This window comes from Bufo gargarizans, chromosome 6 (assembly GCF_014858855.1).
Source record: "Bufo gargarizans isolate SCDJY-AF-19 chromosome 6, ASM1485885v1, whole genome shotgun sequence".
In the NCBI taxonomy this organism is placed as follows: domain Eukaryota; kingdom Metazoa; phylum Chordata; class Amphibia; order Anura; family Bufonidae; genus Bufo; species Bufo gargarizans.
Genome location: NC_058085.1, coordinates 66,252,502 through 66,324,590, shown reverse-complemented (window position 1 = coordinate 66,324,590; position 72,089 = coordinate 66,252,502). Strand labels below are relative to the sequence as shown.

Sequence of the window (72,089 nt, the reverse complement as noted above, 5' to 3'; positions counted from 1 at the left end):
AGAAAAGGTTAGGTGTTCCTAAGGAGTTCAGAAACAGGCTCTGCTTTGATCCGACTGAATGCAAACTTTACAATCAGACCCCTAAAGTAGATCTACAAGTGGCTAAGGTAGTAAAGAAGACCGCTCTACCCTTTGAAGACTCCTCACAGTTGAGCGATCCTATGGATAGAAAGGCGGACGGGCTCCTAAAAAAATCCTGGGAATCAGCCATGTTTGGGGTCAAGACTAATATCGCTGCTACTTCTGTTGCTAGAGCAATGTATATATGGCTAGGGGAGTTGGACGTACACCTGAAAAATAAAACCCCAAGAGAAGAGATCAGAGACTCGCTCCCTCTTCTACGCTCCTGCCACAGCATTTCTGGCCGATGCTTCTGCAGAGTCGATCCGCTTCTCAGCCAAGGATGCGGCTCTTTCTAATGCAGCCCGGCGGGCGTTATGGATGAAGGCCTGGTCCGGGGACAAGGCTTCCAAGGCTAAACTCTGCTCCATCCCCTTCTCAGGGGAATTTGTCTTCGGTCCCACTCTGGATAAGATCCTAGAGGGGGCAGCAGACAAGAAAAAGGGGTTCCCAGAGGAGAAAGACTCTAAAAAGAAGCCCTTTCGTCAATTCCAGCCTCAGCAGAGATCCTACAGGGGGAAAGGGAAAACTGGCCGATGGAGCTATCCCAAAGGAGGGAGAGGAAGAGGCTTCATCCTCAACCCCCAAAATAGACCAAACAAACAGCAGTGACGCCAGAGTAGGGGGGCGACTGATGGGTTTTCTATCTTCCTGGAAACAGGTAACTTCAAATCCCTGGGTTCTAAATGTAATCTCTCAGGGCTACAAGATAGAATTCGCATCAGTCCCCCCAAGAAGATTCTGCATCTCACCCCAGCGCAGGTCAGAACTTCCAAAGATTTGGCAGGGCGTCCAAGACCTCTTGGACCTAGGGGTGATTCAAAGGGTCCCTATCCCAGAGGAAAGGAGAGGGTTTTATTCCAGCCTTTTTTTAATAAAAAAGCCAGACCAATCCTTTCGCACCATTATAAACTTAAAACCCCTAAACAAGTCCATTCTATACAGGAGGTTCAGGATGGAAACAATCCCATCCATAATTCCCCTGATCCAGAAGGGGGCGTTCATGTCATCGATCGATTTAAAGGACGCCTACTACCACGTCCCCATTCATCATCTCTCTCAGAGGTATCTAAGATTTGCTATAAAGGGTCAAGACGGATCAATCCATCACTTTCAATATGTGGCCCTTCCCTTCGGTATCTCCTCGGCCCCCAGGGTCTTCACAAAAGTAGTAGTAGAGATGGTGGCCTATCTTCGTCAAGAGGGAGTTACAATTATCCCATATCTCGACGACTTCCTGATTCTGGGCAAGACAGAGTCCGAGAACCTCCGAGCAACGCAAAGATTCTCGGAATTCCTAAACAATCTCGGCTGGATCATAAATCTAAAGAAATCCACCCTAATCCCATCCAGGAGAATAAGGTTCCTGGGTGTGGAACTGGACTCATCCCTGTTAAGAACCTTCCTCCCTCAGGACAAGGCCACGACTCTAGTGGAAAAGATCCGAGCATTCCAGAGGTCTCGCAGTTGCTCCATCCGGAAGGCCATGAGTCTCCTGGGAAGCCTAACAGCCTGCATCCCTTCGGTTGCCTGGTGCCAAGGCCACACAAGGGTGATCCAGAGTTGGATCCTAGGCATCTGGGACGGGAAGCAGGTAAGTCTGGACAAGACTTTCCGGATCCCGCAGGCCGTAAAAACAGACCTAGACTGGTGGAAAGAAAGAGGAAGACTGCTTGGAGGCCTACAGTGGCAGAACCATCCGGCCGTTCAGGTTATCACGGACGCAAGCCTCGGAGGCTGGGGTGCAAAGATTGGAGATCATCTTCTACAGGGCTCCTGGCCAGCCGAGATACGAGTCAAATCCTCAAACTACAGAGAGCTGTATGCAGTCTTGGAGGCGTTATTAAGGGGAGAGAGTTTTTTAAAAGGGCAACACCTAAGAGTAATGTCCGACAACACCACAACGGTGGCCTATCTGCGACATCAAGGAGGGACAAGGTCACGGCCTCTGGGTGCGTTAGCAAGAAGAATCTTCTCCTGGGCAGAAGAGAACGTCTTATCTCTCTCCGCCATCCACCTAAAGGGCTGCGAAAATACGATAGCAGATTTCCTGAGCAGGAGGACGATAGATCCAGGAGAATGGTCTCTGAACAGGGACATCTTCCGGAAGATCTCGGAAAGATGGGGCCGTCCGGAGGTAGACTTGTTCGCCTCCAGAAAAAATGCGCAGGTGGAATGCTTCTGCTCCCTAAACCGGGAGGACAGACCCTGGGCAATCGATGCCCTATCGATACACTGGAATTGGAACCTGGCCTACGCCTTCCCCCCAATACCTCTTCTTCCCAGGGTCATCCAGAAACTCCTAGGGGAACCAGCTACTCTGATCTTAATAGCCCCTTTGTGGCCAAAGAGGAGTTGGTTCTCCACTCTAAAACAGCTATCGCTGGAGGATCCATGGGAAATCCCTTTCCAGAAAGATGTTCTAGTCCAGGGCCCTCTACTTCATCCAGACCCCGGGATATTCAAACTGTCAGTCTGGATCCTGAGAGCGAGACATTAAGAAACAGGGGTCTTTCAGAAAAAGTGATATCTACCCTAAGGGCCAGTAGGAAAAATGTGACGTCTGCCATCTACCTAAAGATCTGGAAGAGATACTGTTCCTGGTTAGGAGTGGAGCGCCCAGACACCTCCTCCCCTCCCATCAATAGGATCTTGGACTTTCTGCAGTGCGGCTTGGAATTAGGCCTAAGACCTAGTACCCTGAAAGTCCAGGTTTCTGCTCTCAGCTCCTTTTATGACTGCAGCCTAGCTAGCCACAGATGGATCAGGAGGTTCTTTAGAGCGGTTTCAAGATTGAGACCCTCTCTGAAATCGAGGGCTCCTACTTGGGACCTTAACATAGTCCTAGAAGGCCTAACAAAACCTCCCTTTGTACCGTTATCAGAAATCTCTTTAAAACACCTTTCCCTAAAAACTGCCTTTTTAATTGCTATCACCTCAGCCAGACGTATTGGAGAGATCCAGGCCCTTTCTTGTAGGGAACCCTACCTCCAGATCACCCAAGATCACATCCGTTTAACTCTCGATCCAGGTTTTCTCCCAAAAGTAGTCTCCCCCTTCCATCGGGAACAGGAGATCTTTCCACCTTCCATCCCCAGATCTGAATCTTCAGGGTCTAGTGTTAATTTACATCTCTTAGATGTCAGGGATACAGTGATCCAGTACCTGGATTCTACCAGGGATTTTAGGGTTGATGGCAATCTCCTTGTTCAGTTTTCGGGGAAAAATAAGGGAAAGAAACTAGCTAGGTCTTCCATAGCCAGATGGATCAGATCCACCATTGAATATTGTTACAGGTTCCAGAATATACCCAGTCCTGATAATGTTAAGGCCCACTCTACTAGGGCCACTGCCTCCTCTTGGGCTGAGAAAAGAGGAGTCTCGCTGGACCAGATTTGCAAGGCTGCAACCTGGTCAAGCACCAATACCTTCGTAAAACATTACCGTCTTAATCTTCCGGATTCAAATGAAACTCTTTTCGGCCGGAAGGTTTTACAGGCGTTATCCCCACCCTTTTAGTTATCTGTTATGTCTCAATGTGGGCCGTCATGGTGGATGAAATGGAAAAACCGCAATTAGACTTACCGGTAATTCCGTTTCCTTGAATCCACCATGACGGCCCATACTATTCCCCTTCCCAAAAAAAAAAAAAAAAAGGGGAGATATATGCTTACGAATATATCTTTTCATATATACGTACTTTAGGATAAATAGGAGTTTAAGGGTATGGATTAATATCCTTTTACTTTTGTTCCACCTTTTCGGGTAATTGTAAAGCACTGAGGAGGTGGAGGGGTGGGGGGTTCTTAAACTCTCTATGTGTTCCTGCCCCTACAGAGGTCAAGGGTCAATCTCAATGTGGGCCGTCATGGTGGATTCAAGGAAACGGAATTACCGGTAAGTCTAATTGCGGTTTTTTTTGTTACCTTGCCTCACAAAAAGTGTAATATAGAGCAACTAAAAATCATATGTACCCTAAAATGAAATTGACAAAACTGCCACCTTATTCCGTAGTTTCCAAAATGGGGTAATTTTTTGGGAGTTTCTACTCTAGATGTGCATCAGGGGGACTTCAAATGGGACATGGCAACTTAAAATTATCCCAGTGAAATCTGTTTTCCAAAAACCATATGGCGTATCTTTCCTTCTGCGCCCTGCCGTTTGCCCGTACAGCAGTTTACGACCACATATGGGGTTTTTCTGTAATTACAGAATCAAGGTAATAAATATTGAGTTTTGTTTGGCTGTTAACCCTTGCTTGGTTACTGGTAAAATGGATTAAAATGGAAAATCTGCCCAAAAAGTGAAATTCTGAAACTTCATCTCCATTTTTGCCATCGCCATTTTTTGGGGGGTTTCTATTATGTAAGCCCCAGAAAGTGACTTCAGACCTGAACTGGTCCTTAAAAAGTGGGTTTTGGAGATTTTCTGAAAAATGTAAAGATTTGCTTCTAAACGTCTAAGGCCTCTTTCACACTACAGTTTTTTGCGTTCCGTATACGGTCCGTTTTTTGCGTTCCGTATACGGTCCGTATACGGAACCATTCATTTCAATGGTTCCGCAAAAAAACGGAATGTGTTCCGTATGCATTCCGTTTCCGTATTTCCGTTTTTCCGTTCCGTTGAAAAGATAGAACATGTCCTATATTTGGCCGCAAATCGCAGTCCGTGGCTCCATTCAAGTCAATGGGTCCGCAAAAAAAACGGAACACATACGGAAATGCATCCGTATGTCTTCCGTTTCCGTTCCGTTTTTTGCGGAACCATCTATTGAAAATGTTATGCCCAGCCCAATTTTTAATATGAAATTACTGTATACTGTATTTGCCATACGGAACAACGGAACGGAAACGGAACCACAACGGAAGCAAAAAACGGAACAACGGATCCGTGAAAAACGGAACGCAAAACACTGAATTCAACATACTGTAGTGTGAAAGAGGCCTAAGGCTGAGTTCACACGAGCGAGATTTCCGCGCGGGAGGTGAACGCGTTGCACCCATTCATTTCTATGGGGCTGTGCAAATGAGCTGTGATTTTCACGCATAACTTATGCGTTGCGTGAAAATCGCAGCATGCTTTATATTGTGCGTTTATCACGCAACGCAGGCCCCATAGAAGTAAAAGGGGCTGAGTGAAAATCGCAAGCATCCGCAAGCAAGTGCGGATGCGGTGCAATTTTCACGCATGGTTGCTAGGTGACAGTCTATTCACTGTATTATTTTCCCTTATAACATGGTTATAAGGGAAAATAATAGCATTCTTAATACAGAATGCATAGTAGGTGGTCAATTGAGGGTTACATTTTTTTTAAAATTAACTTACCTTCTCTTGATCGCGTAGCTGCCGGTCTCTTCTTACTTCTTTAATGATGAGCTGCCGGCTAAATGACCTGTGGTGACGTCATATCACATGATCCATCACCGTTCGGTATCTACACAATACCGAACCCAAACCTGAACTTCTGTGAAGAAGTTCGGGTCTGGGTACCACAGTCGTTTTTTTTATCACGCACGTGCAAAACACATTGTACTCGCACGATAAAAACTGAACATCGTAACATCGAGTACCTACTCAGCGCGGGTTTGCCGCAATACACCGGGACGCATCCGGAACTAATCCGGACACGCCCATGTGAACTCAGCCTAAGCCTTCTAACGTCCCAAAAAAAGAAAATGTAATTTACAAAAGGATCCAAACATGAAGTAGACAAATGGGAAAAGTAAAGTAATAACTATTTTAGGAGGTATCACTGTTTTAAAAGCAGAGAAATTGATATTTAGAAAATTGCTAATTTTTCAAGATTTTTGGTAAATTTGGTATTTTTTTTAAATAAATAAATAAAAACGAAATATTTTGACTCAAATTTACCACTGCCCTGAAGTACAATATGTGATGAGAAAACAATCTCAGCATGGCTTGGATAAGTAAAAGCGTTTTAAAGTTATCACCACATAAAGTGACACTGGTCAGGTTTTGATCAGTGGGAGTCTGCCACCTGACAAGGCATCGGTGCTCGCAGTAGTGCTGCTGTCTTCTCCAGCTCTTCCTAGGCCATGTGATGTCATGTTCACTGGTCACCTGGCCCAGGTGCAGCTCAGCCGCTATACAATGTACGGCGCTGTGCTCGGTGAGCAGGGAGAAGGCTCCGGTGCTACTGCGAGCGCTGGTGCCTTCTCAAACTGATGATCATTGGTGGTCTCGGATGTTGGACCCCCACCGATCAGATACTGATGAGCTATGCAGAGAATAGGTCATCAGTAAAATAAAACTTTATTATCTGCACCTCTTGTCAATCTTTGTGGGAATTCTTTAGCTGAGAATTTCCACTGAAAGCTGCTACTGTAAACGCTGCAGATTTTCCATGTGGAGTTCCAGCTTGCGACGATCAGGGCACGGTGGGAGTTGTAGTTTTGCAACAGCTGGAGAGTTTTCATTTGCTAGTTGTAGCAAAGCATTATTGCCTGTCCCTGTTAGTAATAACCTGATTGGAATATTAACTTTGTTAGGCCCCTGACTACCATGGCACCCTGTCAATGTAGCTTCATTGCAACATGTAAGAATATATTAGATTTCATGATGAATAATCTCACACATTTATATCTATCTATTTAAAAATAGTGTGTGTGTACAGGGAGTGCAGAATTATTAGGCAAGTTGTATTTTTGAGGATTAATTTTATTATTGAACAACAACCATGTTCTCAATGAACCCAAAAAACTCATTAATATCAAAGCTGAATATTTTTGGAAGTAGTTTTTAGTTTGTTTTTAGTTTTAGCTATTTTAGGGGGATATCTGTGTGTGCAGGTGACTATTACTGTGCATAATTATTAGGCAATGTAACAAAAAACAAATATATACCCATTTAAATTATTTATTTTTACCAGTGAAACCAATATAACATCTCAACATTCACAAATATACATTTCTGACATTCAAAAACAAAACAAATCAGTGACCAATATAGCCACCTTTCTTTGCAAGGACACTCAAAAGCCTGCCATCCATGGATTCTGTCAGTGTTTTGATCTGTTCACCATCAACATTGCGTGCAGCAGCAACCACAGCCTCCCAGACACTGTTCAGAGAGGTGTACTGTTTTCCCTCCTTGTAAATCTCACATTTGATGATGGACCACAGGTTCTCAATGGGGTTCAGATCAGGTAAACAAGGAGGCCATGTCATTAGATTTTCTTCTTTTATACCCTTTCTTGCCAGCCACTGCTGTGGAGTACTTGGACGCGTGTGATGGAGCATTGTCCTGCATGAAAATCATGTTTTTCTTGAAGGATGCAGACTTCTTCCTGTACCACTGCTTGAAGAAGGTGTCTTCCAGAAACTGGCAGTAGGACTGGGAGTTGAGCTTGACTCCATCCTCAACCCGAAAAGGCCCCACAAGCTCATCTTTGATGATACCAGCACAAACCAGTACTCCACCTCCACCTTGCTGGCAGTCTGAGTCGGACTGGAGCTCTCTGCCCTTTACCAATCCAGCCATCTGGCCCATCAAGACTCACTCTCATTTCATCAGTCCATAAAACCTTAGAAAAATCAGTCTTGAGATATTTATTGGCCCAGTCTTGACGTTTCAGCTTGTGTGTCTTGTTCAGTGGTGGTCGTCTTTCAGCCTTTCTTACCTTGGCCATGTCTCTGAGTATTGCACACCTTGTGCTTTTGGGCACTCCAGTGATGTTGCAGCTCTGAAATATGGCCAAACTGGTGGCAAGTGGCATCTTGGCAGCTGCACGCTTGACTTTTCTCAGTTCATGGGCAGTTATTTTGCACCTTGGTTTTTCCACACGCTTCTTGCGACCCTGTTGACTATTTTGAATGAAACGCTTGATTGTTCGATGATCACGCTTCAGAAGCTTTGCAATTTTAAGAGTGCTGCATCCCTCTGCAAGATATCTCACTATTTTTGACTTTTCTGAGCCTGTCAAGTCCTTCTTTTGACCCATTTTGCCAAAGGAAAGGAAGTTGCCTAATAATTATGCACACCTGATATAGGGTGTTGATGTCATTAGACCACACCCCTTCTCATTACAGAGATGCACATCACCTAATATGCTTAATTGGTAGTAGGCTTTCGAGCCTATACAGCTTGGAGTAAGACAACATGCATAAAGAGGATGATGTGGTCAAAATACTTATTTGCCTAATAATTCTGCACTCCCTGTATATATACATATATATATAATTGTATTATATATTTAATATTATATAAACTATATTATAAAATTATATTAGTCTTATATATTATTATCTTTATGTAATATTTTTTAAGAGTTAATAAAATTACCTCTTGGTGAATTTTTACAGTGTGGTTTAGAAGTCGTTATAAGGCACACTCAGGAAATTAGGCCAATTGTAATTTATAGAAAATAACAACCAAGCAGATATATAGGAAATGATTAGTCGGAGCCCGAAACCAAAAGGCCCAGTGATATTTGCTGTTTTCCCTTTGCCCCATAGTAAAAAGCTACAGGCAGTTGCTGCAGATGAATCGTAAAATGTGTAGTAAACACAGGTTCCTCACGACTACATTAAATAGAGGCCCAAAACCAGTGACGGGCCCCATTACCACCCCTCAAAAAGAGCCAGCTCAACATGAAACAGATGCGCCTAAACAAAAAAGCTGAGTCTAGACAGGCCTTAAATAAATAATGGTCTTTATTAATTATATATATATACATATACATATATATATATAAAACATCATCCAGAAAGAGACAGAAGTACATAAACAAAGTGCGGTATACACCTGAGGGAAGTTCTCATGCATACGATTGTCAGAGAGAGGGGGATAAAGTACAGGGGATGAAAAACATCCCATATCCACAAAGAGAAAAATAATATGTAAAAAATAAATGCTAGTGTATCACAGTACATGGGATAGTCCACAGAAAGCACCCCTCATTGAAGATATAACATTAATCAATCACATACCCATTAATGGAGAAGTCACCTCAGGAGAACCGTACACCCCGACGGGCGTTTCGGAAACACCTTCATCTGGGGACGCGATTTACCTCTTAATGCTTAGCCCACCAATCAATAGTCAGCAATTAATTACATTAAGCGGATCCTCATGTGTACAATATAAATAACCATGTATACCTGTGTGAGCAGACGCCAAACAAATGTGACCGGGAACGTACGCCGAACACCCGATGGCCAGACAAGTGATCGGCTGCGTAACCCTGGCCTCTCTATGACAATTGTATGCATGAGAACTTCCCTCGGGTGTATACCGCACTTTATTTATGTACTTCTGTCTCTATTTGGATGATGTTTTATATATATCATTAAAGATCATTATTTATTTAAGGCCTGTCTAGAATCATAAAATGTAGTAGAGACGTATCATGTTTTTATAGTATGTAAATCCAGTGCTCTGACCGGAAGGCATGTCCGAAATCTTCCCACTGCTACATGTCTTATCAGAGCTGCAGGCAGAGGCGAAGCTAAAGACTCATGGGTCCCTAGTGCAAAAGTTCAACTTAGGCCCCGCCAAAACCCAAATCTCTTTCCGTAAGGTCTCATGCACATGGGCGTATTGGACATAAATAATGTCACTGCCAAAAGCCGAGCAGGGCTGCTGAAGGGGGATGGCAAGAGTTCAAGACTGGGATAATGGGCCAGAGAGAATGGGCTCCACCAGAGTCTGACTAAATTGTGACCGAATCGTTATCTCGGTGAGAAACTGACCCATTGTGTCTGGACGAATCATACCATGAGCTGCAATGAAGGTCTAATATTCAGCTACAATCACGGTTTCTGAGTTTACTATTGACTCTATGAATTTTTGCCCCATTGTTAATACCCCCACAGTTCTATACTTAAAATCAGAGATTGTAAAAAATAAAAGTGTAAAAAAGGGGAAATGCTATAAAAAAAACCATCAAAAATAACATTACTCACCAAAATTTTTTCCTGCTGCTTCATTACTCCACACCAGAGAGTCAGTGCTTGGAAAGGCCATTTAGTTATTTTATGGCATTTTATTTGGCCAATTTTCTTTCCAAACTCGACGATGATGGGACTTCTCCAAGTTACTAATCTGTCCTTGATCTACTGTTGATGCCATAGATTACTTTGCCTTCCCTGTAGGCACCAACACAAGCAGACGCACTGGCATGGCCTACTGACTTGTTGCCAGCAGCTCCTCCTACTTGACTCTAAGTTCATTTTCTGCACAATTAGGCACCTCTTTGGAACACTAAGGCTGGTTTCACACGGGCGTTGCCGATTGGGGCCGGATGCGTTCAGTGAAACTCGCACTATTTTGCAAGCAAGTTCAGTCAGTTTTGTCTGCGATCGCGTTTAGTTCAGTTTTTTCCGCGCGGGTGCAATGCGTTTTGATGCGTTTTTCACGCGCGTGATAAAAAATTGTATATTGCTATAAATATATATGTTGCTATAAATAAATAGCAACCATCAGTGAAAAACGCATCGCACCCGCACTTGCTTGCGGATGCAATGCGTTTTTCACACAGCCCCATTCACTTCTATGGGGCCAGGGCTGCGTGAAAAACGCAAAATATAGAACATGCTGCGATTTTCACGCAACGCAGAACTGATGTGTGAAAAACAACGCTCATGTACACAGACCCATTGAAATGAATGGGTCAGGATTCAGTGCGGGTGCTATGCGTTCACGTCACGCATTGCACCCGCGCGGAAAACTCGCTCATGTGAAAGGGACCTAAAGATACCCTGCCCCTTCGCTGTGACTGGTAGCGCTTATGCAGAGAATTTGGCAAAGCCAGACAAACTGCCAGTTGTCAGTCGCAGGGAAGGGGTCGCAGTTACCTTGACTTCAAGCATGTCTAGAGAAGCGTGCCGGCAGGGAATAAAACAACGTTTTCGAAGCTTTTGCTTTATCTTTTTACCTGTGATACTAAGCACAGCCACTATACAACATAAGGCGATGTGCTTGGTGAGCACAGAGAAGGCAGCAGTGCCTTCTCAAACAGCTGATCGACAGGGGCCCCAAGGTATTAGACCCCACCGAACAGATACTGAAGACCTATCCAGAGAAAATATTGGAAAACTCTTTTTAGAATTGGTTAAACCTTTGCAGGCAGTCCTTTGGGGTACTGCATCTCTATTGGTTATGACCTTCACACACAACTTACTATCAGTAAATGTGCCCCAGTAACTTTAGTGAACCAATGGCTCCTGATGTCTCCATGATTCGAGGACCTTGTTATCACCCGTTTTTGATAACTTGCTAATTTTCAGGACTGTTCTTACTTTTGAATACATTTGATTTCCTGAACAGGTTGTCTGCATGTTACTTCTGAGAACAAATGTCAGCAGAATTATCTGGCAGCCCTGAGACTATACACCCAGCCAATTCTCTTGTCGTCTGAAAAGAATGAGAAGTGTTTAAGATGTGTGTGTCAATGGAATGAGTCTTTTAAAGAAATGCATAAAACCAAATGTTCATCACCAGCGTGAAACAAGGGCACCGATGTAGGTCTGTGGTCTACGAGATAGGATGTGGCAGGGTAAGGAGCCTTTGGCTGTGCACTCTACCATTAGTTTTAATTGTGTCCACATCCTGATGATGCAGATACAGTTGAAAGTGATGCCCACCTAGGAATTTCGGGCACTGACAATCTTGCTGCTAGAGATACCAGTTCCTTTAGGATGGGGCTACAACGGCTACTTGTGTCACTTTGCAACATCACATCTAATGATTGCCGGTGGGGTTACAAAAAAAACTAAACTGTTGGATTTTTGCTGGCAATTTGCACCCGACTTTGCCATTATAGACCACAATGCAAAACCCATGCAACTGTGACTTGCCTCCGACCCTTTTGCAATGTGGTACCCTCTATACCCTCCTTATCTTCGGTCTCCTTGCCTGACCCAAACCCATTATTCCCAGAGAGACAGGAATAGAAAAAATGGTTAGACCAGTTGAGGATGCCTCACACAGTATTCTTCTGTCACACTATTCGCTCTCCGATGCTAAGACCTCTCCTTTGTCCCAACCACACGGATTAATTTTTTTGAATGGGTCAAGCACCTTAATAGGGTTTTCTTGGAGTCAAATATTGATGACTTATCCTCAGAACAGATCATTAATTTTCTGATCGGTTGCACTCCGTTGAGAGCTCCGGCCTCTTCCAAGTCAAATGATGTTACGTTCATTAGGCACATGGCCTGTGTCAAGTGAATAAGCTGCAATACTTATCACAGCCACTAAGCAATGTGCAGTGCTGTGCTTGTAGCACTCCCTGGAGCATGGTGGCCTCCTCAAAGAGCTCATCTTCAATCTTTTTTTGCCAGGAAACTGCGCAGACGTAAGCAATTTACACTCACCAACAACAGGAAATGTTTGCATTAGAGTTTGGAGTCAGTTTCAGAGTTTTGAATGCTTGCCCTTTCACAGATTTTATAGGGGTTGCCCCACGAAAAATATTGTACCTGCATATAATTAAAAATGTATTATGGGGGGGGGGGGGCAGCAGCCAAGATAGCTGGACGCAGCTAAGGAGAGCTCCGAGGCTAATGCTGCTGGACATCGTATAGCCATTTAGGCTAAAATAGATTCCATATTGAGCCCTGCAAAAGACCTTACCCTGCACGGGTGACATCTGCCCAAGGGAGCGCACGTGGAGGAAGTGTGGTGCGCTACGGTTTCGGCCTGGAGGAGTGGGACACTCGCTGGTGCAGCCGACCGGAGGTGAAGAAGAGAGCTCTAGTCCGGTGAGGAGCAAGGGGGAGAGTTGCGGGAGGCATCAGGCACAATACAGGAGGCGGAAGGCGAGGGTCGGTTACCCACACAGTTTCATCCGCTCTCCCGACAGACTGCCATTTAGTGGTGCCTCCGCAACGCAGGAGAAAAGGGGAAGCAAGCCACGCAGTCACCGGCGCCAACCCCAGCAGGATACAGAATATATCCTTTGTTTTATAAGATAGCCACGAGATACTGCATATATCAACTAATAGACTGAATCCAAAAGCAGGTACTGAATCCAAAAGCAGGTCATTGCTCTGCAAATTTATCTACAGGACTAATTCAGAGGGACATTACCTCCTTACTAACAAGCAGACTGAAAATATACAGAAATACACTGCACCTCCCAGAGGCCCAGACTCTGTTTATAATATAGCAGATTAACCGAAAATCTGATATAACAATGGGTCCCCTTAAAGCACAGAACACAGCTGAAAATCTGTGTTAATTTGCCAAAAGAGGGAACGCGGTCACCATTACCGCAATGGAATGTTAACACTAGAGCAAGTACGACATTAGATTTAACACTCTCTGGAGAGGACCAAGAAGAGCTTACACTTGAACAAGTATTGGAAGCCATCACTGCGCGTAAGACATCTCTCACTGGGAAACTAGATGAAGTCAAAATTGACCTGGGGCTGCTACGCCAAGATCTACACAACCTGCGAGAGAGAGTCTAACATGCCGAATAACGTATATCACGCGTAGATTATGCTACAGCCACTGTCCCACGATCCATTTCTGAGATAAACACCAAAACTGAGCTTTGGAAACAAAAAGCGGACGACTTAGAAAGCAGGCTCCATAGACATAACATGAGAATTATTGGCCTGCCTGAAAGAGCAGAAGGGCGTGCATCAGATGAGTTCATTGAAAAATGGATAAAAGAACTTTTTCCAGATGCAGAGTTCTCTTCAGCCTACGCAGTGGAAAGGGCGCACAGAGTACCGGCAGAACTCCCTCCACCAGGGGCTCCAGCACATCCCATGCTTGCAAGATTTCTCAACTGCAAAGACAGGGACAGGATACTGGCTCTAGCGAGTAGAAGGCAGGAAATTAAACATGACGGAGCCAGAGTTTCAATTTTTCCGGATTTCTCCATGGATCTGCAGAAACAACGTGCCACCTTTATGGATGTAAAGAGGCGCCAGAGAGAAGTGAACATTCCATACTCCATGGGCTATCCTGCAAGGCTCAGAGTAGTGGACGGCGACAGGAGAAGTCTCAGAATGGCTAGCCTTAGGGAGAAGATCCCTGAGGCGCTGAGGCTCTCACTATAACTAGGGTCATGCTACCAGCTGAGGACACTGATCTGGTTTGGCTCATTTGATATGTTCCAGATAGTTAAATACAGTGGCAGGAATATATACAGTCTCAATTTAGAGGAATATAGTATAGGAATATAGGGCGTTAATTATTTTGTTAAATCATCAAAATGGTTATATCATTACTGTAGCCGCAGCATGTATGCTTCTGCCAATAGTCACTGTAGACAGAGGCATCCCGGTTTTACTGGCCTTTAGTCTGGAGTTAGGCGGCACTCCGGACGGTTAACTACATACGAGGATAGGAAGAGTTAAGATCTTAGACGGTTTTCTGGTTTTAAAACAATAATGTTTTACTGGTTAGAGACAGTTATTCATAGTATATTGAAATGTTGTATAATGCTACACCCACTGCACTGCGCCCCATTCTTGACATCACGTGTCTGCCTTTGAATCCATGGCTGAGCTAAAACTCCTGTCATGGAATGTTAGGGGATTGGGTACACCACAGAAGAGATCCATGGTGTTCGCCCTGATTAGAAAGTCTAATCCACAAATCTTATGTCTTAAAGAGACACATTTAATTACTACTACCTCTAGGGTCTTACAGAAACCTTAGGTTCAGTGGGCTGCACATTCTTATCACACTTCCTCGTCACGTGAAGTGTCCTTAATAATCCATAAACAATTACGCTGGGAGGTAAAGGACTTGACAGTTGATTCAGAAAATAGCAAATATGTGGCCACAGGATGAGAAAGGCGCTCATAGGGTAAATAGATAAAGATGAAACAGCGTTCTTCAATTTAAGATGAGTATGTGCTGCTCACCTGTTTAGGTTGCACCGATTGGGTGCAACCGTGATGAAGGTCCGCTGGATTAGCTAGGTATCAGGTTGGAGCTGCCGCGTCCAAAGGAACCAAGGGGCGAGGGCCAAGTCGCCACTTCGTTGATTACTAGAAATACTGACAGTGCCTGTCACAACCTTTGTGGTCTGGCAAGCTGGTGGACGTGAGGCGCAAATCACAACCGGTTTTGACAAGTACGGGTTTATTGAGAGACAACGCGCTTCGGGGTGCGCATGACCCCTTTATCAAGTCTGGTGTGCTGCAGCTACAGGTGCAGCTGGATGTTTGCTGTTCGTTTAATGCTCCCCGGTCACTTTTCCTGACAATGTAGTACAATGCTTTGCCAGAGATTAATTAGATGTGGCTGAAGCACTGTGGCTTTGCTATTATACTTGGTTAGGCAATGCTGTTGCGGTGGTGAGGCTGATGTAGCTGGGGTATTGAGACCCGGCTACTGCACGTGGTGCTTGCTGTAAGGACACAGGGAGCAGTGACAGCAAGCACCACGTGCAGTAGCCGGGATTAATGCCAGGGAAGTCCACCATGGAAAATACTAGAAGAATACAGGTAGTCACACAACTGGGATATGCCCTAAATGCTAAATATATATAAAGATATGCCCTAAATGCAGACTGTGCCTTGGCCTCATTAGACACTGCCAAAGCATTCAATTTAATAGAATGGGCCTATTTGTTTCAATGCTTGAAAGGGTTTGGATTTGGTCCACAATTCCTTAGATGGATTACTCTTCTGTATAGTAGCCCGGTAAGCCGACTGTTAATAAAGGGGGAATTATCAGAAACCTTCTCTCTCCATAGAGGCACGAGACAGGGCTGCCCCCTGTCACCACTCTTGTTTTCTCTAGCGATCGAGACATGGCAATCGGGGTTAGAAGCAACAATAACATAACAGGTGTGACTATGGGAGACAGAGAAGTCCGCAAAGGATTGTACGCAGATGACATGATCTTATATCTATCATCTCCCTCCATATCTCTTAGAGGAGCAGTGGCACTGATAAACGAGTTTGGGGAATTTTCGGGCCTAAGAATCAACTGGGAAAAATCTGTATATAGGCCTCTAGGCAAAACAAACTGGACATATACTGTAGAAAGGTTGAAGGTAGTAGAAACTTTCAAATACCTCGGAGTAAACATTACTAAAAGACACTCTCAGGCCTTGTCACTTAACATCTACCTGTTAATTGGCCATATACGGAGCAAACTTCAAAATTGGAAGACTCTGCCTATTTCAGTGGCAGGCCGCATTAACCTAATCAAAATGATAATACTTCCCAAAGCTCTTTATGCTTTCCAACATTCGGAGATATATATACCCAAATATATTCCCTAACTAGGGTTTTTATTTGGGGAAGATCCCGAGCTAAACTAAGCTTAGGGTACTTTCATGCTAGCGTTATTCTTTTCCGGCATAGAGTTCTGTCAAAAGGGCTCTATGCCGGTAAAGAACTGATCAGGCATATCCCCATGCATTCTGAATGGATAGAAATCTGTATATAAGCAAAACTTCGTGGCACTCTGCCGTCTGTTTGCTGCTGGAAGTCGGGTTCCCACCCCGTCGTGTAATATATATAGAAACTCCAGCAATTGTATTGCAAGGAAAGGATTTTTTAATTGATATTGCGGCTGTATACAATGTGACATTTCGGCCACACATTGGCCTTCATCAGACTACAGCAAGAGAAAAAAATAATATAATCAAATATTAAATACAAATATACATTTAAATATACCATAGCAAATGAAAAAAATAAAAAGAATAGAAAAAGGAGAAAAACATGATACATGATAAATGAGATCCAGAGGATATCTATAATCATATCCACGCGTCAATCAATAGTCAATCATCAATCATAAATCCAGGAGTATCGGTCGGGTCCCAATGTATAGGTACATCAGCTGGAATCATGTTAAGGGTCATAATGTCCAGATGAAGGGAAGTCCACAACGTACATAAATAATCCGTGAATACCAGCAACATCACAGAGGCATTGTCATATTTATACATTATCATTATATGGTCATTTTATCACCGGCTGAGCTAAGCTGGAGGTCAACATATCCATGTTAGTGGAACATCAATATAGATGTATGGAATAGGCAGGACAGAACACGTGAGTAGGCAAAAGGGATGGGGGATGAGCGGATTAGTATACAACCTAGCTGCTAAAAGTATATAGCATAGTATATAGGAAAGGACATGGGAAGACCACCAGCTTCCTAGATCTCATTCAAGGAAGCTCGTCTGGTGTCAGGAGATGTTGCGCATGCGCATAGCGTGCTGATGCGTGTCACGCCTCGCTCTGATTGAGAGCGATATCCAGAGTGCTCCCCGGTCCTAGCGCTTCGAACAGGGCAGGAAGGAAGAGGAATCGGAGATAGAGAATAGTAACAAATCAGATGTATTAATGCTGTAGACAGGATAAAGGAAAGGTGGGAGAAAAGGATAAGAAAAAGAGGGAAAAGAATGACATATGGACAAGATATAACATACCAATATCAAAAAAGGATACTATGGATAGCCCCAAAGTGTGAAGGGCAGTGATATTAATTCATCTAGAAGAAATGAAATAATGAATAAAACCGTGATGGAAAATACACCTACACATGTATACAGAAAAAGTATGTGAACCCTTTGGAATTATATGGATTTCTGCACAAATTGGTCATAAAATGTGATCTGATCTTCATCTAAGGCCTCTTTCACACTTGCGTTGTCCGGATCCGGCGTGTACTCCACTTGCCGGAATTACACGCCGTATCTGGAAAAACACAAGTGTACTGAAAGCATTTGAAGACGGATCCGTCTTCAAAATGCGTTCAGTGTTACTATGGCAGCCAGGACGCTATTAAAGTCCTGGTTGCCATAGTAGGAGCGGGGGAGCAGCATACTTACAGTCCGTGCGGCTCCCGGGGCGCTCCAGAATGACGTCAGAGCGCCCCATGCGCATGGATGACGTGCCATGCGATCACGTGACGTCACTCTGAAGCGCCCCGGGAGCCGTACGGACGGTAAGTATGCTGCTCCCCCGCTAACCATTCAGAAAAAGCTAAACGTCGGATCCGGCAATGCGCCGAAACAACGTTTAGCTTAAGGCCGGATTCGGATCAATGCCTTTTAATGGGCATTAATTCCGGATCCGGCCTTGCGGCAAGTCTTCATGATTTTTGGCCAGAGCAAAAAGCGCAGCATGCTGCGGTATTTTCTCTGGCCAAAAAACATTCCGGTTCGGAACTGAAGACATCCTGATGCATCCTGAACGGATTTCACTCCATTCAGAATGCATTAGGATAAAACTGATCAGGATTCTTCCGGCATAGAATGAATACTAATCCCGTAGGACAGAGGGATAAAACTTAACATTTAATTTTTGGTCAATCTAAAATTATAGACACCAGAGGAGGAGCCTCTATACAAAACAGAATTTAACAAGACAGCCCAGCGGGCAAAATGGTACATATAAAGACAGTGTGACCAGAGGTTTGGAAAAAGCAGGAACGTTCTCACCCGGTTGTGGATCAGGATGTCTCATGAGGAAGGCTGGAGGTGGAAACGGTCCTTTGATGCTTCTCGTTCACACAAAAAGGATAGGTGTGCCCCTTCGGATTGGGTGGGTAACGGGGTAGTTAGCCCTAGGTAACCCTAAGAAGGGGGGCAGGGGCTAGTATGCCCTACCTATCTACACGGGGACTTACCCCGCAAGGAGCGTCCCCGTCCGGATACCTGTCCCTGTGGGGACAGAAACCCTAGTAGTAATGCTGGGAGCATTTTTTTAGGGACTACTAGGGTTTCTGTCCCCACAGGGACAGGTATCCGGACGGGGACGCTCCTTGCGGGGTAAGTCCCCGTGTAGATAGGTAGGGCATACTAGCCCCTGCCCCCCTTCTTAGGGTTACCTAGGGCTAACTACCCCGTTACCCACCCAATCCGAAGGGGCACACCTATCCTTTTTGTGTGAACGAGAAGCATCAAAGGACCGTTTCCACCTCCAGCCTTCCTCATGAGACATCCTGATCCACAACCGGGTGAGAACGTTCCTGCTTTTTCCAAACCTCTGGTCACACTGTCTTTATATGTACCATTTTGCCCGCTGGGCTGTCTTGTTAAATTCTGTTTTGTATAGAGGCTCCTCCTCTGGTGTCTATAATTTTAGATTGACCAAAAATTAAATGTTAAGTTTTATCCCTCTGTCCTACGGGATTAGTATTCATGCTACATAATTTTGGGATTTAGTGGGCCTGTCTGACATACCTGGCCCTATAGTTAATTCTTTCTTCCGGCATAGAGCCTCGACGACGGAACTCTATGCCGGAAGAAAAGAACGCAGGTGTGAAAGAGCCCTAAATCACAACAATAGACAATCACAGTCTGCTTAAACTTATAACACACAAATAATTAAATGTTACCATGTTTTTATTAAACACACCATGTAAACATTCACAGTGCAGGTGGAAAAAGTATGTGAACCCCTAGACTAATGACGTCTCCAAGAGCTAATTGGAGTGAGGTGTCAGCCAACTAGAGTCTAATCAATGAGATGAGATTGGAGGTGTTGGTTACAGCTGCCCTATAGAAAACACACACCAGTTCTGGGTTTGCTTTTCACAAGAAGCATTGCCTGATGTGAATGATGCCTCGCACAAAAGAGCTCTCAGAAGACCTACGATTAAGAATTGTTGACTTGCATAAAGCTGGAAAGGGTTATAAAAGTATCTCCAAAAGCCTTGCTGTTCATCAGTCCACGGTAAGACAAATTGCCTATAAATGGAGAAAGTTCAGCACTGCTGCTATTCTCCCTAGGAGTGGCCGTCCTGTAAAGATGACTGCAAGATCACAGCGCAGACTGCTCAATGAGGTGAAGAAGAATCCTAGAGTGTCAGCTAAAGACTTACAAAAGTCTCTGGCATATGCTAACATCCCTGTTAGCGAATCTACGATACGTAAAACACTAAAAAAGAATGGATTTCATGGGAGGATGCCACAGTACCGGCAAAATATTCTGTGGACAGATGAAACCAAAGTTGAGTTGTTTGGAAGAAACACACAACACTATTTGTGGAGAAAAAGAGGCACAGCACACCAACATCAAAACCTCATCCCAACTGTGAAGTATGGTGGTGGGGGCTGCTTTGCTGCGTCAGGGCCTGGACGGATTGCTATCATCGAAGGAAAAATAAATTCCCAAGTTTATCAAGCCATTTTGCAGGAGAACTTAAAGGGCTTCTGTCACCCCCAAAACAGCAATTTTCAGTATTGGACTTAATATAATTGCTAATGTACGCAGAGTCCATATATACCCTCTAGGTAATTGGATTCCAGCTCACCCGCCTTTTCTTGCAAGGTGCACGGATATAAAGGATGAAGCCGTGTTATAATAAGTTGAAAGGAAGGAAATCCGTCACTCAAAATTGATGAAGTCGTAGGTTCCTTTATTTGGTCATGCGATGCATCAGGTACAGAGGTACAGAATGATTGAGTCATGAATAACAACGTTGTCATTTGAAATGCATAGACTGACAAGGGCATCACTGGTTATTAATCATTCTGTACCTCTGTACCTGATACATCACCCTGACACCTGAACCGGCTGAGTTGTGCCTGGAGCCGGGTACAAGGGCAGCCTAGAAGGGGGCATGCCCTGGGTGAGAAGATTAGAAAAAAGAGGGGGGGCAATGACAGGAACACCTGCTGGGTGACCGTGAGTGGGGTTGAAATAAGGCACAGGCCCCTCCCACAAATGCAGGCTGAACTCGGCCTTCCTAACTTGTGGTCGTGGCTAAGGTTAAACCGGGCAGGCGTGCCCATCCTGACACCTGAACCGGCTGAGTTGTGTCTGGAGCCGGGTACAAGGGCAGCCTAGAAGGGGGCAAAAAGGAAACCAAGTCAGTTAGTGCAGGGATTTTATTAAATCAAAGAACCAGGGAACGGAATGCTTGCGAAATCTCCGTCTGTGGGTTTGGTATGTACCTGGCGAAGCAGGATGAGCGCCAGCGACCCATTCTCTGGATGACATGTGCGGGAACCTTGTGCTTGGAGGCTGCTGAGGTTGCTCCAATGCGAAAATAATGGCCGGAAATAGTGCTAGGGTCGAAGCCTAAACCCGAGGCTAGTGTGCGGATGTGGGATTTAAATTGTGCAGAGGTGAGAGGGCCATTCAGGTGAGGTAGCAGTGGGCTGTCAGGAGGAGCCTTGCAGATGGCGTCCATGAGCTGCCTGAAGATTTGTACCAGGCACCAATTATTGCAGGGTTCGAAGAATTTTCACCTCGACCGGGGGACCTGTCTGGCTTGTCTTAGAAGACAATAACTTGAGCGTGTAGTGGTCCTGGCTCCAAACTAGTTGTCCCTTTGACAGGCCAGTACTCCTGGCTGAGCTGCGAGTAAATTCACCCGGCCTGAGAAACCTGTAGAAGCCAAGGTACATGGCAGCTTTGATGACCAGGCTGGTGAAGGGCCCAAAAGGGTTGCCATCGAGGGCTGAAGAAATCCTCCGAAACATCTCACCTGTAACAGGCCTGTCTGCGGGAAGGGGGGTCCTCCCCGCTCTTCTGGATCCCGCGTAAGGTAGCCCTGATCGCCTGTACTGAAAAAAATTGAGCCCCCGCCCGGATGATGGAGCATGACATGATGTTGGATGCCTGCTAGGTACAACTTGATGGTGTTGTGTGAGAGTTTGAGGTGATTATGACAACGAGCGATGAAGGCCATGTCGTACGAGATGTCCTCTAGATTGCCCTGCGGGTGGATCCTGGAAAATTCCTGGTAAAGTCTCAAGCTGGATTGATAATTCCTGGCTGTGTTTGGGGCGAGAGATTGCTGAGCCAGGCCCCTTGCTGACGAGACAAGGGCCCGAGACAAGGGCACTTAGTCCATCATCAGGTAACTGAATGCCGGGGTGGGACATCTGCATGGATCTGCTTTGGGCATGACCTGGAAGAAGGGGGGGAATTTAAATCGGAACAATGGGTCCGCCGCAATGTTTTGGTGGCCCAGAACGTGGCTGCAGTGTATGTGGAAGTTGTGGAAAAGGGAAAGCCAGACAAGCCGGCGTAAGAGGGACATGATTTTGGGGGACTTGGCCCTACCTTTAGTTATGATGTAAACGAGGGCCTGGTTATCGGTGACCAACATTACCGGCGCGTTGGCCCACTGATGACTCCAAGCCTGGGCGTCTGCGACAATGGGGTACAATTCCAACAGGGAGGAGGTGTTCATGGTTTCGGCATTCGCCAGGACGGGCATGGGCCACTGGTCAACCAGCCAATGGCGACCGAATATGGCCGCGGGAAGCGGCAGCATCGGAAAACAAGGTAGGGCAGGAGGGCTACCATGGTGAAACGAAGAGTGAGATGCCGTTCCAATGGGTGAGGAAAAATTTTCACATGGCCAGGTCTGCCATTGCGTGGCTATCCAGGCAGATGATGCTGTCCTGATCGGGTACCGAGGGAAGAAGCTGGAGTAGCCTTGATATGAACGACCTGCCCTGGGGCATGAGCCTAGCAGCAAAGTTAAGCCGGCGCAGAAGAGACTGGAGCTCGAGTTTGGAGAGGAACCCGGAGGAGGCAGTGTGAGCAATGACCTCACGGCATTGGGCGAGCTTCTCTTCTGGGAGGCTGGCTTCCATTTTAAGGGAATCTAGGACGATGCCAAGGAATGTGACCCTAGTGGCGGGACTCTCAGTCTTGGCCTGGGCGACCAGAACCTCTAGTCTGGCAAATATCTCAAAAGTGGCCCATGCCCGTCCTTCGCATTGGAGCAACCTCAGCAGCCTCCAAGCACAAGGTTCCCGCACATGACGAGACAAGGGCACTTAGTCCATCATCAGGTAACTGAATGCCGGGGTGGGACATCTGCATGGATCTGCTTTGGGCATGACCTGGAAGAAGGGGGGGAATTTAAATCGGAACAATGGGTCCGCCGCAATGTTTTGGTGGCCCAGAACGTGGCTGCAGTGTATGTGGAAGTTGTGGAAAAGGGAAAGCCAGACAAGCCGGCGTAAGAGGGACATGATTTTGGGGGACTTGGCCCTACCTTTAGTTATGATGTAAACGAGGGCCTGGTTATCGGTGACCAACATTACCGGCGCGTTGGCCCACTGATGACTCCAAGCCTGGGCGTCTGCGACAATGGGGTACAATTCCAACAGGGAGGAGGTGTTCATGGTTTCGGCATTCGCCAGGACGGGCATGGGCCACTGGTCAACCAGCCAATGGCGACCGAATATGGCCGCGGGAAGCGGCAGCATCGGAAAACAAGGTAGGGCAGGAGGGCTACCATGGTGAAACGAAGAGTGAGATGCCGTTCCAATGGGTGAGGAAAAATTTTCACATGGCCAGGTCTGCCATTGCGTGGCTATCCAGGCAGATGATGCTGTCCTGATCGGGTACCGAGGGAAGAAGCTGGAGTAGCCTTGATATGAACGACCTGCCCTGGGGCATGAGCCTAGCAGCAAAGTTAAGCCGGCGCAGAAGAGACTGGAGCTCGAGTTTGGAGAGGAACCCGGAGGAGGCAGTGTGAGCAATGACCTCACGGCATTGGGCGAGCTTCTCTTCTGGGAGGCTGGCTTCCATTTTAAGGGAATCTAGGACGATGCCAAGGAATGTGACCCTAGTGGCGGGACTCTCAGTCTTGGCCTGGGCGACCAGAACCTCTAGTCTGGCAAATATCTCTAAGAGGGTGGCGAGATTGCCTGATTTGTCTTGCGGGCCCTCAATGATCAGAAAATCATTCAGGTAGTGGATGACCGTCTGCAACCTGCCGTGATGGACCAAGATCCAGTGAAGTGCCTTGGCGAACTGGTCGAATAACCAGGGGCTGCTTTTAGAGCCGAAGGTGAGTCTGTTGGCGAAGTAGTATTGATTGGCCCACTTGATGCCATGATATTGCCACAACTGGGGTTAAATGGGGAGGTCCTTGATTGCATCTGTGATGTCCGCTTTTGCCAACCAAGCACCTCTACCACACAACAAAATGGATCGTATGTCCTTATCGATGGAGGAATATTTCATGGAACTCCTCCGAAGGTATGAGCGAATTAAGGCTAGGAATTGCGGAAGCATGAGGGGCGGACAGGTCGTAAATTAACCCTTTTTTATTTGAGGACTTCTTAGAGACCAAGCCGATGGGATCCGATAGGATTGATGTGCCACCAATGGAAAGGTATATGAGGAAGTGGACCTATGAGAAAACCTTTGTCGACTTCGCTCTGTATCAGCTCCCCTACTGCTGCTGGGTCCCCAGAAGCTAATAGAAGATTCCTGCCCTCCCAAGAGACCTGCGGCAGGGCAACGAGCCCGGTATGGAAGCTTTTCAAGAAGTCCGCCAGTAGAAATGCCACAAAGTTCTCGTCGCAGTGGTCCCTGAGGAGAGCTGCCAGGAGGTCCACATTGAGGTCGGCTAGTCAGGACTGCTTTGCAGCCCTCTTGGGACAGGAGGAACGGGGGTGGGACCTGAAGCACAGGGAGCACACGTGGAGGGCTCTGCAACCACTGTAGGAGCAACCACCTGCGTTAAAATTGTTGCAAAGCTGGCTCCTCCCTAGGTACACAATGGGGCGACTGAGCTTGTCGGTCGAGGGAGTGGCTTGCTGAATCCCAGATGTCCCCGGGAGAGCCCTGTCCTGCATGGCATGGGCGGTGTTCGGACACCATTCGGAGGTATGGAAAATGGACTGACACACCGCGCAGGTGGCTGCCCTGAGCCCTGCGAAGTGACGGCAGAATAATTCTGTATCAATGCTGGCCCAGCTGGTGACATACTGGAATTGAGTCAAAGCTGCAGCCGCTTTTGCCGAGAAAGAGCGATGGTAATCGTAGAAGGCTGAACCCCCATACTTGTGACCCAGGTCAGTGACCAGGTACAAATAGGTGTCCAGTTCTTCCCTTCTCTCCGGTTGGGCGGTGCACACAATGTCCCTGAAAAGGCTGAACGCCAGGACAAACTCAGGAATGGATAACTTGCGGTTTTGCTGGGCATCCTTGGCCCTAAGGACCACGGACAAATCTCCGCAATTGATCACCCTATTTTCGGGAACGTCTTGGGTGGCAATGAGAACTGATGCAAGATTAACATCTTTCCCTGCCAGGATGTTTTTTTTGAGATTTTCTAGAATGAAGTGCGAGGGGGCTACCTGGGGAATAGGCCTGGGTGTACCTGGCGTCAGACAAACGGAGGTGGAGGGGGCGGCTGGTGGGGCGGGTGCTGGGGGTGCCACGGAAGCCTGGGACTCCAGTTCCGTTACCCTGGCTTGGACGTCAGCCACCGAGTTGACCAGCGTGTTCAAGGTGGACTGTAATTGAATCAGAGCTGGATAAACTACATGCCTGGCTGATCCCCGGAAGGGTTAGGGCTGGTCATGAGTAGCTTAAACAGTTCTGCCTTCCTGGCGGAGGGTGGGTGCGAGATGCCCCTCCTGTTAAGTTCAGCAATTAATTTTGGAATGGTCCAATTCCTTAGGGATGAGGGACCGGCTTGGCCAGAAACGAACGTTTCAGGGACAGAAAGGCATTCATCTATATCAGAGGCCTGAGACATGCTTGACCTGTGGAAAAAATGAATCGCGTGACAACAAAAAGAAGCAGGGAGGGGTGATGGAGTAAGAACTGAGAAGGTGCGAGAACGGAGGTATAAACGTACCCGACAGAAAACAGAACACCGTGACACGGATTAGCAGGAGAAAAATTGCCTGCCTGGAAGATGAGAATCTGATTAACTGACAAACATTGACCGGTTGGGGTTGCCGAGGATGTCCGTGGGCACTTACCTGGGCAGATCTGACTGGAACCTGGGAATAGGCTAGAACCTGAAAGAAAAAGGGGAACAACCGAAAATTTGAGAGTGCTGTACGAGGAATGACCCCAGACCTGTTGAACCAGGCGTACTGGCCAGGATGGGGTGCCCCCATGGAGACAAATAAACGTACTGAGCGTGTCAGACTGGCTGGAGACGGAAGGAGACGACCTGGGCGTACCAGGTGGACAGAGAAAGCGATGGCGCGTAGCCATATGACGAGACAGAGGCTGCGCGTAGCAGCGGCCCGCGTAGGGCCGGACGACATGACCAATGGACCTGAGCCAGGTGGACAAAGAGGGTGGAAGAACCTAGGGCCAGGCAGGAGAGTCCCCGTGGCTTCTAGACCAGAAAACACGGCTGCCAGCTGGCGGAAAGATGGCGAAGTGCAAGGAGACCCAAGTACCAAGTGTAGCTGAATAGGCATGAAGTGCCCTGGGCGGACCAGGGGACGACAAGAGACAATGAACGGACAAGCGACCGTGCCTGGTGAGCAATCAGGGCCCGGGAAGTTGCTGAGGACACAAGGACGACAGTGACCTGGGCAGACCAGGCAGACGGTGACAGGTCTGGGCGTTACCAGGAGGAGTAAGGCGTAGAAAGGGCCTGGGCGATCCAGGCAAGAGAGAGAGATGGCCTGAGCGTATCATTGGTTTTTTTTTTTTACGTGGATGAAGTGCGATAACATGGATGCGCGTGCCTGGCGGACTGGTACTGAACTGAACTCAAGGATTACATGAGAGTACCGCAGCGGGGTGATGACTGTGAGCAAGTTTGCAGTACGGCGCTGCAGCATATGAAACGCCCTATCCACGGTTACTAAGTGGGAGACGGTCCCGGGTTGCCCTTGGCAACCACATGCCTATGGGAATGGCCTGGGATCAGTTCCTCCCTACCCCAGCCCCATATGCATGTGGCTGATGTTAGCAGCCATGTTTGCCCACTGGTTGTATCCGGCATACCCCTGTGGGATAACCAATCGCTACCGCAGTTGCAGATGGTTATGGGGGCCGGCAGATAGCGGATGGCAGAAGTTAAAAGTTAAAACCCTTGGGGATGTGTATGATCAAGAAGTGCTAATGACCTTTGAGGTACTGTCCCAGAAGTATCAAATACCTACAGCTCCGATCAGCCATACAGAGCAAATCCCCGAATACCAACACTACAATCTCAAAGTACCCACTTATAGGAGTCGCAAAAACCCAAGGACCCAGAGGAATGGTATCAGAAATCTATTCACATCTGGTACAAGCAAAAGTCAGCGCTAACCCCCTTAGGATAATAGATACATAAAAAAGAATGATGCCCACACTTACAGAAGAATCTATAATAGATTTATTAGAATCACAAGTATCGCCAGCAGTCAATAATAAAATAATTCAATTATACAGCAGCCACCAAACATATCTCACACCTACTAGACTGTACAGAATGGGCAGGGCATCCTCCACGACATGTCCAAGATGTGGGGAAATGGAGGCGGATTTTTGGCATATGATCTGGAGTTGCAACCTGATCGCCACATTCTGGGAGGAAGTCTTTCTTGTCAAATCTGTTGCCGGCCCGGGTGGCCTGTATCCCTGAGACATGCCTACTGGGAATACTAAACGAGGATAACTGGGATCATTATATGACAACATTCCTAAGGGAGTCTTTATTTATGGCACTTAAATGTATTGCTCTAAGATGGTACAATCCCAGCACACCGAACATATCTATGTGGAAGCAACAGATAAACCAGATTCTACCGTATATAGTACTGTTCTTTAAACACCTGTAATAAACTAAGAAAATGTGATAGTGTCTGGGGCCTGTGGTGTGAGTCACCACACACAGTACTCATCCTCAAGACTGAGGCAAGCTATATCGGCAGCTGGAGGCTCCATGGTTTATTTGGCTTGATGGGAATGCCTAAATTATATATTTATAGTAAGGACATTTAATGGTATAAGGAGACGGCAAAAGTGCAGTGGGTAGCTGTAATATTCCAAGACACCAAATTAATATAAAAAATTGTTACAAAAAACAAAATGGCTGCACACTATTATATATATACAAACAATAGAGCTAAGAAATGGGAGTCATTCTAGATAAAAGTGGTACAATACCGACTATAAATGAGTATAAATGAATAATAGAAGCTCCTAGAGCACATACGTGTTGGGCCCACCTACCAGGCGTCAAGGTGGCTTCCGCAGATGGGTCCCTATCACTAAAGAAACTGCCTCGCTTTGGACTTACTTAAAGAGGACCTTTCACTAGAATAAAAAATCTAAACTAACTATACAGACATGGAGAGCGGCGCCCAGGGATCTCCCTGCACTTACTATTATACCTGGGCGCCGCTCCGTTCTCCCGGTATAGCCTCCGGTACCTTCATATGTTAGGCTACACCCAGGGGAACCTGGCGGCGTCTCATTCTCCCATGCTGTAGCGCTGGCCAATCGCAGCGCTCAGCTCATAGGCTTTTTTTTTCTCTCAGGCTATGAGCTGAGCGCTGCGATTGGCCAGCGCCACAGCATGGGAGAATGAGACGCCGGCAGGTTTTCCTGGGTGGAGCCTAACTATGAAGATACCGGAGGCTATACCGGGAGAACGGAGCGGCGCCCAGGTATAACAGTAAGTGCAGGGGGATCCCTGGGCGCCGCTCTACATGTCTGTATAGTTAGTTTAGATTTTTTATTCTAGTGAAAGGTCCTCTTTCAGGCTACAATATTCAGGGCACTGTAGGAACCAGCTACAAACATACTCTGCTCAGAAGTCCCAGGTATATGGGTGTGTCCAGTCTAAAAGGGGTGCCGCCACCCCCAATATATTGCAAGAAAACTTTGACTAAAACCTTCAGGATCACAGGTGCATAATATTGTAGGCTTAAGTCCAAAGTGAGGCAGTTTCTTTAGTGATAGGGACCCATCTGCGGAAGCCACCTTGACGCCTGGTAGGTGGGCCCGACACGTATGTGCGCTAAGAGCTTCTATTATTCATTTATACTCATTTATAGTCAGTATTGTACCACTTTTATCTAGAATGACCGCCATTTCTTAGCTCTATTGTTTGTATATATAATGGTGTGCAGCCATTTTGTTTTTTGTAATTATGTTTGCTTCATGGATATGCACCTGTGATCCTGAAGGTTTTACTATAAAAAATTGTTATACTGGTTTGCACTATGACGTGTAGCAGACATGTATATGTTAATGTGCTTTTTTTTTTCCTTCTGTTAATAAACGAGTTAAAAAAAAAATGTATTATTGTACTGTTTGCTCTATTTCTCTGTTCTGCTCACTGAGATGGAAGCACATGCTCAGTTCCTTCCACTGCCTCCAGCCGCAGCAGACAGGACACGCCCTCTGAGAACAGAGACGCCATCTGAGCTGCCAGTTTCAAATATGTTCTGTTGCATGTTGTGGCAGCTATAGGGAAAGAGCTGCAGCAGAAAGTACACACCCAATTGAGAAAGGATGCACCCATTGAGCTGTCAGCCTGAAATAAATCTAGCAGAACAATTGGAGCAATTAATGGGGAGATATCTGGATCCATGTGAGGTACAGGGCTGGTTCTAGCTTTGTTGGGAAGAGGTTGTCATGCTGAGGTGGACTGAGCATGCTGGCCAAGTATATAACAATCTGATTGTCTCAGCATTAATTAATCATCTGGCCAGCAGGTGCTCTCCTAAATTCAACCGTATCACTGTTCTCAGTATGGTGATAGGGCAATTATTTTATGCTGCATTGTGGTATTTGGTTCTGCTGGGGCGGTACTTTGTGCTGCACTGTAGTATTGCTGGTCTCACCTACTTTCGTTGTCCCTTCCTACTCGTGGCTTGTGATGTCCCTGCCTACTTGTGGTTATCCACCTTCTATTAATTCGGACCTGCCTACAACTTCGGGCTGTTTTTAGTTTTTTCCCCCCAGGGCCACTTTAAGTCCCCAGTCCACCCCTCCCTTTTGTTATGTACTAGATTATGTATGATTTTCTTTTTTTTTGCATCAATCATGGGATAACCTCTTTAAGCATAAAAGTACTAGACTGTCCAATAGGGGATGACAATAACAGACATTTTTCACAAGTCAGATACCAGGGAATTCAAAGATGTCCAGCAGCATCACAACTATTCCAGGGAAGCGATGGAAACATTGGGGGAGATTTATCAAACTGGTGTAAAGTAGAACTGGCTTAGTTGCCCATAGCAACCAATCAGATTCCACCTTTCATTATTCACAGCTTATTTGGAAAATGAAAGCTGGAATCTGATTGGTTGCTATGGGCAACTAAGCAAGATATACTTTACACCAGTTTGATAAATCTCCCTCCATTGATCCAGTTGAAGGGTAACAGGAATTTGGTATTGGGTATTGGCATCAGGGAATGTGTATGCATGTCCTCAATGACCGGCATAGCTGCAGGCTTCTCAGAAGTGACCCAACTGTGGGGCACCAACAAGAATTGTACAGCCTACAGAAATAGGCCTTTGAATCCAGATTTCTTGACAAACTGGTGCATAAAGGCCTTGATCTGTTGAAATGTAGACCCTTTGTATTGGTCATACCCATTATAGTGACGGCTACATGGACAGGATATTAAGCCTGTTTGTGCTGGCGTTCTCTTTGTATACCTGGGATACCACTGATTTGCTCAGTAGGTTGGATGATGTATTTTTTAGTGCATTATATGTGGCCACCCAACATTGATGTCGAAGCCATATACAGCTCCATCGCTCAAGAGATAGACCTTACTGCTGGAGAACATTACCTGGCCATGAGATTTATTTTCCTGTCCAGACATGATAAAAGTTGATTGAGTTCATCCTCACAAATAACTACTTTCTGTTTGATATTAAGTTTTTCCACCAGCTGATGACCACCACCATGGAGAGTCCCTATGCCCAGATGTATGCCAAGTTGTTCATTGGCTGGTGGGAGAGTGTTATTTATTTATTTATTAAAACTCTATGTGGACACATTAGCTGTTCCTATGGACCTGGTACATCTACGGAATTCTTATTATCTGGTCAGGAGCATGGGTTCGCTTTGAGGAACACCAATAAGGTCGGACTTCACTTTAGATGTGAAATTGACAGAAACTCCGTAGCAATCCTGGAGGTATGTATAAGTAGAGGTACCAATAATAGTATACAAACTACTCTGTACCATGAGCAGCAATAGGACAGCTTTCACCCCATACCCCAGAGCAATACTATTATGAGGAGTCCATCAAACTGTGGTTACCCTTCTAGTCTAATCAACTCATCCTATCAACACGCTAGTAGTCAACATCAGGGGGCCTGTATTAACATCTATTAGGGACTGGTTGGACTTTGAAAGTGTTCGCGTTTACATTTTGGAAAAATAGAAATAATAGGAGGAATACTTATCAAAAACATACAGAGAATTTAGATACGGAAACTTCAGGAACTGAAAGCTCCGTACAGAGTACGTCAATAACGCAAACTGAAAGGGTGGGTGTAAAAAGAAAAATGAAGAAAAGGAAGTTTCAAGTCCCAAAAAGACCAGTGCAGAATAGAAGGGAAATACCACAAGTATGTTCTCAAAGGGTGGTAGAAAAACAACAGACGGCCACAAAAGGCCCATCCTTAGATTTCAATGTGATGAAGACAAATGTAAACATAAACCCATCCACAAGTGGCTCTATGTTGGGCTCACAGTCCTTTTCCTTTGCTCAGTTATCAAATCAAATTATGGAAATGTGACAAAATTCCATCCAGGCAGTGACAGCGACGACATCAACAATTGTAACACTGGGGGAAAGGGGTGCATCAATTGCACAACCAGGGATCCAGTTGAGGGACCAGGAGAAATGGGGCTAGAGCAAGTAGAAATATGCAGTAACAAAGACTGTATGGTCAAAAAACAAATAATACATTTATTGACACATGAAATTACGCCGTCACAACAAGCCCTTTTGAGTAGAGGCCTTACTTTCTCTCCGGTACCGCAATGTGATAAATTCTGGATAAAAGATATTAATCTTTGCGAGAAAATTAGCCCTACATAAGGTACATAGACAGGCAGAATCTGATATACGGAAAACTTTTGGAAAGGAAAGATGTGTGGAAACACTTGAAAGGCTGATGAGGGAAAATGAAGGAGAGCAAGTGCTCCTTGAACCCCCCTTTCAACTCTGAAACCAAAGTCTAGGAATACTTCGTCCTTTGCACAATTCAAGGAGATTGATACATTTGTACATTTAGTAACACAGGATATAAAATCTTTAAAGGGAACCTGTCACCAGTTTTATGGTGTCCTAACTAAGGGCAACATAAATAAGTGACTGATTCGCTTAGCAAAATGCTGGGTCACTTTCTTTAATTGACCCAGTCAATCTGCCAACATCTTGTATTGAAAAGCTCCAGCTGATAATGATGAGTCATGAATATTCATGAGCTCCTGACTCTCCCCGCCCACCTGCTGCTGAATGACAGTTTGTTTCCATAGGAATCAGCAGCAGGTGGGCAGGGGAGTGGCTATAGCTCTGAATTAAATATACGCTGGACTCAATGACATCACGCCGGACTCAAATCAGCTCATTAGCATGCGGCATGCGGCATCTTTGTGTGTATATTATGAGGTAACCATCTGTCACACCAGTAAGTGTATACAAACCGGATTCCCAAAAAGTTGGGACGCTATACAAATCGTGAATAAAAACTGAATGCAATGATGTGGAGGTGCCAACTTCTAATATTTTATTCAGAATAGAACATAAATCACGGAACAAAAGTTTAAACTGAGAAAATTTACCATTTTAAGGGAAAAATATGTTGAATCAGAATTTCATGGTGTCAACAAATCCCCAAAAAGTTGGGACAAGGCCATTTTCACCACTGTGTGGCATCTCCCCTTCTTCTTACAACACTCAACAGACGTCTGGGGACCGAGAAGACCAGTTTCTCAAGTTTAGAAATAGGAATGCTCTCCCATTCTTGTCTAATACAGGCCTCTAACTGTCCAATCGTCTTGGGCCTTCTTTGTTGCACCTTCCTCTTTATGATGCGCCAAATGTTCTCTATAGGTGAAAGATCTGGACTGCAGACTGGCCATTTCAGTACCCGGATCCTTCTCCTACGCAGGGTCTTCCCTGAAAGAGATGACGTCTGGATGGGAGCATATGTTGTTCTAGAACCTGAATATATTTTTCTGCATTGATGGTGCCTTTCAAGACATGCAAGCTGCCCATGCCACACGCACTCATGCAACCCCATACCATCAGAGATGCAGGCTTCTGAACTGAACGTTGATAACAACTTGGGTTGTCCTTGTCCTCTTTGGTCCGGATGACATGGCGTCCCAGATTTCCAAAAAGAACTTCGAATCATGACTCGTCTGACCACAGAACAGTCTTCCATTTTGCCACACTCCATTTTAAATGATCCCTGGCCCAGTGAAAACGCCTGAGCTTGTGGATATTGCTTAGAAATGGCTTCTTCTTTGCATTGTAGAGTTTCAGCTGGCAACGGTGGATGGCACGGTGGATTGTGGTCACTGACAATGGTTTCTGGAAGTATTTCTGAGGCCATTCTGTGATTTCCTTTACAGTAGCATTCCTGTTTGTGGTGCAGTGTCGTTTAAGGGCCCGGAGATCACGGGCATCCAGTATGGTTTTACTGGCCTTGACCCTTACGCACAGAGATTGTTCCAGATTCTCTGAATCTTCGGATGATGTTATGCACAGTTGATGATGATAGATGCAAAGTCTTTGCAATTTTTCGCTGGGTAACACCTTTCTGATATTGCTCCACTATCTTTCTGCGCAACATTGTGGGAATTGGTGATCCTCTACCCATCTTGGCTTCTGAGAGACACTGCCACTCTGAGAAGCTCTTTTTATACCCAATCATGTTGCCAATTGACCTAATTAGTGTTAATTGGTCTTCCAGCTCTTCGTTATGCTCAAATTTACTTTTTCCAGCCTCTTATTGCTACTTGTCCCAACTTTTGGGGGATTTGTTGACACCGTGAAAATTTGAATCAACGTATTTTTCCTTTAAAATGATAGTTACTCGGATTAAACGTTTGATCTGTCATCTACGTTCTATTACAAATAAAATATTGACATTTGCCATCTCCACATCATTGCATTCAGTTTTTATTCACAATTTGTTTAGTGTCCCAACTTTTTTGGAATCCGGTTTGTACATCTAAGGCACTTTTTAGTAGTTAATGATTGTATATAATTAGTTAGATTATAATCAAATATCCACATGACAGGTTCCCTTTAAAGATGAGAAAGGATCATATTACACCAAATCTGAATCCCCTAGAATGTCAGGCTCTAGAAGAATTAAGAGCTAATGAAGAAATAGCTATAAGAGTGGCAACATAGTCATCCAAGATGAGATACTCTCAAGCAATCCTACAGATAAATATTTGGAGGAACTAAAACAACTTTTGTCTCAAGCTAAGAAGGACAATCTTATAAATAAGGACGAATTCCTATACCTGTTTAATAAGAACCTGACAATCCCAACGTTCTATGCCCTTCCCAAGGTGCACAAAAATAAAATACCAATTCCAGGGAGACCAATAGTGTCCGGAAATGACAGTTTGACACAGGGGATTAGGTATGTTGACCAGATATTACGACCGTTCGTTATATCCTTGCCTTCCTATATAAAGGATACTAAGGATCTCCTTCTTAAAATCAATGATATGACTATCATCGAACATGATTTTGGCGAGCTTGGACGTCAAATCCTTATATAGTAATAATAATCAGCACACACTGGGTCTCAAAGCGGTCAGATACTTTTGCAAATCTTTATTTAGACAGCAAGATATAATCACAAACAGTATATGTCTATACCAGGGAAGACATCGAATAACAGAAAATAATGTCACATGAGAGTGAAATCAGTGTACATATTAAGCTTTTGCATAGCGAATACATAGATATAAAGCTAACAGAACTTTGCAAATTGAAAGTCCAAATGACCGTGGAGCCGTCGGGATAATCATATAGTGTACGAGAAACAATAGAGAAAAAGGGCAAAACTGTGGGGCCAGAATGCTGGGTCTGGCCAAGCTTAGTGTGAGTAAGTTGAGTACCATTTCAACCAAGGTGACCATGTTGACAAGAATTTATCATGCGATAATGATGACCAACTGCTAAGCTCCTCCATTCTACAAATTTCCTGCATTTTCACCACCCAGTCGGATAACGAAGGGGGTTGTTCACTGAGCTAGTATTTGGGAATCAGTAATATGGCTGCCATTATGAGCATTGGTTGAAGATGGAGTTTTTTAAGTGGGAAGTCATGCTCTGGTTTATTATGTAATACCAGGGATGGAGGAATAGCATATCTGATTAATTGCTGCTGTAATTTTCCCCCAAAATACCGATAGACGTGGACAGTTCCACCATATATGGAGCATGGAACTATGGGCTCCATGACATCTCCAGCATTCTGCTGAAACCGACAGGTTTATTTTATGAATTATCTCAGGGGTGCGATACCATCTGGTGACAATTTTATATGCATTCTCCTGGATCCGTACGCATTTGGAAATGCCATGTGAGTTTTGAAGAATCTGTTTCATGTCAAAGTCAGAAAAGACTATGCCCAGTTCCTTTTCCCACTGCACGAGATAATTAGGCTTAATCACAGCGCAGTTGTCTAATATCTTTTTATAAAGAAAGGAAATTAGGCCTTTACGCTGAGATGTGGAGATTAACAACTCTTCATACCATGTTTGAGGTTCACATGTTTTCTTGTTTTCTAGGAATAAGGAGCACACTTTACGGAAGTGTCCATAGTGGCTTTCGGACCAGGGTTTGGAGCTATAAGTGTCATTAATCTTATCTAGCGGGGGGATCGAATTACCAATTAAAAGGTCTTTGATGGGGGTATTACCTAATGTGGGCCAGATCCCTAGGTTATATTTTTAGTCGAACTGCATAAAATAAGGTAATAATTTGGATGGAGCTATGTATGGAAGGGAGTCAAATAATTGTAAAGAGGTCGCTAGGTTTTGCCACGTGTAAAGCACTTCCTTAAATAGGGGGTGAATGGCCGAGTCTGGCTGAGGTGTACTAGGAATTTTCCATAGGTTAGACATCTCTAATGCAGATAGAAGCCAAGAAGCTATATTATTATTATTATTATTTATTATTAAAGCGCCATTCATTCCATAGCGCTGTACATGTGATAAGGGGTGCACATACATAATACAGACAATTGCACTAATCATAAACAAGACGATTTACAAACTGGTACAGAAGGAGAGAGGGCCCTGCCCGTGAGGGCTTACAATCTACATGGTATGGGAGAAGGACACAGTAGGTGCAGGTGAAGTTGGTCATGGTGGTATAGAGGCAGCAGGGTCACTGGTTGTAGGCTTGTCTGAAGAGGTGGGTTTTCAGGTTTCTTTTGAAGGATTCCACTGTAGGTGAGAGTCTGATATGTTGGGGTAGTGAGTTCCAGAGTATGGGGGATGCACGGGAGAAATCTTGGAGTCGATTGTGGGAAGAGGTGATAAGAGGAGAGGAGAGAAAGAGGTCTTGTGAGGATCGGAGAGTGCGTGTGGGGATGTATCGGGAAAGTAGCTCAGAGATGTAGGGAGGGGACAGGTTATGGACGGCCTTGTATGTATTTGTTAGTACTTTGAAATGAATTTGCTGGGCAATGGGGAGCCAGTGAAGGGATTGGCAGAGGGGACAGGCAGAGGAGTAATAGGGTGAGAGGTGGATTAGTCAGGCAGCAGAGTTGAGGATAGATTGGAGGGGTGCGAGAGTGCTAGATGGAAGGTCACAGAGGAGATTGTTGCAGTAGTCTAGGCGGGAGATGATGAGGGCATGTACAAGCATTTTCGCAGATTCAAAGTTATAGAAAGCGCAGATGTTTTTGAGTTGGAGGCGGCAGGTGGTGGAAAGGGCTTGGATCTGCAGTCGGAAGGAAAGGTCAGAATCCAAGGTCACCCCAAGGCAGCGTACTTGGTTGACCGGGGAGAGTGTGCAGCCATTGATCGTGATAGATAGGTCTGTTGGGGGGGTTGAGCAAGATGGGGGGAAAGATGATGAATTCTGTTTTATCCATGTTAAGTTTCAGAAAGTGGAAGGCGAAGAAGGATGATATAGAAGATAGACATTGTGGGATTCTTGATAGTAAGGTGGTGATGTCTGGACCAGAGAGGTAGATTTGTGTGTCGTCAGCATAAGAGTGATACTGAAAGCGATGGAACTATATGAGCTGTCCCAGGCCAAAAGTGTAGATAGAGAAGAGCCTTTCGGGACACCAACAGAGAGGGAATGAGACAAGGAGGTGGTGCGGGAGTGGGAGACGCTAAACGTCCGGTCTGTGAGGTATGATGTGATCCAGGAGAGGGCCAGGTCAGTGATGCCAAGAGATGAGAGAGTTTGCAACAGAAGGGAGTGGTCAACAGTGTCGAAGGCAGAGGACAGGTCAAGGAGAAGGAGGACAGAGTATTGTTTCTTGGTTTTGGCTGTTAGTAGGTCATTGGTGACTTTTGTAAGGGCAGTGTCAGTCGAGTGGTGGGGTCGTAAGCCAGATTGTAGGCAGTCAAAGAGGGAGCAGGAGGAGAGGTGAGAGGACAGTTCAGAATGGACATGTTGTTCAAGTAGCTTTGAGGCATACGGAAGAAGTGATATGGGGCGATAACTGGACAAAGAAGATGGGTCAAGTGAAGGCTTTTTGAGGATGGGTGTAATGGTAGCATGTTTAAAAGCAGAGGGGAAGACACCAGAGGTTAGTGATAGGTTGAAGAGATGAGTTAGGGCTGGGATAAACACTGTGGTGAGGTTAGGGATGAGGTGGGATAGGATTGGGTCAAGTGCACAGGTGGTCAGATAAGATCTGGAGAGTAGAGTGGAAAGTTTTTCTTCTGTAATGGTGGAGAAGCGGGTTTTGGAAGAAGAGGACAGAGCAGTTGTATAGCGGGTCTGTGGGGATGTTGACTATCTTTTGTTTGAAATATTTGGCAAAGTCCTCAGCTGAGGAGAGAGGAGAGGGTGGGGGCGCTGGGGGACGGAGAAGGGAGTTAAAAGTGTTAAAAAGTTGTTTAGGGCTGTGGGACAGGGAAGATATGAGAGATGAGAAGTAGGCCTGTTTTGCATCAGCGAGTGAGGATTTGAATATGAGGAGGGGTTGCTTGTATGCGGTGAAATGATCTTTAGAATGGGATTTCTTCCATCGCCGCTCAGCAGCTCTGGAAGCTTGTCTGAGTTTTTTGGTCAGGTTGGTGTGCCAGGGTTGTCTGTTAATTTTTTCGGGTTTTGTTGTGTGTTAGGGGGGCAACAGTGTCCAGAGCTGTACTTATTGTGGTGTTATATAGGGTGGTAACAGCACATCTGGGTCTTGGAGGGAACAGATGGTAGAGAGTGGGAGAAGAGAGTCAGAAAGCAAGCGAAAGTCGAGATGTTTAAGGTTCCTGCGGGGGTGTGCTAGTGTGTGGATCGGGGGAGCAGCAGAAGAGACCAATATTCACACCTAGTTTGTTGGTGTGGGGATTAAGTAATTCTAAATGTTGGTGTAGCTGGATCGCCCTGTAGTAGCTTGCGATATCTGGGAGACCAAATCGCCCCCTATCTTTGGGCAAAGTTAAGATTCTATATGCCAGGCGTGAGTTTTTCCAAACAAATGCTGAGAAACGTTTTTTGATTGCAGTGAGCAAGCTTGATGGGACATGGATTGGAGCCGTTTGCATTAGATATAATAACTTCGGCGTTATATAGGTTTTCAGTAAATTTTGGGGTCCTATTCATGACATGAATGAGATGTCTAGGCTTTTTAGTTGTTGTGTAATTTCTTTTAATAGAGGTGGGAAACACAGGGCGCTATGTTTTGGGAGCTATGTTAATACCCAGGTAGGACAGATGTGTGTGTTTGGGGCCATTAAAAGGGGTATGTTTGTTCCCTTTTTACCGAGAGAGCCAAATTGATCCTTATCGCCAAGCATTTTGAGAAATTAATCTTGAAGTTCGATAGCGCGCCAAATCTATCGAATAAATTTAAAAGGGCTGGAAATTCACTATACAGGTTCTTTATAAAGAGTAACATGTCATCAGCAAAAGCTGCGACAGTGTAAAGGATCCTACGGTCAACCCCTGAATAGTAGCATCCTGCCTGATGGCTTGCGTTAAAGTCTCAAGGCATAAGATAAACTGGGAGGGGGATAAAGGGCAACCCTGCCTTGTGCCATTTTTTATACTGAAAGTTGGGGAGAGGATACCATTTACCCGAACACTGGCATAAGGAGATGAGTAAAGGGACATTGTTGCTTTGATAAAGGAGGGCAGGAATCCAAATTTCTGTAGTGTTAGTTCCATAAATCGCCAATCAACCCTATCAAACGCCTTTTCGGCGTCCGTACTAAGGAGCGTTAGACTAGTACCGTACGGTTGGTGTATTCTATGGCCTGTATAACCCTAGGTATTGTCCCTAACTTCCCTCCCTTTAACAAAGCCTGTTTGTTCTGGCAATATGATTTTTCGAAGCAAAGGGGCAATGCGCAAGGCCAGAACTTTGGCCCAGAGTTTGGTATCAGCATTTAATAGTGATATAGGCCTACAGCTGGTTGTTTCCTTGGGGTCTTCGCCCGGTTTAGGAAGCACCACTATATGCGCTTCCAAAGATTGTTTGGCAGGGAGTGCACCCTCCCAGAGTGCATTGAAGTACTGTACCATGCAGGAACCTAACGTAGGGAAGATTCTTTTTATAATAAGAGATAGGTAGGCCATCTGGTCCGGGACTTTTCCCAGAGGGAGTGGAAAATAGCGCTGCTTTAAATTCATCTAATTGTAGTGGGGCTGTAAGGGCCGTGATGTCCTAGTTTTTCAGGGAGGGGAGGTGTAGAGAGTCTAGAAATTTTTCAATGAGAGAGGAACGTTCCATAAAGTCTGCCTGGGATTCCCTTCTCCTTAAATTATATAAGGACTGGTAGTATGTGGAGAATGCGGAGGCAATATCTGATGTGTCAAAACTTGTCTTTCCAGATACCATTTTTATGGATTTTATGTGGGTTTGTTCTATTCTTTTCTTTATAAGGGCGGACGTGATCGTGTTTCCTTTTTCACCGTGCGCGTAGTGTTTATGTTTTATCCTCATATAATCTTTGGCTGCTCTAGTGTTTATGTAATCACAGGATACAACTTGTTATAAAACGTAGCCTTTAATCTAATTTACACATAAAATAACAAGCTCCCACAGACACACATAGAAAAAGAACAAAAAAAAAAGATATAACCTTGATGACATAAGAGATGATGCTGTAACGTCCAATGGCATGGGTCAATGATAGACGGGGTGGACAGTCATGGATTCTGATCTGTCCCTATACCTAGCCCTAGGCTCGGCACCCCTGCCTAGGAACGGAATAGCCGCCCTGATAAGGACGATCCTGTGTTCTGGAACCTCCTAGTGGGTCCTGAATTGACCCTATGATGTAGGTGAGTCCCTATTTCGGGGCCTACTCTAGGTACACAGAAAAAAAAAAAGGAATTACAGTATAAAGAGCAATGGACCCCCCACATTCATGGATGCTGCGTCTCGTGGGTGGACAATTGCTTGCAAGGATTACGTCATACAAGGTGCACAGACAACCACATGTGTGATTATCTATGAGTCTATATATCATCAGATAAACAATATCAATGTGTAGCCTTCACACACCAAAATTAATGTGTGATATTCATACACTCAGAATTGCCGTACACATTTGTACACGCCAATGTATAGTTAAGATATATACACACGCTAGGCACCAGGAGCACTGCCTCCTAAATTGGTGGCATACAGTCAGGTGCCAAAGTCCCAATATGCTCTAGTGTTTAGTAAGTCTTTAAAGGAAACCTGTCACCTGGATTTTGTGTATAGAGCTGAGGACATGGGTTGCTAGATGGCCGCTAGCACATCCGCAATATCCAGTCCCCATAGCTCTGTGTGCTTTTATTGTGCAAAAAAAACGATTTGATACATATGCAAATTAACCTGAGATGAGTCCTGTCCCTGACTCATCTCACCTACAGGACTCATCTCAGGTTAATTTGCATATGTATCAAATATTATTATTTTTTTACACAATAAAAGCACAGAGAGCTATGGGGACTGGATATTGCAGATGTGCTAGCGGCCATCTAGCAACCCATGTCCTCAGCTCTGTACCCAAAATCCCGGTGACAGGTTCCCTTTAAGGGAATTTCGTAATTTAGTAAGTTCTCCATATTCCTGTAGTGCCAACGTTCTTTCATGTGTGTTCTCTAGTCTGGCTATCTTTTAGAGGAGGGAACTAATCTGGGAGAAGCGCTGTTTCTTCAAAAAGGAGCCTAACGCTATGAATTCGCCCCTGATCACCGCTTTGTGAGCTTCCCTTCCCATAGAGATGGTTTTTGTGTTTGCGAAGAATCATTTTCTGCAAAATACTTTTGTAGTTTCTCAGAGAATGTTTGTACTCTTTCTGGGGAGTCTAATAGAGTGGGATTAAGTCTCCACGTCCACATCCTTTCAGGTAATTCTGGGAGATCTAATGTAAAATTTATAGGAGCGTGATCTAAAAATCGTTATGTTTTGTATCTCAGATTTAACCACCAGAGGGAGACAGCTGCTGCTGATCAAAAAATAATCCAATCTTTGATAAGATTTGTGTGGGTTAGAGTAAAAGGAGTAATCTCTGACATCTGCATTAAGGGTGCGCCAGACATCACACAGGTGAAGGTCCTGCAAATGACGATGGATCCCCCCCAAGGCTTTATAAGAGACTGATGATTTCCGGGAAGAGGAATCTACAACCGGATTTAGTGAAAGGTTGAGGTCGCCTCCTAAAATAATAAGACCCGAAGCAAAGAGGGATATAGTACCCAATGTCTCCCTCAGCCATTTCACTGTGTTATAATTAGGGGCGTAGAGGTTACACAAGGTATATTCTTTATTGCCAATGTGGCCCTTAAGCAAAAGATATCTCCCTTCTGGATCGATAAGCTTGTCGGACAAAGTAAAAGGAACGTTTTTATGAAGACCAATGCTGACACCCCTAGACGCTGAGTTGTCATAGCTCGCATGATACCATTTCTCATAATGAGAATGTGAAAGATTAGGAATATGCCCTGTCTTAAAGTGCGTTTCTTGCAGCATAACGATGTCAGCCTTGGTCTTTCTCAACACTTGGAAAATATGGCTTCTCTTTGGTGAGTTGGCTCCCTTTACATTGAAGGAAGTAAAGCCAATACACAATCTAGCCATGCTGACGTGCATTGACAAGAACTAGTACAGAAGGCTTCACTCTCAAAATTAAACAAATAAGGGTGCATTCACATCACCGTTTAGCTTTCCGTTCTTCTGATCCGTCAGAAGAAGAGAGAGAGAGAAAAAAAAACAGGATCCAGTAAAAAAAAAAAAAAAAAAAGGATCCTGTTGCATCAGTTGTCATCCGTTTGAGCCATTTCCGTTTGAGATCTGTTTTTTACATGGGATAAAACTGCATGCAATACTTTTGCTTCCATAAAAAAAAAAAACGGATCTCAGACGGCAATGGCTCAAACGGATGACAACTAATGCAACAGGATCCGTTTTTTTACTGGGTCCTGTAAAAAAAACGATCCTATGCATAACTGATGCAACAGTATCTGTTTTTTAACAGGATCCTGTTTTTTTTTCTCTCTCTCTCTCTTCTTCTGACGGATCATTAGAACGGAAAGCTAAACGGTGATGTGAATGCGGGTAAATCAGTTAACTGTGTAAAACTATACATGAATAATGTCATATAGTGGTCGACATAAAAAGTAAGACTTATGAACAATAAGCTCCGAATGGAGCTTTTAGGGAGGGAGGAAGGATGTAACATAAGTAGCCTGATCGATCAGGCCCCCATCCCAAAAGCCTGGTAATAGAAGCAATAAATTTATCTCCCTATGTGAACAACTCCATGAGCAATATATAGAGAGGTTTACCAAGAGAAGAGGCAGTGTAAAAGGAAGAGGAACATCAATAAGATCTACGGCATTTCAGATAAGGCCCTTACGTGTTTAGTTAAGAGCTCATGTCCAGTTATCTCTTGGTCCATTCCTCCAGACTTTCGGTGTTCTATGTTTCTTGGACATTTCCCACATGGAGGACGGAGGTAGATGAGGGAAAAGTGGCCCTTCGGGTAGTGGCAGCCATGATGGGATGTCCATTGGTGGTAGTATCCTGACGGTCAGCCTTTTGTTGCCTTGAGTGATGAGGAGTCCGAAAGGGAACAACCAACGGTATGGGGTCCCCTCTGCTCTGAGATTGTCTGTGAGGGGTTTCAGGAGTCTCTTCTTCTGTAAAGTGCATGAGGCCAGATCTTGGAAAATTTGCACGTTGGTGCCCTCAAACTGTGTCTCACCTATTTCTCTTGCTCTGGCTAAAATGTCCGCTGTGTAGCAGAATGACAAGAGACCACAGATGATGTCTCTGGGTCGCTCAGTAGGTGTTGGTTTGGAACGTAGGTCTCTATGTGCCCTTTCAATAATGATGGCTTCTGCTCTTTCAGCTCCTAATAGCTCAGCAAACAAATGCCGCACCACTGCAGCTTTATCCTCCTTATCGATGGCCTCAGAAATTCTGCGCATTCTAACATTCTTCCTGCGGCTTCTGTTTTCTTGATTTTCCAGCAGGAGCATAGATTCATTAATATGTGCAGAATGTGCCAGCAGCTTATCTTTCATTGCCGCGTCAAAGGCCACTAAGGCCTGTTGAGAGCTTTCCAGGGCTTCTACCCGTTCCCCAATATGGCAGACATCCGATTTTATAGCCGCCAAATCCGATGCGATTGGGGCTAGATCTCTCTTTAGGGCCGATTGCAAAAAGCCCCGGGTGATTGCTAGGGACTCACCCTGTACTGAAGCCTCAGAAGCGCTGTCAGCGTCGGACGCTTCACTGAGCTGATCTTCTTCCTGTCGCGGCGGCGCCATCTTGCATATCTGCGCCAAAGGTTTAGCCGCTTATTTCTGGAGGTAATTCTCCATGGCAGGTTGCAATCTTTGCCCTCTCGGGGTGCCGTTCGTGTCCTGTGACTTGTCTCTGCCGCTGTTCCTTACCATGGCGGAGGATAAATGCAGTTAGTAGGGCTTGGTGGGGGACTGATGGCGGGAGAGTTTTCTTCAAGCATCTGCTATAGAGCTCGGTCAGGCTCCGCCCTCGCGGTCAGATACTTCTTGAGCACAAAAAGTATAATTTTTCAACAGTACAACGATTTAGTTCTGTCATTGTTGGAATTTATTTTGGCGCACAATTTTCAGTCACTTTTATAAACAGATAAATGGGACCGCAATGGGGACGGCCTATGCCCCGACTTATGCTAATCTCTTTCTAGAATAGTGGGAAAATCACTTGGTGTTTACGGATGAGATGTCATTATATACCTGCCACATTCTCTTTTGGTGTAGGTATATAGACGACATTCTCTGTCCTCTGTGATGGAGACCAATTCCTTTTTCATGACTTTGCACAAGCTCTAGACAATAATAATATAGGAATGAAATATACTTTTGAAATACAAGAAAAGGAGATCTACTTCCTAGATTTAAAAATAATTAAGTCTGAGGAAGGCTATCTGTGCACGGAAGTTTATAGAAAGCCCACATCCACCAACAGTTATTTACATTGGACAAGTTGGCATCCCTCTCCTTTGAAGAGAGGGATATCTATGGGCCAATTTTTAAGAGCGCAACGTAATTGCTCTAGCGATATGTCATTCTTGAAAGAAAGCCAAGAACTGAACTTTTTAAAAGATTTCGGAATAGGAGCTATCCCACATGTCCCCTTAAAAAGGCTTTCAATAGAGCCAAAGCCGTGAAACGAGAGGATCTATTGAAAACACCTTCCAAAACAGATAATATCATAATCAGGTGTATTGGTATGTTTGATGGTTACAACAAAGAAATCTATCAGATTCTCAAAAAACAATGGCATGTTATACAGGCAGACAGAGAATTGGAAGCTGTTCTTACTCTGAACCCAAGTATTACTTACCGAAGGGGTCCTAACTTGAAGGATCATTTGGTCTCAGCACCTTATGAAGACGGTTCCTTTTGTAAATATGTCCAACGGATACAATACTTAACTAACCCTAATGATGACAAAAAATATGAAATCAGACAATTGATCACCTGCAAAACCTAAGGGGTAATATACATAGTGGCATGTCCATGTCCGACATTGTACGTCGGTAAGACGACACAGGAAATAAGACGTCGTATCTCTGGGCATTTAAGTGATAAAGAGACTGAGAAGGACACATCGATCTCAAGACATTTAAGATATGTCCATGATAAGAATATGAACTTGTTACGTTTTTGATAGAGAGGACGAAACTAGGACCTAAAGGGGGCAATCTCGACAAAAAAATTATTGCAAAATGAGGCTTGGTGGATTTATAGATTGAATACTATGAGCTCGGTAGGCCTCAATTAAGGTTTTTCTTTTTCAGCATTTATCTGATGAGTGGGAGGGAGAAGTGTTATCCCTCTGTTTTTCTTGAATATTAGGATATGATTTATTAAGGTAATGATAGCCCATTTTTGAGGGATCATACCCATACTTGGACATCTTTTATAAAACAAAGGATCATAGCCTGGTGACTTATCATTAATTGTAATTGATAGAAGTATCCCTGCTATCTCCCCTTCCTTTTACTAAATTGTTGATGTCAATATGGTAAAACAACAATATGAAAATTAATATCTAATTGATAATTATATAATTAGGGGTCATTTCTTAGAGGGGAATGACATATATCAAAATGATAAGAAGGAATGTGGCTTTTACTACCTGGGGAGCAGTGATTTTTTGACTGTGATAACTATTTCTATTAGATCAAATATCTAAAGGTGGCCTGACTGTAATTTTTGACATTGTTTGACAATAGGAATTATTATATTAGTTGATTCTAGTATAGATGGTGTGATGATTAATACCACCATAATTAATAAACCTTTATTTAAAAATAAATGAAAAAATAATTAATAATAATACAAAATATAAACATGAGATATAGAGAGGATGCTTAAAGCTCCCATGTTAATAAGTGATATTTATGAAACAATTATATTTACTAACAATTGTCAACTGTAGTATTTGTAACAATGACCCTTGACACAATGGCATACTATCATATGATACCACATATATAATTTTTTTTATATAATTGAGGACTGTGGGTATAGAAGTATTAACTCTTTGACCTAATCTATGAATAGTTATGATATAAAGATAAACGTCCAGGCCACCATTGAGATAAAGGTATTTATGTATTTAATCCAGGGGATAATTCAGTTATAAGAAAGAATAGTCCAGCCAATTATCCACATAGAGGGGTACTGGATAAATATCAAAGTCCACGTACATGCGCAGATCATATTAGGAAGGATTTTATATTTAACTAAGTCCTCTGACATGCACTCTGATTGTAATGAAATGAAATGAAAGAGAAGTCCCAGCGCAAGCGCAGAAGACCTGTCGATAGTGATCTATCTGCGATCCTGCAATCAGCATATGCTTGAATCCAAGTAAGAGATTTATGGGTTCTCTCTCCTTTCAGTCACTTGAGCGGGGATGTAGTACAGGGTAGAAATGAAGGAGAGCTTGCCTTACCTATTTAAATCACCACTTACCCAAGCGATCGTGTTGATAGTAGCTCCTTAACTCCTGAGGACACCTGCGCTGCGGCGAAACATGTCAGGGGAGCTGCAACTCGGTTTTAGATAAGGCTACTTTTCACATCCCTAATGGATCTGCAAAAAAGCTCCCATTACCATAATACACCCGCATGCATCCGTCATGAACGGATCCGGTTGTATTATGTCTTTTGCCCTAATGCATTCTGAATGGAAAAGGATCCGCTCAGAATGCATCAGTTTGCCTCCGTTCAGTCACCATTCCGCTCTGGAGGCTGCCTGTAGCGTTTTGCTGTCCGCCTGACGAAGTGGAGCCAAATAGATCCGTCCTGACACACAATGTAAATCAATGGGGACAGATCCGTTTTCTCTGACACAATAGAAAACGGATCCGTCCCCCATTGACTTACATTGTGTGTCAAGATGGATCCTTTTGGCTCCACTTCGTCAAGCGGACAGCAAAATGCTGCAGGCAGCCTCCAGAGAGGAATGGTGACTGAACGGAGGCAAACTGATGCATTCTGAGCTGATCTTTTTCCATTCAGGAGGATACTGCCCCAGACCCAAGGAATTATTACACTGACCTTTTTGCAGCCCTAGACCACATGATTGGGTTATTGGTTATTCCCCAAGGCCTCTCACATCACTAAGTAAGATATCCTGAACCCAACCCTTCTACCCAAAGAACACTCACAGCCAGGGTTGGATTAAATCGGCCACAGCAGCTGTTTTATTAATAAAATAAATAAATACATAACATGTATATATAAGTAACATACCCCAACACAGCAATTCCATCTTGCCTCCAGCTGCAAAACTCCAGCTCGGAGACACCAACTGATGGACGCCTCTCTGAACCAACCAAATGCCTCAACTATGAGAGTCAAGCCCCCCATCCTGGAGGCCCTCCCATTTTCCATACCATCCAATACCACCAGCTTCTATGACCTTCCACCGCCTCGACTGCCACGACAGCCTATGACTATCACCCCAATTACCCGACCTGTTAACTTCTTTTCCCCTCTTCTTCTTTTTTTTTTTTTTTTAAAACACCAATCTCTAACCAAAAAAGGGGAAGGGTGGGCGGGAGATACCTGCTCCTCTATTCTCTTTCCAAAATGATGCCGACCTGCACGCAACCACGCCCTTTATTACCTACACCCCGCCCCTTCTTACAGCCCGCCCCTCTAGCTCCCTACTAACCCCTTATCTCCCAGGCCTGTACTCAAAACCCATCATGTCGGCCTCCCTCAATTCGTCCAGCCTCACTTGATTGGGTTATTGGTTATTCCCCAGGGCCTCTCACATCACTAAGTAAGATATCCTAAACCCAAACCTTCTACCCGAAGAACACTTACAGCCAGGCTTGGATTAAATCGGCCACAGCAGCCGTTTTATTAATAAAATAAATTAATACATAACATGTATATATAAATGACAGTAACATACCCCCTGACGAAGGGAGGTCATAGAAGCCCCAAATTCTTAATCATATATATACACTCACCTAAAGAATTATTAGGAACACCATACTAATACGGTGTTGGACCCCCTTTTGCCTTCAGAACTGCCCTAATTCTACGTTGCATTGATTCAACAAGGTGCTGATAGCATTCTTTAAAAATGTTGGCCCATATTGATAGGATAGCATCTTGCAGTTGATGGAGATTTGAGGGATGCACATCCAGGGCACGAAGCTCCCATTCCACCACATCCCAAAGATGCTCTATTGGGTTGAGATCTGGTGACTGTGGGGGCCATTTTAGTACAGTGAACTCATTGTCATGTTCAATAAACCAATTTGAAATGATTCGAGCTTTGTGACACGGTGCATTATCCTGCTGGAAGTAGCCATCAGAGGATGGGTACATGGTGGTCATGAAGGAATGGACATGGTCAGAAACAATGCTCAGGTAGCCCGTGGCATTTAAACGATGGCCAATTGGCACTAAGGGGCCTAAAGTGTGCCCAGAAAACATCCCCCACACCATTACACCACCACCACCAGCCTGCACAGTGGTAACAAGGCATGATGGATACATGTTCTCATTCTGTTTACGCCAAATTCGGACTCTACCATTTGAATGTCTCAACAGAAATCGAGACTCATCAGACCAGGCAAAATTTTTCCAGTCTTCAACAGTCCAATTTTGGTGAGCTTGTGCAAATTGTAGCCTCTTTTTCCTATTTGTAGTGGAGATGAGTGGTATCCGGTGGGGTCTTCTGCTGTTGTAGCCCATCCGTTTCAAAGTTGTGCATGTTGGGGCTTCACAAATGCTTTGCTGTATACGTTGGTTGTAACGAGTGGTTATTTCAGTCAACGTTACTGTTCTATCAGCTTGAATCAGTTGGCCCATTCTCCACTGACCTCTAGCATCAACAAGGCATTTTCGCCCACAGGACTGCCGCATACTTGATGTTTTTCCCTTTTCACACCATTCTTTGTAAACCCTAGAAATGGTTGTGCGTGAAAATCCCAGTAACTGAGCAGATTGTGAAATACTCAGACCGGCCCGTCTGGCACCAACAACCATGCCACGCTCAAAATTGCTTAAATCACCTTTCTTTTGCATTCTGACATTCAGTTTGGAGTTCAGGAGATTGTCTTGACCAGGACCACAACCCTACATGCATTGAAGCAACTGCCATGTGATTGGTTGACAAGATAATCACATTAATGAGAAGTAGAACAGGTGTTCCTAATAATTCTTTAGGTGAGTGTATATACAGACGTGGACAAAATTGTTGGTACCCTTTGGTCAATGAAAGAAAAAGTCACAATGGTCACAGAAATAACTTTAATCTGACAAAAGTAATAATAAATTAAAATTCTATAAATGTTAACCAATGAAAGTCAGACATTGTTTTTCAACCATGCTTCAACAGAATTATGTAAAAAAATAAACTCATGAAACAGGCATGGACAAAAATGATGGTACCCCTAGAAAACACAGAACATAATGTGACCAAAGGGACATGTTAATTCAAGGTGTGTCCACTAATTAGCATCACAGGTGTCTACAACCTTGTAATCAGCCATTGGGCCTATATATATGGCTCCAGGTAATCACTGTGTTGTTTGGTGATATGGTGTGTACCACACTCGACATGGACCAGAGGAAGCAAAGGAAAGAGCTGTCTCAAGAGATCAGAAAGAAAATTATAGACAAGCATGTTAAAGGTAAAGGCTATAAGACCATCTCCAAGCAACTAGATGTTCCTGTGAGTACAGTTGCACATATTATTCATAAGTTTAAGATCCATGGGACTGTAGCCAACCTCCCTGGACGTGGCCGCAGGAGGAAAATTGATGACAAATCTAAGAGACGGATAATCCGAATGGTAACAAAAGAGCCTAGAAAGACTTCTAAAGAGATTCAAGGTGAACTTCATGCTCAAGGAACATCAGTGTCAGATCGCACCATCCGTCGTTGTTTGAGCCAAAGTGGACTACATGGGAGACGACCAAGGAGGACACCATTGTTGAAAACGAATCATAAAAAAGCAAGACTGGAATATGCCAAACTACATGTTGACAAGCCACAAAGCTTCTGGGAGAATGTCCTGTGGACAGATGAGACAAAAATCGAAGTTTTTGCCAAGGCACATCAGCTGTATGTTCACAGACGAAAAAATGAAGCATATCAAGAAAAGAACACTGTCCCTACTGTGAAACATGGAGGAGGCTCTGTTATGTTCTGGGGCTGCTTTGCTGCGTCTGGCACAGGGTGTCTTGAATCTGTGCAGGGTACAATGAAATCTCAAGACTATCAAGGAATTCTAGAGAGAAATGTACTAGCCAGTGTCAGAAAGCTTGGTCTCAGTCGCAGGTCATGGGTCTTGCAACAGGACAATGACCCAAAACACACCGCTAAAAACACCCAAGAATGGCTAAGAGGAAAAAATTGGACTATTCTAAAGTGGCCTTCTATGAGCCCTGACCTCAATCCTATTGAGCATCTTTGGAAGGAGCTGAAACATGCAGTCTGGAAAAGGCACCCTTCAAACCGGACACAACTGGAGCAGTTTGCTCATGAGGAGTGGGCCAAAATACCTGCTGAGAGGTGCAGATGTCTCATTGACAGTTACAGGAAGCGTTTGATTGCAGTGATTGCCTCAAAAGGTTGCGCAACAAAATATTAAGTTAGGGGTACCATCATTTTTGTCCATGCCTGTTTCATGAGTTTATTTTTTTACATAATTCTGTTGAAGCATGGTTGAAAAACAATGTCTGACTTTCATTGGTTAACATTTATAGAATTTTAATTTATTATTACTTTTGTCAGATTAAAGTTATTTCTGTGACCATTGTGACTTTTTCTTTCATTGACCAAAGGGTACCAACAATTTTGTCCACGTCTGTATATATTTGTGGTAGGAGCTAATCGAGGAACAGAGTAGGCATGCCTATGTACTGCCCTGAACCAACTGGCTGGAGTGTGCCCGGTGCCAGTGACGAGGTAAGGCCTAGATAAGTGGACAAAGAGAACCGGCCCGGAGTAGGGTGCAATGTATTATTGGAGCATCATGGAACCCATGAAGCCCAAAGAACGAAAGGCTCTGACAATCTCAACTCGCGGATTGGGAATGTACCTAGCGTAGCAGGACGACCGCTAACGACCCACCTTGCGGATGACGTGTGTAACGGCACCGTTTCAGCAGACAAGGGGTTAAAATCCGTTTAGGCGATATGCCCCTTTCTGAGAGACAGGCACAGCTACTGCAGAACACCAACCTCCCGAACTGGATACAAAATAGCACTCCAAACTGGAACCTCGCAAATAGCTGTCAGCAGACGAACAGGAAAAGCATTCAGTCAGCTTACACTCCTGGCAATCAGTCTCCAACAGCATACAGGGAATCCCCCCAATAACGAGACAAGGCTCCGTCTTGAGGGTCAAACAGTGGTCTCATGTGCTGGCACACCCAGCCTGGTTTTTATTACAGTTTGTTGCAGATACAGAACAGATACAACATATCCCCACAATGCATCATGGTTTCCTCCCCTCTGTCCCGGAGACGACCGAAGACAATCCAATTATCTCTCAGGACAAAAGGGAGATCGTCAATACACATGTAGAGACAACAAGACAGACATCACCATTTAAACACACAATGGGACAATAGAAACACACCCACACAAAATCCTCCCCTCTGCCGGTGATGACCATTGAACACAATGACGAATATAATTATCAAAGGCAGAGAAATACAGTTTTATAAAACATATTACAGGAACCCCAAAACATGCAATAACCCCATAACCAATATATCCTCGGAACCGGGGGATCTGGGTGAACCACATATCCAAAATTCACCCACATCCGTTCAGTAGTTTGAAAGATGCAGTTTTATGCCAGTTACACTGAAAATATACAAGTTATACCAAAAATAGTCACTAATAAATGTGTTTGGTAGTTTCAAACTACTGAATGATGTCTCTGTGCACCAAATACAGGCAAGATAGCACCGTGTTGGAAAGTCAGAACAGTGTCTGTGAGCTAAAATGGCCGCTATCTATTGTTCTCACCATGTGCTCCATCCAAGCAAGTAAGGCCAAGGATGCAATCCAGGGACAGGGGGCTCCGTCCCAAGTGCCTTAAGACCCAATAACTTAAGGGACCATAATCCCAGGGCAGGAGGCTAGCAAACAGCCCCCTCCAAAACACTGGGGCGAGGTTGGTTTCGCCACACAGGTATATTGCACCCCTTAATCAGTATTATGTGGAGACAGGTATATAGAACCCCTGAATCAATATTTGGTGGAAGCAGGTATATCGCACCCCATAATCAGTATTTTATGGAAGCAGGTGTATCAAAGCCCTTAATCAGTATTTTGTGGAAGCAGGTATTTCGCACCCCATAATCAGTTTTTTTGGGGCAACAGGTATATCACAGCCGTTGCAAATAGTTGTTCCAATAACACTTGTCCCTCTATATACCTGCGGTATCGCAGCAGAACCGCACACAACTGCTGCACAATACAAATGCACTATAATATACCTTTTATGGTAGAAAGTATATTATAGGTGTATCGCACCCCTAAATCAGTATTTTGTGGAAGCAGGTATATAGAACCCCTTAATCAGTAATTTGTGTAAGCAGTTATATCGCACCCCTCAATCTTTATTTTGTGTAAGCAGATATATCGCACCCCTCATTTAGTATTTAGTGGAAGCAGGTATATAGAACACTCAAATCAATATTTGGTGGAAGCAGGTATATCGCACCCCTCAATCTGTATTTTGTGGAAGCAGGTATATCAAACCCCTTAATCAGTATTTCGTGTAAGCAGGTATATCGTACCCCTCAATCCGTATTTAGTAGAAGCAGGTATATCGCACCCCTCAATCAATATTTGGTGAAAGCAGTTATATCGCACCCCTCAATCGATGTTTTGTGGATGCAGGTATATCAAACCCCTTAATCAGTATTTTGTGGAAGCAGATATATCGCACCCCTCAATCAGTATTTTGTGGAACCAGGTATATCGCACCCCTCAATCAGTATTTAGTGGAAGCAGATATATCGCACCCCTCAATCTGTATTTTGTGAGAGGAGGTATATCGCACCCATCAATCAGTATTTCGTGGAAACAGGTATATAGAACACCTGAATCAATATTTTGTGGAAGCAGGTATATTGCACCCCTCAATCTGTATTTTGTGGAAGCAGGTTATCAAACCCCTTAATCAGTATTTTGTAGAAGCAGGTATATTGCACCCCTTAATCACTATTATGTGGAGACAGGTATATAGAACCCCTGAATCAATATTTGGTGGAAGCAGGTATATCGCACCCCTCAATCAGTATTTTATGGAAGCAAGTGTATCAAAACCCTTAATCAGTATTTTGTAGAAGCAGGTATTTCGCATCCCATAATCAGTGTTTTTGGGGCAACAGGTATATCACAGCCGTTGCAAATAGTTGTTCCAATAACACTTGTCCCTCTATATACCTGCCGTATCGCAGCAGAACCGCACACAACTGCTGCACAATACAAATGCACTATAATATAACTTTTATGGTAGAAAGTATATTATAGGTATATCACACCCCTCAATCAGTTTTTTGGGGGCAACAGGTATATCACACCAGTTGCAATTAGTTATTACAATAGCGTTTGTCCGTCTATATAGCTGCGGTATCGCAGCAGAACCGCACACAACTGCTGTACAATACAAATGCACTATAATATACTTTCTATGTTAGAAAGTATATTATAAGTATAGCACAGCCCTCAGTATATCACACCTATCGATAGCACACGTATACCAGTCCTTAAACAGACTTTTGGGGCCCTATTAGTTAGCGTTTGGTGTCCCTAACAGTCTGTCTCTGCTCCACAAAGCAACCTCTCCCTACACTGGCAAAACACAGAATGTAAAATGGCTGCCAGATCGGGCTCTGTTATAGGGTGGGGGTGTGCCATGTGCTGAAACGTTTCAATTGGCTGTCCTGTCTAACCTGATGGATGTGTCATGGGTCAAAGTTCAGTGCAAGGCAAAAGAATATGGCACATGCGAACATCGCCATATGTTCGCATGTTCGGCAAATCGCGAACTAGCAAAGTTTGCGGCGAAACGACCGCTGGGCGAACCACAAGGCCATCTCTAAAACTCACCAAAACCGCTAATTTTGCAGAAAACAGGTAATTGCTCCAGGGCCTTGTTACAAAATATGTAGAAGGGCCCCACTTACCACGTGCCATTGTAATATTGGTGTCTTTTTAAATGACAATGGGACTTTTTGGACTCCATTTCCTCTAGGGCCCAAATTCAATTGCTACCTCTGCACCAGGGACATACACAGACCCCATAGGACCCCATAGCCAAACTGAGAATGCGTCCACCCAAGGGGAAACAATTTATGCTTTATAAATATGACGCTCATTCTGAACTCCATATTTACCATTTATTTTCACCAGACAACTGGCATGAATACACTGATAAATCTCCTCCATACAGATCTATGGGGGATTTATCAGATTTATGCTGCAGTTTTCTGGCGTACAAAAGTCACACTTTTCTGTGCCGTTTTTTACCAAAACATGTGACTTTTTCCTGTTTTACACCATCCTCTCAACTTTACAGATTTATCAGTGACACTTTTTTAAACAGTTGCAAAATCCAGTAGGGGTATAGAGTAGGAAATGTGGAGTAACATTTCTAGACAAAAGTGTAAGGTTTAAAGATACGGCAAATTTAACAAAATTCATACGACTTTTGATGAATTTGGTGCACCTTTCACCAACTCAATGTCAAAACAAAAGTGACTTAGGCCCCTTTCCAGACGAGCGAGTCCGCAGCGAAGGACCTGGCCTGAATGCCCAGCGCTGCCGGTGTCACATACCATTATATTGCTATGTAATACTTACAGTTCTGTAATGTATTAGATGACACTGACAGCATTATGTCACTGTTATACAATACATTCCGGAACTGTAAGGGTTACGTGGCATCATAAATCACTATGATGCTTTGTGAACCCAACAGTGCTGGGAGTTCAGGCCGTCTGCAAAGGGGCCTTAAAAAAGTGCTATTCTGATACATTCCCACCAATGTCTCCTGCTTACCCTCACACCATTTGTCCGCTAAAGGAATCCGCACCGTTGCATTTACAATCACGAAATTTGGCACACAAGTACATCAGGTGTCCGGGAAGGTTTTAGACCGGGTCTCAGCTCTGTAGAACGTACCGTTCCTAAGATATTCCCAAAAAAGGCATTAGCCAATAGAATCCTGGTCACGTGACCCTTATCAGCCAATAGAAGCTCGCAGGCCCTTAGTCTCCACATACACACAGTTTTATACCAGGTTTTCATAACAACTTAGCCATTTTTCTTCACTGCTGTAGGTCAGCTTTAAAGGGGCAGGGCGCTGTGGATGACACTGTTAAGGGAGCGGAGTGCTGTGAAGGTCACAGTTAAGGGGGCAGGCTGCTGTGTTGGTCACAGTTAAGGAGACAGTCCCCTATGGAGGTCAGTATTAAGGGGCAGATTGCTGTAGAGGCCACTGTTAAGGGGGCGCGGTGTTGTGGAAATCACTGTTAACCCCATAGTGACCACTAATTCGCCTTTTTACTGATGTAAACAAAGGGGGTTTTAACTAAACAGCTTGCTTTAATCAATCATTACATGTACTTAAAATGGTGCATTAAAAACTATAACTTGTCCTGCAAAAAATATGACCTTATACAAGCACATCCGCAATACCCAGTCCCCATAGCTCTGTGTGCTTTTATTGTGTAAAAAACCCGATTTGATACATATGCAAATTAACCACCTGAGATGAGTCCTGTCCCTGACTCATCTCACGTTAATTTGCATATGTATCAAATCAGGTTTTTTACACAATAAAAGCACACAGAGCTATGGGGACTGGGTATTCCCGATGTGCTAGCGGCCATCTAGCAACCCATGTCCTCAGCTCTATACCCAAAATCCCGGTGACAGGTTCCCTTTAACCACTTCAGCCCCGCTAGGTGAAACCCCCTTCATGACCAGAGCACTTTTTACACTTCGGCACTACACTCCTTTCACCGTTTATCGCTCGGTCATGCAACTTACCACCCAAATGAATTTTACCTCCTTTTCTTCTCACTAATGGAGCTTTCATTTGGTGGTATTTTATTGCTGCTGACATTTTTACTTTTTTTGTTATTAATCAAAATGTAACGATTTTTTTGCAAAAAAATGACATTTTTCACTTTCAGCTGTAAAATTTTGCAAAAAAAACGACATCCATATATAAATTTTTCGCCAAATTTATTGTTCTACATGTCTTTGATAAAAAAAAAATGTTTGGGCAAAAAAAAAATGGTTTGGGTAAAAGTTATAGCATTTACAAACTATGGTACAAAAATGTGAATTTCCGCTTTTTGAAACAGCTCTGACTTTCTGAGCACCTGTCATGATTCCTGAGGTTCTACAATGCCCAAACAGTAGAAAACCCCCACAAATGACCCCATTTCGGAAAGTAGACACCCTAAGGTATTCGCTGATGGGCATAGTGAGTTCATAGAACTTTTTATTTTTTGTCACAAGTTAGCGGAAAATGATGATGATTTTATTTATTTATTTTTTTCTTACAAAGTCTCATATTCCACTAACTTGCGACAAAAAATAAAAAATTCTAGGAACTCGCCATGCCCCTCACGGAATACCTTGGGGTGTCTTCTTTCCAAAATGGGGTCACTTGTGGCGTAGTTATACTGCCCTGGCAATTTAGGGGCCCAAATGTGTGAGAAGAACTTTGCAATCAAAATGTGTAAAAAATGACCGGTGAAATCCAAAAGGTGCACTTTGGAATATGTGCCCCTTTGCCCACCTTGGCAGCAAAAAAGTGTCACACATCTGGTATCGCCGTACTCAGGAGAAGTTGGGGAATGTGTTTTGGGGTGTCATTTTACATATACCCATGCTGGGTGAGAAAAATATCTTGGTCAAATGCCAACTTTGTATAAAAATGGGAAAAGTTGTCTTTTGCCAAGATATTTCTCTCATCCAGCATGGGTATATGTAAAATGACACCCCAAAACACATTCCCCAACTTCTCCTGAGTACGGCGATACCAGATGTGTCACACTTTTTTGCTGCCAAGGTGGGCAAAGGGGCACATATTCCAAAGTGCACCTTTCAGATTTTGCAGGCCATTTTTTACACATTTTGATTGCAAGGTACTTCTCACACATTTGGGCCCCTAAATTGCCAGGGCAGTATAACTACGCCACAAGTGACCCCATTTTGGAAAGAAGACACCCCAAGGTATTCCGTGAGGGGCACGGCGAGTTCCTAGAATTTTTTATTTTTTGTCACAAGTTAGCGGAAAATGATGATTTTTTTTTTCTCTTTTTTCCTTACAAAGTCTCATATTCCACTAACTTGCGACAAAAATAAAAAATTCTAGGAACTCGCCATGCCCCTCACGGAATACCTTGGGGTGTCTTCTTTCCAAAATGGGGTCACTTGTGGCGTAGTTATACCGCCCTGGCAATTTAGGGGCCCAAATGTGTGAGAAGTACTTTGCAATCAAAATCTGTAAAAAATGACCGGTGAAATCTGAAAGGTGCACTTTGGAATATGTGCCCCTTTGCCCACCTTGGCATCAAAAAAGTGTCACACATCTGGTATCGCCGTACTCAGGAGAAGTTGGGGAATGTGTTTTGGGGTGTCATTTTACATATACCCATGCTGGGTGAGAGAAATATCTTGGCAAAAGACAACTTTTCCCATTGTTTTATACAAAGTTGGCATTTGACCAAGATATTTTTCTCACCCAGCATGGGTATATGTAAAATGACACCCCAAAACACATTGCCCAACTTCTCCTGAGTACGGCGATACCAGATGTGTCACACTTTTTTGCTGCCAAGGTGGGCAAAGGGGCACATATTCCAAAGTGCACCTTTCGGATTTTGCAGGGCATTTTTTACACATTTTGATTGCAAAGTTCTTCTCACACATTTGGGCCCCTAAATTGCCAGGGCAGTATAACTACCCCACAAGTGACCCCATTTTGGAAAGAAGACACCCCAAGGTATTCCGTGAGGGGCATGGCGAGTTCCTAGAATTTTTTATTTTTTGTCGCAAGTTAGTGGAATATGAGACTTTGTAAGGAAAAAAGAAAAAAAAAGAAAAATCATCATTTTCCGCTAACTTGTGACAAAAAATAAAAAATTCTAGGAACTCGCCGTGCCCCTCACGGAATACCTTGGGGTGTCTTCTTTCCAAAATGGGGTCACTTGTGGCGTAGTTATACTGCCCTGGCAATTTAGGGGCCCAAATGTGTAAGAAGTACCTTGCAATCAAAATGTGTAAAAAATGGCCTGCGAAATCCGAAAGGTGCCCCTTTGCCCACCTTGGCTGCAAAAAAGTGTCTCACCCAGCATGGGTATATGTAAAATGACACCCCAAAACACATTCCCCAACTTCTCCTGAGTACGGCGATACCACATGTGTGACACTTTTTTGCAGCCTAGATGCGCAAAGGGGCCCAAATTCCTTTTAGGAGGGCATTTTTAGACATTTGGATCCCAGACTTCTTCTCACACTTTCGGGCCCCTAAAAAGCCAGGGCAGTATAAATACCCCACATGTGACCCCACTTTGGAAAGAAGACACCCCAAGGTATTCAATGAGGGGCATGGCGAGTTCCTAGAATTTTTTTTTTTTTGCATAAGTTAACGGATATTGATTTTTTTTTTTGTTTTTTTCTCACAAAGTCTCACTTTCCGCTAACTTAGGACAAAAATTTCAATCTTTCATGGACTCAATATGCCCCTCACGGAATACCTTGGGGTGTCTTCTTTCCGAAATGGGGTCACATGTGGGGTATTTATACTGCCCTGGCTTTTTAGGGGCCCTAAAGCGTGAGAAGAAGTCTGGAATATAAATGTCTAAAAATGTTTACGCATTTGGATTCCGTGAGGGGTATGGTGAGTTCATGTGAGATTTTATTTTTTGACACAAGTTAGTAGAATATGAGACTTAGTAAGAAAAAACAAAAACAAAAACAAACAAAAAAATTCCGCTAACTTGTGCCCAAAAAAATGTCTGAATGGAGCCTTATCAGGGGGGGGGGGGGGTGATCAATGACAGGGGGGTGATCACCCATATAGACTCCCTGATCACCCCCCTGTCATTGATCACCCCCCCTGTAAGGCTCCATTCAGACATCTGCATGATTTTTTACGGATCCATGGATACATGGATCGGATCCACAAAACGCATGCGGACGTCTGAATGGAGCCTTACAGGGGGGTTATCAATGACAGGGGGTGATCAGGGTAATCAGGGTGATCACCCCCTGTCACTGATCACCCCCCCTGTAAGGCTCCATTCAGACATCCGCATGATTTTTTACGGATCCATGGATACATGGATCGGATCCACAAAACGCATGCGGACGTCTGAATGGAGCCTTACAGGGGGGTTATCAATGACAGGGGGTGATCAGGGTAATCAGGGTGATCACCCCCCTGTCACTGATCACCCCCCCTGTAAGGCTCCATTCAGACATCCGCATGATTTTTTACGGATCCATGGATACATGGATCGGATCCACAAAACGCATGCGGACGTCTGAATGGAGCCTTACAGGGGGGTTATCAATGACAGGGGGTGATCAGGGTAATCAGGGTGATCACCCCCCTGTCACTGATCACCCCCCCTGTAAGGCTCCATTCAGACATCCGCATGATTTTTTACGGATCCATGGATACATGGATCGGATCCACAGAACGCATGCGGACGTCTGAATGGAGCCTTACAGGGGGGTTATCAATGACAGGGGGTGATCAGGGTAATCAGGGTGATCACCCCCCTGTCACTGATCACCCCCCCTGTAAGGCTCCATTCAGACATCCGCATGATTTTTTACGGATCCATGGATACATGGATCGGATCCACAGAACGCATGCGGACGTCTGAATGGAGCCTTACAGGGGGGTTATCAATGACAGGGGGTGATCAGGGTGATCAGGGTAATCAGGGTGATCACCCCCCTGTCACTGATCACCCCCCCTGTAAGGCTCCATTCAGACATCCGCATGATTTTTTACGGATCCATGGATACATGGATCGGATCCACAAAACGCATGCGGACGTCTGAATGGAGCCTTACAGGGGGGTTATCAATGACAGGGGGGTGATCAGGGAGTGTATATGGGTGATCACCCGCCTGTCATTGATCACCCCCTTTAAGGCTCCATTCAGACGTACGCATGTGTTTTGCGGATCCGATCCATGTATCCATGGATCCGTAAAAATCATGCGGACGTCTGAATGGAGCCTTACAGGGGAGTGATCAATGACAGGGGGGTGATCAATGACAGGGGGTGATCAGGGAGTGTATATGGGTGATCACCCGCCTGTCATTGATCACCCCCCTGTAAGGCTCCATTCAGACGTCCGTATGCTTTTTGCGGATGCGATCCATGTATCCGTGGATCCGTAAAAATCATACGGACGTCTGAACGGAGCCTGACAGGGGGGTGATCAATGACAGGGCGGTGATCAATAACAGGGGGGTGATCAGGGAGTTTATATGGGGTGATCATGGGTGATCAGGGGTTTATAAGGGGTTAATAAGTGACGGGGGGGGGGGGGGTGTAGTGTAGTGTGGTGTTTGGTGCTACTGTACTGACCTACCTGAGTCCTCTGGTGGTCGATCCTAACAAAAGGGACCACCAGAGGACCAGGTAGGAGGTATATTAGACGATGTTATGAAAACAGCGTCTAATATACCTGTTAGGGGTTAAAAAATTCGGATCTCCAGCCTGCCAGCGAGCGATCGCCGCTGGCAGGCTGGAGATCCACTCGCTTACCTTCCGTTCCTGTGAGCGCACGCGCCTGTGCGCGCGCGTTCACAGGAAATCTCGGCTCTCGCGGGAGGACGCGTATATGCGTCCACCCAGAAGAGCAGGGCCGCCGCCAGGACGCGATCCTGCGTACGGCGGTCCTGAGGTAGTTAAAGGGGCAGGCCACTGTTGAGGTCACTGTTAAGGGTACTGGATGCTCTGGAGGTCACTGTTAAAGGGGGCGGGCGCTGTGAAGGTCACTGGTAAGGGGGCAGGGAACGGTGGAGGTCACAGTTAAGGGAACGGTCCGCTATGGAGGTCAGTGTTAAGGGGCGGGTGCTGTAGAGGTCACTATTAAGGGGACGGAGTGTCATGGAGGTCACATTTTAAGGTAAAAGAGCTCTGTGCAGGTCACTGTTAAGGGGGCGAGTTAATGTGGAAATCACTGTTAACGAGACTGGGTACTGTGGAGGTCACAAATAAAGGGCCAGCGCTGTGGAGGTCACTGGTAAAGGGGCGGGCACTGTGGAGGTTACTGTTAAGGGGGCGGGGGACTGTGGAGGTCACTGTTAAGGGGGTGGGTTATTGTGGAAATCACTGTTAAGGAGACAGGGTACTGTAGAAGTCACTAATAAAGAGGCAGCCACTGTGGAGGTCACTGTTAAAGGGGAGGGCGCTGTGGATGTTACTGTTAAGGGGGCAGGCCACTGTGGAGGTCACTGTTAAAGGGGTGGGCACTGTGGAGCTCACTGTTAAGGGAGGAGGGGACTGTGGAGGCCACTATTAAAGGGGCAGCTATTAAGGCAGTGGGGTACTGTGAGTTTACTATTAAGGGAGCAGGGTACTGTGGCAGTCACTGTTAAAGGGGCAGTTGCTGTTGAGGTCTCTGTCAAAGGGGCCGGGAATGGTGGAGGTCACAGTTAAGGGGACTGTAACCTATGTTCAGTGTTAAGGGGCGGGTGCTTTAGAGGTCACTGTTAAGGGGGCGGGCCCCTGTGGAGGTCACTGTCAAGGGGGTGGAGTGCTGTGGAACGCACTGTTAAAGGGGCAGGCTGCTGTGAAGGTCAAAGTTAAGGGGGTGGGCTGCTGTGGAGGTCCTATTTTAAGGAGGCATGGCACTGGGGGGGGTCAATGGTAAGGGTTGGAGGTCTATGGAGGTCACTGTTAAGGGGGATACTGTTGATATATTTTAATGACACACACATTAAATGAAATAGATGAAATATACCCATGTGAAGCTGGGTCCTTCTGCTAGTGTATTATAAAACTATCTTTCTGCAGCCACCACTAGGGGAGCATAGGAATTTATACAGTTACTTCAGATATCAATGGAATCTGTAAAATTCTTTGAGCACTGATAACCCCCGAGTTGCGGCTGCTGGAAAATGCATGGGTTTATGTCGGAAACCGGAGGAGCAGTTCAGTGGATGGCCCTTCCTCTCCATGGGCGCCATAACAGGGCCATGGTCTGCCGCCATGGTAGGTAAGCCACTTATCTGCACCCCCTATAGTTATGCCACTGCATATTGGAGATGACAAGTTTGAAAGATTTGCTCTTCTCTAATTTTTGCTATACTTAGGAGACATAGAGATATATGTGCCATGCATTTGTAACATGGATTAGTATATAAAATGTAGCTGTTGGAGAAAAGGTTTTGTATATTTCTAATTAGAAGATGTACAAATATGAAATCTGTTCCTATTGACTCCAGTCTAAATCCAGGGCAGTTAGTTCATTGCATTCTTCTCAACCACCAGTAGAGGGTGCACCTGGACTGTCACATTCTTTCATGAGCGGTTCATGATGGAACAGATAACTACAACTTACCAAAACCGAATAATGAGCAGCAATGGGAAAGATCCGGTCAGCCACCGAATATGTGGCGGTAGAAATGTTCCACATTCCGATACAGACATGAGGTCAAATGACTGGGGAAAAGAAAGAGCTTTGTAACTTTAATCCACTTTACATTCAGCTCCATAAAATAAGACGCCACATAGCATGAAATATGTGCAAGGCATCGTCTGTGTGAAAATACTGAAATGTTGCTATGTAAAGGGGTATTCCCATCTGGGACATTTATGCCATAAATGTCGGATAGATTTTGTCTGGTCAAATACCGTACAAGGGACGGAACGGAAGATAGCCTGATGCATACTGAACGGATTGCTTTAAATTCAAAATGAATTAGGACAAAACTGATGCGTTTTTTCCGGTATTGAGACTCATTACCGGATTTCAATTCCGGAAAAGAATAACGCTAGTGTGAATGTACCCTTAGGAGTCATTCAAATTAGTGTTTTGTTTTCCGCTCTTCTAAACCGTCAGGATTGTTCTCCTGTCAAAAAAAATCTCCGACAGAACTGACACAAACGGATTCAAAACGAGCACAACGGATGGTCAAAATAAAGGATCTTTTTTTTTTGTTTCTGTTCTTCCGAAAAACGGAAAACAAAACAGTGATGTGACGGAAGCCTTACGTGCTAAATCCACCACTGCCCCAGTGCTCCTACTGGTCTCTGTAGCTGTCCGCATGTTTGCGGCCCCATTGAAATGAACGGGTCTGCATCCGATCTGCAAAAAATGTGGACCAAAAATACGCTAGTGTGAATAGAGCCTAAGTATGTTTATTCGCTGCCTGCGCACATTCAGGTTTTGATCACTTTTTGTTCACATTTTTAAGCACAGTTTTTGAGGCTAAGGGCTCTTTCAAACTTGCGTTGTCCGGATCCGTCGTGTACTCCATTTGCCGGAATTACACGCCGGATCCGGAAAAACGCAAGTGAACTGAAAGCATTTGAAGACGGATCCGTCTTCAAAATGCGTTCAGTGTTACTATGGCAGCCAAGGACGCTATTAAAGTCCTGGTTGCCATAGTAGTAGTGGGGAGCGGGGGAGCGGTATACTTACAGTCCGTGCGGCTCCCGGGGCGCTCCAGAATGACGTCAGAGCGCCCCATGCGCATGGATCACGTGCCATGCGATCACGTCATTCATGCGCGTGGGGCGCCCTGACATCACTCTGAAGCGCCCCCGGGAGCCGCACGGACGGTAAGTATACTGCTCCCCCGCTCCGCACTACACTTTACTATGGCTGCCAGGACTTAATGCCTTTCAATGAGCATTAATTCCGGATCCAGCCTTGCGGCAAGTGTTCAGGATTTTTGGCCGGAGCAAAAAGCGCAGCATGCTGCGGTATTTTCTCCGGCCAAAAAACGTTCCGGTCCGGAACTGAAGACATCCTGATGCATCCTGAACGGATTTCTCTCCATTCAGAATGCATGGGGATAATCCTGATCAGGAGTCTTCCGGCATAGAGCCCCGACGACGGAACTCTATGCCGGAACAAAAGAACGCAAGTGTGAAAGAGCCCTTAACCAGGTGTATATTCACAAAAGAGAAGTAGAATCTGCCTGTAAAAGTGCGACCCCCACGTTGCCACTGGCACATGCGGCCAGGCCACACTCACCTGGGGGAAGTAATGAGTTTAGCACAAAGTGACATGGCCATTGGCTGCACCATGGGGTGACATTCCTATGAGTTATCTGTCTTAATGATCCCTTTGGATCCACATCTGGTTTTGCACATGTCCTTTCTTGGCGTGGTTGCGGAAGATAAAACGCGTCAGCGCTGCCTCCCATTGAAAATGATCTGTCACTTATCTGCTAATGTAAAGTTACTGCCTGAGAACATACTGCCTAATGGTGGAGAAGAGTCACGCGCTGCCAGGTAAGAGTCCGGCTTATTCATGAGCTCTGTCTCACTCCACCTACCCGCTGATGATTGACAGTTTTCTCCTAGGGAGAGGCCTAATCATCAAGAGACGGGCTCATGAATAAGCCAGACTCTGGGAGCATGTGACGGTAGGTTATTGACGGCCACCTTACGGAGCAGATAAAGATGGACTGCTGATTTCGCCATGTCCATCACTACTTTATAGTGTCCTCAGTGGGGGAAGCATAAAGTAGGTAACAGGTTCCCTTTGTTTGATCAAAATCTGGCTACTAAAGAGCCGCCACTAGTGGGAGAGTGGGAGCTTACTACATGTATATCATTCCTATAGCATTGCAGTAAGCTCCCCCTAGTGGTGCCTGCAGGCATGCAAAATTTCATCTTGGAATTCTATGTCTATGTAGTATATTTCGAGAAACCGAGCTCCGACCATTATAATGATATATTAGGATATTAATCGGCACATAATTTTGGCCCTATTTAGATAACATAGTGTTGATCGGTAGATATTCACATTAGGTACAGTATGTATTACATCATATCATTTTGTTTGTGTCAGTATCACCTCTGAGTCCCAGAATGCTGTGTCTCATCATGCCACGAGCGTTCACCACACAAGCTTGGTAAAGAGGAATGTGCCTTTTACAATGACCTGCATCAACTTGTAGAGAAGCTAAGATCATGTGCCGAATTTCGTAGCAGCCTGGGGGGGGAAAGGATCTCATTATCGAGCCGCCAGTGATTGTATGAGAAAGAGTAAGAAAATATTACGTAACCCTAGGTCAGGAAAAGGTTTACTTGCTTATACTAAAGGTGCAGACAGGAGTCAGTCTGTACAGGGCAGATTGAAAGTCAATGACTCCAACTGAGCAAGATATTGGGGGTCATTTATCAAAGACCAGCATTTTATGTTGATCTTTGATATCCCCTGTGCTGCAGGGGGGTGCACTTAAAGGGGGTATCCAGTAAATATTATTAATGGCCTATCCATAGGATAGGTCATCATCAATATAACTTTGGCGAGGGCTAGTCCCTGCACCCCCGCCGATCAGCTGTTTCGGGAAGTTGCGGCGCTCAACAGAGCTTGTATAGCGGCTGTGCTTGAATAGGACTGAGCTGCAACTGAAGCGTCCCACTACGTGTGTGTGGGCGCTGCTTAAAAGCACTTTTTGCCTTGACAATTGCATTATGTTGTATTGTGGTACTTTGAACTAAAGTATCTGTAAAATCACTGTTACTAGGCAGATGAGGTGTAGTTTATACATCCCACCACTAGATGGGGATAGAGTTCAGGTCTTATATATACCTAGGTCAGGCCTAGTTTGTCAGTTGAGATCATAGTTGAGATTAGGCAGATTAAAAATGTAGTCAGAGATTAGAGCAGATCTGAGGAGATCAGATTAGATTAGTGGGAGAAAATGTAGAGTGAAGACTCCATGACACAGATTAGTGAGTGGAACCAACTTCGCTATGAGGTTGTACTAAGATGTGAGGCTCAGAAGAGCGTTTTCCTTCTGTGGCCGGACTATAGACTTGCATCCCTGACCAGTAGGAGAGAGTTTGCCTCCCTGGAATAGAAACAAGCTTCCTAAGGAATCATTGGTGATAAGAGCCATTATTGAGGGCCACAGACACCTTTGCGCATGGTGGAGGACTTAAAGCTTCTGGCAGCCACACCATACTTCTGAGAGACAGATGAGTTTTCCTGTCCAAATGTTCAGCTTGTAGGGAAAAGACAAGGAATAGGACTAAGCACATCAATAGGAACAAGGTACGCCGAACCCACAGCTCCAAGTCAACCCTGAAAAGCCTAGAAACAGTTAATGTCCCCCTCCACAAAATGTAAGTTATGACTATTATTTATACTTCCATGTTATCATCATCCTCGAAACATCCTCCCTCGATTGCCTACCAAACGTACCTAATAAAATAACAACTGGAAAATGGGAGATAGCCCTGGGCCTAGAGTTATGAAGGCCCCATCCCATTATCTCTTTAAAGATGGTCTGTCAAACAAAACGTACCCATACCGCTGCACAGGTTACACAACATCAAGTCTATGCATACCTATGTTGGCATTCATAGTGGTAGTGCGGTATGCCAGACCTAGCAGGGCAATTATATGTGAGGTCACGGTGTGAGCAATAGGTGGGCCGAGGTAAATGCAGTTCTGGTTAATCACGGTTATGTCGTCCCTGGGCAGGCTCGCATAAGTAAAGAGGAGAACGGCACAAGGATTCTCTGGGGCACACTCTGGTGTAAGGGACACTGGCCAGATGGGGGTTCGAGGTGCCCTTCATGGTCTATTAATGTGCCTATGACAAGGTCCCTTGTAGTCGTGACGCCCGTACCTTTTATGGTGGTACAAACATTTACTGCAGTGTTAACTGAGGAACTTGAGACTAAGACAAGCAGGATGAAATCCATGGTGGAACTTTACTAAAGATAACTCCTGATAACAATACATCCAAAGCATTAAACAGTCTCTTGATACAATCCGGCATTAAGCACAATCTCCCATACATATGGGGAAAGGGAAATGCAAATCCTCAATGAAGTACAGGCTCTTGTAATACATAAGAAAACTACTGCTCGGACTAGGCTGGTAATAATGAAAGTCTAACACTGGTCACAACTCCGGCCTGATCCTAATCCTTTATTAAAGGTGCTTTTCTGAATCCTGAAACTTCTATTCCAATGCTGTTCTGACAGTTGGCCTGACTGTCCTCAGAGTATGAACTGGAGGTGTGGATGCTTCATGCTATCTCCTACACCTAGTACAAAGGTGCTTAATGATTCCTCAGGTAATGACTATCTTGCTAATCCTTTGTCTTGCATAAAAACATGATAATTCCTTAGATACTCGGCTGTATACAGCTTGGACATTGGTCACCCTGGAAGAGCGATCTATAGGAGTGGATTGCTCACCTCTAGGTAGAATAATTGCAGGCTTTAACCCTGGACTGTGAAGCCGACAGGGACAGAGCAGAGAGGCTAGGAATATGCCTCCCTCCAGATATTCAGCTACATGGCTGTTCCTTTCTGAGTAGGCTCATGAGAGAACTGCTTTGAACTGAACTTTCGCTTGGATTGACCTGAGCTGGTTTGAACTGAACTGGATTGAACTGCCTTAGGGCTCTTTCACACTTGCGTTGTTCCGTTCCGGCATAGAGTTCCGTCGTCGGGGCTCTATGCCGGAAGAATCCTGATCAGTTTTATCCTAATGCATTCTGAATGGAGAGAAATCCGTTCAGGATGCATCAGGATGTCTTCAGTTCCGGACCGGAACGTTTTTTGGCCGGAGAAAATACCGCAGCATGCTGCGCTTTTTGCTCCGGCCAAAAATCCTGAACACTTGCCGCAAGGCCGGATCCGGAATTAATGCCCATTGAAAGGCATTAATCCAGATCCGGCCTTAAGCTAAACGTCGTTTCGGCGCATTACCGGATCCGACGTTTAGCTTTTTCTGAATGGTTACCATGGCTGCCGGGACGCTAAAGTCCTGTTTGCCATGGTAAAGTGTAGTGGGGAGCGGGGGAGCAGTATACTTACCGTCCGTGCGGCTCCCGGGGCGCTCCAGAGTGAAGTCAGGGCGCCCCACGCGCATGGATGACGTGATCGCATGGACACGTCATCCATGCGCATGGGGCGCTCTGACGTCATTCTGGAGCGCCCCGGGAGCCGCACGCATGGTAAGTATACTGCTCCCCCGCTCCCCACTACTACTATGGCAACCAGGACTTTAATAGTGTCCTGGCTGCCATAGTAACACTGAACGCATTTTGAAGACTGATCCGTCTTCAAATGCTTTCAGTTCACTTGCGTTTTTCCGGATCCGGCGTGTAATTCCGGCAAATGGAGTACACGACTGATCCGGACAATGCAAGTGTGAAAGAGCCCTTACTTAGGTCGGAGCTAAGCTATATATACACTGACACTGCTCCATCTTGTGGAGAAACAAGTGTAGTGCACCCTGACTAGGCCTGTGTAAAGGATTTTTGCATATAGAATCACATTGTGACATGGGAGAATATGACAGGAGATAAAATACAAAATGCAGGCATATTACATGACATTAATACATAATTAAGATACATTTATGGTGCCCACGGTCACGTAAGTGGGACACTGCAGTAGCATACCTGAAAACACTTAGGGGGTCATAATAAGCCCCTGCGCTGGCCTGGCGTCCCATCCCGCCCATTTCACGCCCCATCGTAAAGTCACAGATTGCAGAGCAAATAATCTTTGCGCTGCAATCTGTGCCATAAATACGGTCAATATAGGTGTATTTCTGATCGGCAGAAGGAGGGCCCGAGCCGGGGAGAGTCCGGATGAAGAGGTGGCGCCATCGACAAGCTCCAGAAGGAGCCGTCTCCGGCAACCAGCTTAGAAGGCGGCATCTGAGAGAGGGCAGCGGCGACAAGCAGTGGTGGTGAGTGGCACGAGCGCCCAAAAACTGAAACAACTATGGCTCTTAGACTATGGAAACACTATGAAATCATTGTGTAAAACTTACATAAATAAATAAATAAAAAGTATACATATTAAGTATCGCCGCGTCCGTATCGACCGGCTCTATATCAATATCACATGACCTAACCCCTCAGTTGACCACCGTAAAAAAATAAAAACAGTGTAAAAAAAGCCATTTTTTGTCATCTTACGTCACAAAAAGTGTAAAAGCAAGCAATCAAAAAGTCATATGCACCCCAAAATAGTGCCAATCAAACAGTCATCTCGCAAAAAATGAGACCCTACTTAAGATAATCACCTAAAAACTGAAAAAACTATGGCTCTTAGACTATGGAGACACTAAAACTTTTTTTTTTTTAAATGAATTCATTGTGTAAAACTTACATAAATAAAAAAAATTGTATACATATTAGGTATCGCCGTGTCCGTGACAACCTGCTCTATAACATTACCACATGATCTAACCTGTCAGATGAATGTTGTAAATAACAAAAAAAAACGGTGCCAAAAAAGCTATTTCTTGTTACCTTGCCGCACAAAAAGTGTAATATAGAGCAACCAAAAATCATATGTACCCTAAACTAGTACCAACAAAACTGCCACCCTATCCTGTAGTTTCTAAAATAGGGTCACTTTTTTGGAGTTTCTACTCTAGGGGTGCATCAGGGGGGCTTCAAATGGGACAAGGTGTAAATAAACCAGTCCAGCAAAATCTGCCTTCCAAAAACCATATGGCATTCCTTTCCTTCTGCGCCCTGCCGTGTGCCCGTACAGCAGTTTACAACCACATATGGGGTGTTTCTGTAAACTACAGAATCAGTGCCATAAATAATGAGTTTTGTTTGGCTGTTAACCCTTGCTTTGTAACTGGAAAAAAAATATTAAAATTGGAAATCTGCCCAAAAAGTTAAATTTTGAAATTGTATCTCTATTTTCCATTAAATCTTTTGCAACACCTAAAGGGTTAACAAAGTTTGTAAAATCAGTTTTGAATACCTTGAGGGGTGTAGTTTCTTAGATGGGGTCACTTTTATGGATTTTCTACTCTAGGGGTGCATCAGGGGGGCTTCAAATGGGACATTGTGTCAAAAAAAACAGTCCAGCAAAATCTGCCTTCCAAAAACCGTATGGCATTGCTTTCCTTCTGCGCCCTGCCGTGTGCCCGTACAGCGGTTTACGACCACATATGGGGTGTTTCTGTAAACTACAGAATCAGGGCCATAAATAATGAGTTTTGTTTGGCTGTTAACCCTTGCTTTGTTAGTGGGAAAAAATGGGTTAAAATTGAAAATTAGGCAAAAAAATTAAATTCTCAAATTTCATCCCCATTTGCCAATAACTCTTGTGCAACACCTAAAGGGTTAATGACGTATGTAAAATCAGTTTTGAATACCTTGAGGGGTGTAGTTTCTTAGATGGGGTCACTTTTAGGGAGTTTCTGCTCTAGGGGTGCATCAGGGGGGCTTCAAATGGGACACGGTGTAAATAAACCAGTCCATAAAAATCAGCCTTCCAAAAACCAAACGGCGCACCTTTCACTCTACGCCCCGCTGTGTGGCCGTACAGTAGTTTACGGCCACATATTGGGTGTTTCTGTAAACGGCAGAGTCAGGGCAATAAAGATACAGTCTTGTTTGACTGTTAACCCTTGCTTTATTAGTGGAAAAAATGGGTTAAAATGAAAAATTTGACAAAAAAATGAAATTCTCAAATTTCATCCCCATTTGCCAATAACTCTTGTGCAATACCTAAAGGGTTAACAACGTATGTAAAATCAGTTTTGAATACCTTGATGGGTGTAGTTTCTTAGATGGGGTAATTTTTGGGTGGTTTCTATTATGTAAGCCTCGCAAAGTGACTTCAGACCTGAACTGGTCCCTAAAAATTTAGTTTTTGTAAATTTCTGAAAAATATCAAGATTTGCTTCTAAACTTCTAAGCCTTGTAACATCCCCAAAAAATAAAATATCATTCCCAAAATAATTCAAACATAAAGTAGACATATGGGGAATCTAAAGTCATCACAATTTTTGGGGGTATTACTATGTATTACAGAAGTAGAGAAACTGAAACTTTGAAATATGCAAATGTTTCCAAATTTTGGGTAAATTAGGTAATTTTTTGTGCAAAAAAATATTTTTTTTTACTTCATTTTACCAGTGTCATGAAGTACAATATGTGACGAAAAAACAACTCAGAATGGCCTGGATAAGTCAAAGCGTTTTAAAGTTATCAGCACTTAAAGTGACACTGGTCAGATTTGCAAAAAATGGCCTGGTCCTTAAGGTGAAATAAGGCTGTGTCCCTATGGGGTTAAATGAAAGTCAATTGCTTTCTAATGTTCCGGTCATTGATAAGGGTTTTGGTGTATCGGAAGCCTGTGTTAAAGAGGCGTTATCTAGTCAGGTATTGTCTCTGGGCTTTTATTTACAACCAAACTTTAAAGAACGCATTTGGCGTTTAGAGTTTGTTGATTTGATGGCATTATTACCTTCCAACAAAGAGCATTTAGTAGGTAATGATAAAAAGGATAGAGAAGGCGTAGTCAGCCGCGTTCTTTTAACAACTGGCTGCAGGCTTTCTGTATTTATGCAGCAGTATTAGGTGAAAAGTTTCCGGATAAGTGCTGTGGTCTTTTCCAGCACTTGGACATCTTACTGGAGGCATGTCGTAACTTTGGTGGTATGGCTTGGTTCCATTATGATGAACTATTTAGACAGAAATTGGCTGTTCACCCATCTTTGAAATGGGGTGTTAAGGATATTGCTTTGTGGATTAATCTGATGCTTCCACAAAGAACCGCTCCACCAAAGCAGACCTCTTCTCCTCAAGGTATGAGAAAGGGGGGTTTGCTTTGCCTTTAATGAAAGTACATGTAAATGGTTTTCCAATTGTCGTTATAAGCATGAGTGCTCCTTTTGTGGGGGCACTCATCCCTTATCAAGATGCTTTAAGCGGAGTGGTCAAGGGAATTTGCAATTACCATCAGTTAAGGAGCAACTTTCCAAAAGCGTGGACTCCAGTGAAGTCAGAAATGCTGCCTTGGCTAAGGCATTATCCAGATCAAGTGAAAGCTAAGTTAATTATTGGTGGGTTTTCTGAAGGTTTTGCAGTACCTGAATTCAAGGGTTCTGTCTGTTTGCTAGTTGACAATTTAAAATCTGTTCTGAGATTTGCAGATGTTGTA

General features: G+C 44.6%; 1 long non-coding RNA gene across 1 annotated transcript; it reads right to left on the bottom strand.

Annotated features, from left to right (window-relative positions):
- Positions 1-16,826: 16,826 nt before the first annotated feature.
- On the bottom strand, positions 16,827-44,817 carry LOC122940931. The gene is made up of 3 exons (XR_006390396.1): positions 44,756-44,817; positions 17,517-17,559; positions 16,827-16,902 (listed from the first exon to the last, which is right to left on the bottom strand). It is a non-coding gene; the product is annotated as an uncharacterized LOC122940931 (long non-coding RNA).
- Positions 44,818-72,089: the final 27,272 nt, after the last annotated feature.